This window comes from Micropterus salmoides, unplaced genomic scaffold (assembly GCF_014851395.1).
Source record: "Micropterus salmoides isolate LMB-PRFRI ecotype aquatic unplaced genomic scaffold, ASM1485139v1 Ms_hic_scaffold_19, whole genome shotgun sequence".
Lineage (NCBI taxonomy): Eukaryota > Metazoa > Chordata > Actinopteri > Centrarchiformes > Centrarchidae > Micropterus > Micropterus salmoides.
Genome location: NW_024041039.1, coordinates 10,901,025 through 10,973,113, shown reverse-complemented (window position 1 = coordinate 10,973,113; position 72,089 = coordinate 10,901,025). Strand labels below are relative to the sequence as shown.

At 41.4% G+C, this 72,089-nt stretch overlaps 4 protein-coding genes across 5 annotated transcripts in view; all 4 read left to right on the top strand.

Moving 5' to 3' along the window:
* plppr3a (phospholipid phosphatase related 3a) overlaps positions 1-6,126 on the top strand; it is a 17,376-nt gene extending 11,250 nt beyond the window's left edge. The window contains 3 exon segments of the mRNA XM_038728003.1: positions 810-1,646; positions 2,469-3,183; positions 3,186-6,126. Of these exon segments, the coding sequence (XP_038583931.1) occupies positions 810-1,646; positions 2,469-3,183; positions 3,186-3,553 (1,920 nt within the window). The 3' untranslated portion in view covers positions 3,554-6,126.
* A 13,560-nt stretch (positions 6,127-19,686) lies between these two features.
* Positions 19,687-46,256, top strand: palm1b (paralemmin 1b). The gene is made up of 6 exons (XM_038729411.1): positions 19,687-20,287; positions 34,682-34,724; positions 35,718-35,798; positions 41,099-41,214; positions 42,741-42,811; positions 43,059-46,256. The coding sequence occupies exons 2-6, from the start codon at positions 34,683-34,685 to the stop codon at positions 43,436-43,438; spliced, it is 690 nt and encodes a 229-aa protein (XP_038585339.1). The 5' UTR covers positions 19,687-20,287; position 34,682; the 3' UTR covers positions 43,439-46,256.
* A 2,544-nt stretch (positions 46,257-48,800) lies between these two features.
* ptbp1a (polypyrimidine tract binding protein 1a) lies at positions 48,801-63,210 on the top strand. 2 transcript variants are annotated; one of them, XM_038729410.1, is made up of 16 exons: positions 48,801-48,829; positions 49,631-49,684; positions 49,949-49,976; positions 53,614-53,674; positions 53,845-54,017; positions 54,455-54,601; positions 54,944-55,114; positions 55,294-55,404; positions 55,675-55,852; positions 56,046-56,123; positions 56,307-56,464; positions 57,862-57,895; positions 58,937-59,029; positions 59,471-59,687; positions 59,996-60,073; positions 60,306-60,438. In XM_038729410.1, the coding sequence occupies exons 1-16, from the start codon at positions 48,822-48,824 to the stop codon at positions 60,436-60,438; spliced, it is 1,722 nt and encodes a 573-aa protein (XP_038585338.1). In that variant the 5' UTR covers positions 48,801-48,821. The 2 variants fall into 2 exon arrangements, with proteins under 2 accessions (XP_038585338.1, XP_038585337.1); XM_038729409.1 differs by having other exon boundaries at positions 48,822-48,829; positions 49,946-49,976; positions 60,306-63,210.
* A 3,671-nt stretch (positions 63,211-66,881) lies between these two features.
* Positions 66,882-72,089, top strand: part of efna2a (ephrin-A2a) — a 76,678-nt gene continuing 71,470 nt past the window's right edge. Inside the window, exon 1 of the mRNA XM_038729908.1 lies at positions 66,882-67,993. Within this exon, the coding sequence (XP_038585836.1) occupies positions 67,851-67,993 (143 nt within the window). The 5' untranslated portion in view covers positions 66,882-67,850. The remainder of the gene's footprint in view (positions 67,994-72,089) is intronic.

Below are 72,089 nucleotides of genomic sequence, written 5' to 3'. Positions count from 1 at the left end.
AGACCAATAGGAGTTAATTTATTTAGCTGGTGTCAAGATAATTACTCCTTTTATGATAATGTAACGTGTGATAATGTAGTGAAATTGTCTCTCTTATTTCAGGATTTAGTATGTGAAATGAGTGCCAGCATATGTTTGTATGTATTTAGGGATTTGTTTTGACCCCGGGGAGCAGTTAACCGTCAGCATGCTGCATGGTGGGAATGACTAAATACACATAAATAGATTTTGTTTTTTTATAAAGTGGTTTAGTTGTTTTGCTGTGACTGAGTTGTCCCATTGTATTATTCTAACACTATCACAGTATGTGTTAACAAATGGTTATTTTTTTCATCACCTCTCCTCTCCGTGTGGCTTCCATACTCTTCTCTCCCAGCATTTTTTTTTTTTTTGGCAAGCTCTATATATAGCTTTTTCTATTACAGAGGGAAGGGAGAGAGAATGAATAATCGGATAAGAATTCTCTGGAACAATTTCACACTTCATTTTAAGAAAACTTGTCGTTGCCTTTTTCCACGCTTCTCTCCTCCTCTCAGTCTCTTTCGCTCTCGTCTTTCAGTATTTAAAGGATGAATTCTGAGAGAGGGGGAAGAAAGTGATTCATGCTGACCTCAGACTAAACAGGAGGGAGACGGAGAGATGCCTATTCATGCATATGCTCCCCACTAATAGGGATATTTTTTCCCGCCCAAAGATTAAAGAAAACACATTCCCACACTTAAGTCTTTATTTAACATGCCGGGTACTTCTATCTCCTCATTTATTTCTCCTCCCTACCTCCCTCCCTGTATCCCTCTGTCCTATGTCAGGCTGTGTACGCAGTGGGAAACTTCAAAGCATCAGAAGAAGATGCTCACTCTTTACAAAGACTGACCCCGACTCAGCAGAAGGACGGCCTGAGGGTGCTGAGTCAGCGGAGTCATGACTCTCTTTACAGGAAAACTCCCAGGGTGTCTGAGAGCAGAGAGGAGCTTGGGGTGGGGCTGGGGTCCGGGGCCCGCAGTAAGGTGAGGAGGGAAAAGGCCTCTCTGGCCTCCCTCAAACGTGCGAGTGCTGATGTGGAGCTACTAGCAACCCGGGGTCCCATGGGCAAGGAAACTATGGTAACCTTCAGCAACACCTTGCCCCGAGTCGCAAACGGCAACAGCCCCATCTCCCCCTCAGATGAGCCAGCTACCACGCAGCGTCACATGACCTTCCATGTGCCCTTTGACCCCCAGAGGTCTCGGCAGCTGGTGTCAGAGTGGAAGCAGCGCTCACTGGAGATCCGCAGCCAGAGCTCACGAGACGAGGAGGAGGAGGTAATGGACGGTAGAGATGGAGGAGATGAAGGAGGAGCAGCAGCAGGAGAGGGAGGAGACCAGGAGATGCCGTCCTCTCTTTATCCCACAGTGCAAGCCAACAAGGGCATTGCCACACCGACTGGGGCCAGGATGGTGGTGGCACCGCCACTCGTTCACATCCCTGAGGAGGCCTCTCGGCCGCCACCTGTCTCCCCCAAGAGTGCCAAGACCCGCGCCAAGTGGCTGTCTCTCACTGAGGGAGGAGGGGTGAAAGAGCCGGGAACAGGTCCCATTGCAGTGTCAACTCCGCGTGTGCCCAACACGCAGCCCAACCAGCTGCCCAGCCAGCAAAGAGTCACTCAGGTGAGGCAGCAATTAGAAAGTGAATCATAATAACTACATTATTTTGAGCAGTCATTTTTCATTCTTTAATTTCAAGTAACATGCAGGCAGTTCTGAAAAATATAGTTTTGACAGGAGACATGATTTAATAGCTGACAAACACTGTGTGTGCTATACATCTATGATTTATATTGTTGGTAAAATCAAAACAGAACAAGTGGAGCAGGTAATTTCACTGATTCATTTCCAATATAAAACACTCTCGCAAGGGTTCAAACACTAATTATAGTTAGGGTTTAATCTAATTAAAATGCCTAGAAGGGATATTACTATTACCCTTTACTGTGTTTACTATTGTAAAAGCAAATTTGTTCTGTAGTAGCTTTTCTTGAGATTGAAAGTTCTTTCTTCACTTTGGAAACAGCAAAACAGTCCCATCACAAGTTCCCTTTAGTACCACATGATCTTCCTCAGCAGATGGAGTTGCCCAGTTGTCATGGATGTTGTCCAGATTCAGATTCAGATTCATTCTTTATTGTCCTCGATGGAGGAAATTTTTCATACAGACTGTACCAAGAGCAACGTTCAACACACATAACATGCACATACTGCACATATTGTACACATATTACACAGGAGTGGAAATTTTATAAATGTTCAAATTTCCACTTCTTTGATCTTGAGATTGAAAGTTCATTGTTTACCATGGAAACAGCAGTTGACAAAACAATATCACCAACACGGTCCATTTGGTAGCTGATCTGGAGCAGCTATTTGGCACTCTTCTGAGCACTTAGCATCTTTCCTTTTTACATTCTGACTAGGTTTTCTTCTGTCCTTCAGGTGATCGCCATGTCTAAGCAGCAGGGACATGGACCCATCACTTCATCTACTAAAACATCAGAAGGGGGCTCCTCATCCGGCGGTGGGTCCAACTGTTCTGAGTCACCCTATTACCGGATCCCATCTGATCGAGACAGCTGCACTGGGAGCAACCCAGGCAGCATCGCCGGAAGTGGGAGCATAGTCACAATCGACGCTCATGCCCCTCATCACCCGGTGGTGCGTGTGTCGGCCAATAACGGGAAGCCGTGGGAGTGGAGAAACACCATCAGCGGTAACATGATGGCTACTGACACAGCCGGGGACAAACATCGCGTAGCCCTGCAGCGGCAGGACAATGTTAGTCACTACCGGGATTACCGGACACTCCCAGGGAAAACGGACTCGCTTTGCTCCTCCTCGGCCAGCGGCAGCGCCGAAGGAGGAGCGGAGCTACCTCCCCCACCTCTCCCCACTTCCTCCTCCCCTCTGCCTCCCCCTCCTCAACTGTTGTCATCCCCTCTACCACCACCACCTCCTCACTCGTCTTCTTCTCCTTTGCCTCCCCCTCCTCACCTGTCCTCTCAGATGTCCCCACCACCTCTCCCATCATCCTCTCAAATGCCCCCCCCTCCTCACCCATCTTCTTCCCAAATGCCCCCCCCTCCTCACCCATCTTCTTCCCAAATGCCCCCCCCTCCTCACCCATCTTCTTCCCAAATGCCCCCCCCTCCTCACCATCTTCTTCCCAAATGCCCCCACCACCTCACCCATCCTCCTGTCAAATGCCTCCACCTCCTCACCCATCCTCCTGTCAAATGCCTCCCCCTCCTCACCCATCCTCCTGTCAAATGCCCCCACCTCCACATCCATCTTCTTCCCCTTTGCCACCTCCACCACATCCCTCATCCTCCATGCATCCACCTCCCCACCCGTCCTGCTCCAGCATGCTTCCCCCTCCTCCCCATCCCGACTTACTGATGGACAGCCACAGCCAGGCCCTGTCCCGGTCCTCCACCCTGCCTCGTCGCCCCTCTGTCTCCGCCCGCAGCCATGCTGAGCAGGAGCACTACTACAAGGCCATGCAGAATGAAAGGATGTTATAGTGAAGGAGAAAGACAATAGACATCATTGTCATATCAATGATTATACTTAAAAAAAACTCAGTTAAAAGAGACAGTGAAACAAAGTAGGTTGTGGCAGGTGAATCGCAATTTATGACTTTTGAAAAAAATGACAAAGAGGATTAGAGACTCAGTCAAAATGCTGGAAATGAAGAGACAGCAGGGGTGCAGGACCGTGGGGCGGTCTGGCTGCTCACACACACTCAGCAGGGGATCTGGTTTTTCTCGGCTCACATGTACTGCCCACAGCGCCGGCTCAACAGCCCTGAGTGGAAGAATAACAGTCAAGGGAAGAAAGGGAAGAGGAAAGAGAGCAGGGTGAAGATTAAAAACCCTAGTTTCAGCATGCACATCCTGTGTGTTTCTTTAAGACACATTCAAAGAAGGAATGGAAGAGGCTGCAGCTGAAAGAGAGATATCACAATGAACACTGGGATTTGCTAAATCAAGTTTCCCTGGAGAGATGGGATAAGACTGAGAAAACAAAACAACTACAGGCAATACTAGCTCTCCTTAAACTAGCGCAGCTGTTTGAGGTTGCCAACCATTACACACAGAGAATTTGCCATTGTAACCAGCTGAGAAACTTAAACGCACCCAAAAGCTATGAATAAAAAAAAGGTTTAACCAGAGGTTCAAGAGTATTAGCCACAACCCACAGAGCATGAGAGTCTTTTTACCCCTCTGAATAAACAAACCAAATGGGGAATTTTATTTTTGACGCCAAGCAAATCTGTCAGTATTCACCAGAGAGAGCCAGCTTAGGAAGTGTTGCTTCTGGATGGTGTGTGAGAAGGAGGAGGAGGGGAGGGTATAAGGAGGATCACGCATAGTCGGGTACCCCTATACAGACGTCACTGAATGGATTACTGTTGTAAACATGAGAAGCGATGGAAAGGAAAGAGAATTGTTTCTCAAATGAAGAGGGTGGCTGGGCCGCACAGCACAGCGAGCCAGGCAGCCAGTCTGTCTTAGCTGTGTGCAAAACTTGATGCAGAGCCTGAAGCAGCACTAAGGAGATTAACGTTTGTTTATCAAACCATGCTAGCACTCTCTTCCCTCCGTAGTCCTTTACATTTGGCCCTTCTGGCAAATCACAATGGTGACAGGAATGTTAATGCAAAGCTGCCCAGCCAGCCGTGCAGCCCGCCATCCCCACCAACATGGACATTGGCTGAAGCAGGTGTTGCTTGGATGCGGCTAACCGGCTTGTGTTGCTGGCAATCTCTCTTTATACCTGTTACCATTTGAAAGGTGTTGGTACCACTTTCTAACTATGCACTTCATACATTTATCATAAGTTGTTTCTTGATTAATGATAATTTATTTATGCTTTACAGATCAGAAATAAGACATTCTTTAGAGAAACGTTTGGGTTGTCAGGTTGTAAAACATCTTTAATTAGTGTATGCCTTTTTATCAAGCTGTTTTATTTTTCAGTTAGCCTCCTGGAGGAAGACTACTATTTACAATATTAATTCCAGTCTTACAATTCTGTATTCATCCATCCTTCTTTACCCCTTTATACTTTATCTTTTTTCAGTCTATCACAGGGATACCCTTACTTAAGTATGCCTTATTAGAAAGTGATACCAAGATGTTTTGTCCCTCTGTGATATGAAATAAATTCCTAATTTGTTGAGCAGCCAACACCATGAGCCAGCAAAGGTTTTAAAAAATGTCATGTTCAAATAAACCATGGACAAATTACATCTGCTGATGAAGACCATGTAATGTGGTCAAATGGTCCAGAACAAGCAAAAGTAAATACACTTCCAATTGAGACTGTTTTTTATCAGCTGCCACTTTTAGACGAAACAATTAGTTATTAATCGTAGAAATAATCTCATTATTAATCAATTATGACAATAATCAGTAGTTGCAGCCCTAAGAAATACGCTTTGAATCGACATCTACGAGTTGAGAGGAAGTGCGTGTTCTTCCTGCTCACCCCTGCCTCTTGTGCGTATTTATATTATGTTGTATAAAGTCTTTATCTGGTACCTATCATTTCATACATCCAAGTTTTTTCTAACCATGAGAAGATATTCCGTCAAATGATAAGTGCTTTATTTTAGATTGTACTTTGATCATATTTTAATGAAAGACAGACTCACAAACACACAGATGAAAAAGTGGGGTTTCACCCATGCACCATAACATCTGAAGGCTACATGAACTGATTTTGTAAAGTTGTGCTAGCAAGGGGTGGGTTAAATGGAACAAGTTGTATTTTGTAGTGGAGCTCCTCAGACATGGAGCTGGTAGATAATGTTGCTTGTTGGTTTGTGCTGCATGTGTGTACGAGCGTGTTTTTTAACTTCTGTGCTTCAAGTCTGCACCGTTACTTTTGGCAGACAGACATGCTGCATTTTTCAGTGCTGGTGATTATCGTACTACTTTCCCCTATTTTGACTGTAAGAATACTTGATATTACCTAATATTATTAATACTATTATTATTCCACAGTCCTTTTTTATGGGCTAATGTTTTCTATCTGTGGTGATGTGTAACATTAACAACCTGATTGAATAAAAAAATTGAAGACTTCTTAACTGAGGTTTTATCTTGTGTTACTTGACAGCACAGTTGCATGTATAGTACAGCTCAAAATAGAGAGAGGGTCAATTTCAGAGCAGCTTTTACCACCACTCTAATGAAAAGGATCTTCTCCATTGATTCTTGGGTTATGAGTGCGTTGATGCTCATTCATACTGTATACACACACACACACTGACGTACACACTCACTGAAATACACACAGCCAGACAGATACAGCACATTCACATTTGCAATGCTACATTTGCTCATTTCCTGCGGGCTAGTGTCAGGTTTCCATAATGAATTCTGCTAGAATGCTGGTCAATCCCAGATGACCTGCAGGGATGCAGCAAGCATTGGCTGGGCCTGTGTGTGTGGTCTGTTTCCTTGTAAATAGTAAATAAAAAGGAGCCCCTTAGTTTATTCTGATATACAGTATATTATAGCATGATTCTCATACATGTGTGTGTGTGTGCGCACACATATGTTTATAAAAGTTGCACATGGTCCTGGTGTAGTGTTCATTCAGATATGTGTCAGTTTTGTGCATTTTTCTCTCTGTATGCATGTTTGAGTGTTTTCTAACATTTATTTGTGTGTGAGTGTGTGTCCAGTGCTTTGGAGCATTGAGCTGTGTGATGAAGCCGTACAGGCAGTGGGGGTACAGATGGTGTACTGAGGCCTGAGGACAGTCAGCCAGTCCATGACTCACACTCACCAAGCCAGCAGCTCTCACTCTCTCTCTCTCTCTCTCTCTCTCTCTTTCTTACTCTCTTACTGTCTCCCTCTCCCCTTAGTGGCCCAGAAAGCATAACACAACAAGTGTGCATGTGTGTGTGACTGCGGGAGGCAAATGAAAATGCAGACTGAGCTGTCTGTATGCATGTGTCTATTTTTGTGACTGTGCCTGTGTATGTGAGTGGGAGGGCTGGTTTTACTATGTACTTGTGGGGACCAAACTGCTGGACCCCACAAGTTTAAAGGACTGTTTGAGGGTCAGGACTTGGTTTTAGGGTTCAGGTTAGAATCAGGTTAAAGTTAGAGTTAGGGTAAGGGTTAGAGTTAGGCATGTAGTTGTGATGGTTAAGATTAGAATAAGGGGATAGGGAATGCATTATCTGAATGACAAGTCCCCATGAAGATAGCGCCACCAGGCTGTGTGTGTGTGTGTGTGTGTGTGTGTGTGTGTGTGTGTGTGTGTGTGTGTGTGTGTGTGTGTGTGTGTGTGAGAGAGAGAGTAGCTGTCCAGAGGAAGCTGCTGACACTCTTTTCAGGACTGATTTACCACAGCAGAACAGCACAAAAGCCTTTTGTCTGCAACTCCACTTTTATCTTACTCAGTTTGTCACTATCATTCTACACACCTACTGCCATCTACCCGGCTACTTGTGAACCTTTATGGAGGAAGGGGATTTGGAGATTTGGAGCTTATATCCTGATTTTCCTCCAGCTCTCAGTTTCTTGAATGAGGGATTAGGATTCTAAAGGGTCAAAGGGATCATTTTCCTTTCAGTTCGATCAATATCAAATTATTTTTAGCATTAAAAAGAAATCTTAAATATTGCCTTCTGGTTAGGCTATACCGGGATTGACTATATTGTCAATGGATCCCAGCCCTTAAAGAGGAATTCTTTATCAGGATTAATTCCTGAAATGGTTGATGAACAGCCCCTTTGAAGAGCTTCACCAATTATAAAAAGGAAACGAAAGAGATGGTTTCATATTCCCATGGCGTAATGGTTGTTAAAATGTTCAGCTTTGCATTCCCAGTAAATTACATTTAGTTTCAGATGGACTTATTAAACCTTGTTAGAAATCCTGTCTTTTGTCGACCCACCAGACACAGACCTTGTAGCAAGCTCTTTGGATCCCAAATGATAACCAGCCTTATTGTGCCAGTCAGCTGTCTAGCAGTCTACTGCCACAGCTGGGGGCTAAGACTGACATTTCTAGGAGGCTGGGTTCACTGAGTCAGTAGCTGTGTTTCCAAAGCTTGTTTCTACCTAGGGGTCCAAGACAGGATAGTTTTTTTTAATGTATGTTTTTTTTTTATGTGACCAAACTAAATACAATAAAATCATGACTACCTGCCAAAGTAGCTGGTAATGTAACATAACATCCAGAACCATATAATTTTGCTGGTGGGATCAATTATTTCCCTCCATAGATATAGTCGTGGAGTTGAGGATATATGTTAGCTCGCTTGCTCTTTAACCCGGAGGCTATAGAAGGTGATAAATGTCCTACCAGGCTACCAGTTACACTGTTTCAGCCCAGCTGGGAGCCTGACATTTTTATAGGATTGCCCTCACCTCTCAAGGCAACTGCTGCTTTACAGGAGCTTGATTTTTAACCACACTGATTCTTTAGCTATTCCTGACATGTGGCTTTATTTTCTCACCTGAAGTGAAGGTCTACATAGCAACTATTAACAAATCAAGACAAAGTGTTTACCACCATGCTAGCAGCTCTGTGAGGCTGTACTTTGGCACAATGTTGCTTTGAGATAAATCACAACTTCAGTGTGATAACATGTTCACAATGACAATTTAACGTGCTATTGTTAAGCAGGTATAATACTGTATTTGCCATGTTCACCATCTTTGTTTATTGTGTCAGCATGCTAGCATTAGCTAATTAGTATTAAATACAAAGCACAGCTAAGGCTAATGGAATGTCATTAGTTTTGCCGGTATTTGGTCAGAAGCCAAGTATTGGACAAATTAAAAACTTGACTTGATGATGGACCCATAACGGAACACCAAAGTAATTACAATTCATGAATATTCATGAATATTCATTCACAATATCATGGCGATACAGCTAGTAATTGTTAAGACATTTCACTCAAAACCACAAATGTAAACCCACTGGTGGCGCTAGAGGAAACATCAGAGGATAGTCAATTTTAGCACAAGTCATCCTCTGGAGACAATGGATGTCTGTACAAATTTTCATGGCAATCATTTAATAGCTTTTAAGATGTAAGTGGTGGACTGACCACCAGACTGATATTGCCATAACTAGAGCCACTCCTCTCTCTGGCTGAAAATTCCTGAAACACCTATAGTAGAGGTAAGAAATGAATAAATACCCGACTGACAGTCTATAAATAAGACTGTTTCTAAAAATTCCTCAAAAGTTGACTTTGCAAAGAGGCAAGGCTTTCATGTGCCAGCTTAGAGACACACTCAACTAAGCAGAGAAACTATGGAAGTCTTTCGGTCCCCTTCTCTCTGCTTCCCCAATTATGCTTGATGTGTCTGCTTGGCTGTGTCCTCGTGCTTTCCTCTTAGAATTGAGGCGATAAATATAGAGCGATGGAAACAACATACTTCTGTACCCCCTTGCCCCACATGCATGGGCGCACACAGAAACACATAAATACACTTATTCCCATGAACATCCACAGCAACACATTCACTAAAGCCCAGATCTAGAGATTTGTGCATTAAGACAAACATCCTTCTACAGATAAAACAAAAATTCACATACACAAATATGCCTACTTTTGCCCTAGTGCTATTTGTCTACATGTATAGAGGCATAGGAGGGGGAACAGTTCAGCGTATTTGAGCATGAGTGGGCATGATGTGGTTGTGGCCTTACATGCATGAGTAAGACTTTACAGTACATGGCTTCAATACCCTACAGGCCTATGGGTAGTAACACACTGACACAGTTATCCGACCAGACTAATTGGGTCTGGGACTAAGTGTGTGTGTACATGCGTGCAGGAAAACCTTGGTATATGCAAGTCCAAATGTATGTGACCTTTTCATGCATTTGTGTGGAACTCTAATACTCAATATCTGTTCTCCTTCACTGCCTTCTCACCTCTAAACCTTCTCAAATGTGGATGTAAGAAATAAGTTAGTGCATGTATGTATACGTGCATCTTCTTGTATGTTTTGTGACCCTCCTTGTATATCTAATGGGTGCATATGTTACATGAGCCTCTGAGCTGTCTTACCTCTACTCCCGTACATCTTCTTAAATTCATAAATATCTCTCCTGCCAGGAAAAACTGTCAGAGTTTTCTATGGAAGCTTTTGGCAAAGGATCACGCACTCTTGCATCCGTCTGACCCAGTTTTAGTCCTCACATCATCACAGTTAAGATACTGAGGGATGTTATTTATTATACACGAAAACCCACACATGCCCACAAACTTTTAGCTACCTCTGCAACATTGGACATTACTACACAGTCCAGTCACCTGTCCCAATCAAATGGTACCCTTTATTAAATCTGCAAGTACACACATGCACGTGCAAACCATAGCTAGTAAAAGTGTTTCACCAGTGCAAATAATCCAGAATGAAATAAAAAAAACAGTTCCATCGTTAATCCAGTCTAAATCAGTCCGTCTGGGAGCATCAATTTAATGAGTAAATTAGAGCGCTGCCTCATGTACTCATGCCTGTAATCCGTCCTATTTCATATCAGCTACAAGCAGGGGAGCAGAGACAAAGACTATCTAAATGTAGCTGACTGGGTCTAAGTGTATTTGACTGTTTCTGAATATTTTCTAACCTGGTAGTCATCCTACATCTTGTCATTGTGTCATGTGTCATGATCAAAGACTGAAGATCTGAATAGGAAAATGCATTGGATAATAAACATGGATTGGCTACAGACTACACAGATGCAAAGAGGGAATGAAAGAAGGAAGGAAAGAAGGAACGAATTAACAAACAACATAAGTAGGGAGGACAGGAATGGAGGCAAAGAATAAATAGAGGAATGAAAAAAGGGAAGCAGACAACCGGGAAGCAGGACAGACAGACGACAGAAAGCATGATAGATGGATAGAATACACAGAAGAAACAAATGATGGAATAAATAAATAAACAAAGTGTGATGTGAGGAGCAATAAAAAAATGAAAAGTGGAAATGTTATAAGGGATAATAGAAGTAAATGGGGAGAAAGAAAGGAAGGAATACATAATCAAATGTTTGGCAGAAGGAGGGAAGAAAATAGTGAAGAGAAAATAATTAAAGAAGAATTGTAAATAAAAAAAGTTGCTGAAATGCTGAAAAGGAGACAAAGAAGGAAGCTGGAGGAACAAATAAAGAAATGAACCAACAAACAAATGTATGGCACAAAGAGGGTAGACATTAATGAAGGTGGGAAAGCAAAAAAAGGGAAGCAAAAACAGAGAAACAACTAAATGAAAAGGAGAGAGAAAAGGTCCGTTTCAAGTTTCCAGTGACTTCATGGGTGAAAGTCATAAATAAAAGAGCTGTCACTCCTCTGTGACTCCCGGTTGAGCCTATGAATGGATCACTGGCTACACCATGATACTTGCTGACCTGTATAACAGCCACCGATTAACACATTGTCACATCTGATGCCAATTTCATTCAGCAGCAAAGAGAGGGGGGGGGGGTCATACTGATGGTGTGTGCGAGACAGAAAGGGAGACAGAAAGATAGACAGACAGATATTGAGAAAGAGAGAAGAAGAAAATACTTCCAGTGCCATGAGCCAAAAATGTGTGTGTGTGAGTCTGAGGGGTGGGGGGACAATGTGGGAACTCTGCCTTCCTTATGGGGACAAAATGCAATTTTAGGGTGAGGACTTGGTTTGAGGTTACAGTAAGTAGTAAGGCTAGGTTTAGGCAATTAGTATTTAAGGTTAGGGTTTGGGTAAGTCTCCAGCAAATGAACGTAATTCAATGTAATGTCCCCGAAAGTGATGGAAACACGACTGTGTGTGTGTGCGTGTGTGTGTGTGTGTGTGTGTGTGTGTGTGTGTGTGTGTGAGTGCGTGCGTGCGTGCGGGCAGATGCAGTGATGGTACAGTGACAGTAGGTGTGTAACTAATGATGGCACCTTATAATGAGGCCGATACATTCATTCCATTCACACTCACACATTTTCATTGCATGGCCCTCATTATTCCCCCCCTGTGGATTTACGGCCGCAGACTGATGTGCATTTGTGTGCATATTCAAAAGGACAGCCAGATTAAGAGAACGGTATTAAAAACTGAGTCAAACCAAACGCTCATCTTTCATTATTCACGTCTTGTTTAGTGGCAGTATTGTGCCGCCATGGAGAGTACAAAGCGAAGTAAAAAGTGACACAGGAAGAAAGAGAGACGAGAGAAGAATGACAAAATGAAAATCGAGGAAAAGGCAAATTAGACAGAGACGAGGTAGAAAGGGTTAGAGAGAAACATTATCTTTTGATGTACTCCAGTGAAACAGCTCATTACAAACCAGCACAACAAAAGAAAGTACAAACATTCTCCAACTCCCACACACACTCAGGCACGACACAGCATACAACCGAGGAGCATACAAAACAATCTACAGTAGCCCACAGAGGCCCAACTGACATTTTAAAACATACAGCGAGAGACAAAGACTGAGGCAGGTAGACAGAAAGCAAAAAAAAAATATTAAAGAGAAGTGAAACATTTTGGCATTTTCCTGGCCCAGTGCACTGAGGGTATTCCAGGATGGAGGAAACTCTTTATACTCCTTCTCCCCCATTCCTCAATCTGCCTTTCAGCTCCCTCCCTGAATACTTTAGTCTCTCTCTCCCTCTCTCTCTCTCTCTCTCTCTCTCTTATCCATTCACTTTCTCGACACCCCTCCCCTTGCTGTGGATTTACACCCACCTCCTCCAAATTCAACTCATTTTCATTTTGGGTAATTTTTATTCCGGCTATGTTTATTCATGACAGAGGTTCTGAGAGAGAGATAAGAAGCCAAGTGCTGAGCTGGCCCTGAGGGCTGTGAGGGCTCCAAGTCAGTCTGCACATACCACACAAACACCCATGCACATAAACACAAGCACCCACTGGAGCGCATATTTGCATGCATGTTCACGAGGACAAACACACACATGCTAAGTCTCCCATAAACATCTGGTTTGTCATTACGTACAAACTGAGCTGTTCCATCTGTGAAACGCTACTATTGTTATTAGATTGAGACCATCTCCCTTCGCTATTTCTGTTTGTCAAGAAGAAAAATTTTTTTGTGAGATGTCAGTACCAAAACATGTCTGACCCTCATCTGTCAACAGTGTTTATCATGATGTCATTTTACACACACGCACACACACACGCCACAAGGGAGGCTGTGTTTCTTTTCCAAAACCATCCTCCTACATAGTTGTATTTTTATGTTGCCTTCTGTGTATGCAAGTTTGTGTGCATGGACAGATTTGTTGTTAAAATGGCCAGAGGGAGAGAAATATGAGATACGTGCATAGAGTGAGCGAGAGACCAAGAGAAAATTAGACGTTTTTCTCGTAGAGAGGGTTCAAATCCCAAATCTGCTCAGACACTCTCCTATTTCCACACCTTTTCTCTGAGTCCCCAGACAATACACACCAATCTGAGCCCTTTCTGTGTCTCTCGGCAACTTGTCCACCTTTCCAAATTCTGAGAAGCCAGGGACTGAGTCTGAGCTTGTGTTTGACATAGGGGGTCTCTCTGTTAGATTCCATTGGCTTCTCTCAGAGTGTTCATGAACCGACTCACCACAGTGGTTTTAACCACACCCTCGACCTTGTTTTGGTATATGGTATTGAAATTGAACATTTAATAGTGTTCCCACAGAATCCCTCATTATCTGACCGCTGTTTGATAACTTTTGAGTTTGTATTGCTGAACTACACGCCATTGGGCAAAAATGTCTATACAAGATGTCTGTCTGATTGTGCTGTAGCTAAATTTAAGGATGCGATTCAATCAGCTCTAAATTCATTATCAAGTCACAAAGTAACGGATGCTAATTTCAGTCCCTCCCAAATTGATCATCTTGTTGATAGTGCTGCAGGCTCACTGCAAATGACACTCGACTCTGTAGCCCCTCTAAAAAAGAAATTAATAAAACAAAGACGGTTAGCTCCATGGTATAATACTGAAACTCGCAAATTAAAGAAAATATCGCGGAAACTTGAGAGGAATTGGCGTTCCACCAAACTGGAAAATTCTCATTTAAATTGGCAAGATAGTCTTAAAACTTATAGGAAGGCCCTCCATAATGCCAGAGCAGCGTACTACTCGTCATTAATAGAGGAAAATAGGAACAACCCCAGGTTTCTTTTCAGCACTGTAGCCAGGCTGACAGAGAGTCACAGCTCTATTGAGCCAAGTATTCCCGTAGCTCTCAGTAGTTACGACTTCATGAGCTTCTTTAATGATAAATTCTAACTATTAGAAACAAAATTCAACAAGACCTGCCCTTAACTGGCACCGACTTATCTCTAAACTCAAGAACCTTAGAAACAGCTGTAGAACCAGATATATGTTTAGACTGCTTTGCTTCCCTCAGTCTTTACCAACTAACTTCAATAATTTCTTCATCTAAACCATCAACCTGCCTCTTAGACCCCATCCAGACTAGGCTGCTTAAAGAAGTTTTACCCTTAGTTAGCACTTCTATACTAGATATGATCAATCTATCTTCATCAACAGGCTATGTACTGCAGTACTTTAAAGTAGCAATTATAGTAGTAATTAAACCTCTTCTGAAAAAGCCCAAACTTGATCCAGATGTTTTAGCCAACTATAGACCTATATCTAACCTTCCATTTCTCTCTTAGGTTCTGGAGAAAGCAATTGCTAAACAGCTGTGTGACTTTCTACAGAGCAATAGTTTATTTGAGGATTTTCAGTCAGGATTTAGAGCTCATCATAGCACAGAGACAGCACTGGTGAAAATTACTAACGACCTCCTTATTGCATCAGACAAAGGATTTGTCTCTGTACTGGTTTTATTAGATCTTAGTGCTGCATTTGATACCATTGACCATCAGATCCTATTGCAGAGACTGGAACATTTCATTGGCATTAAAGGAACCGCTCTAAGCTGGTTTAAGTCCTATTTATCAGATCGATTTCAGTTTGTACATGTCAACGATGAGTCCTCCATGCACGCCAAAGTTAGTCATGGAGTTCCTCAAGGATCTGTCCTCGGACCAATCCTCTTCACTTTATATATGCTTTCTTTAGGCAATATTATCAGGAAATATTCCATAAACTTTCATTGTTATGCAGATGATACTCAGTTATATCTATCGATCATGCCAGATGAAACTCATCAGTTAGCTAAACTTCAAATGTGCCTTCAGGATGTTAAAACCTGGATGACCTGTAATTTTCTAATGGTAAACTCAGATAAAACTGAAGTTATTGTTCTAGGGCCCAAGCACCTCCGTGATGCATTATCTAAAGATATAGTTTACCTTGATGGCATTGCCCTGGCCTCCAGCACCACTGTGAGGAATCTTGGAGTTATCTTTGATCAGGACATGTTGTTTAAGTGTCACATTAAGCAAATTTCAAGGACCGCCTTTTTTCACCTATATAATATTGCGAAAATCAGGAATATCCTGTCTAAAAATTATGCAGAGAAACTAGTCCATGCATTTGTTACTTCTAGGCTGGATTACTGCAATTCATTATTATCAGGCTGCTCGAAAAAGTCCGTTAAGACTCTTCAGCTGATCCAGAATGCTGCAGCATGTGTTCTGACAGGAACCAGGAAAAGAGATCATATTTCTCTGTCTTAGCTTCTTTGCATTGGCTTCCAGTAAAATCCAGAATAGAATTTAAAATCATTCTTCTTACCTACAAAGCTCTTAATGGTCAGGCACCATCTTATCTTAAAGAGCTCATAGTACCTTACTACCCCACCAGAGCACTGCGCTCCCAGAATGCAGGGTTACTTGTGGTTCCTAGAGTCTCCAAAAGTAGACTAGGAGCCAGAGCATTCAGCTACCAAGCTCCTCTCCTGTGGAACCAGGTTCCAGGTTGGGTTCAGGAGGCAGACACCATCTCCACATTTAAGAGTAGGCTTAAGACTTGATAAAGCTTATAGTTAGGGCTGGCTCAGGTGAGTCCTGAACCATCTCTTAGTTATGCTGCTATAGGCCTAGACTGCCGGGGGGGTTCCCATGATGCATTGAGGTCCTCTCTCCTCTACTTTCTCTCCCTCTGTATGCAATAAAGGGATGAGGTTGCATACAGAGGGAGAGAAAGTAGAGGAGAGAGGACCTCAGTGCCTCTCCTCTCTCCTCCTATCACTTCCTGTAGGTGTTTCTGGCTCTGGAGCTGTGGAGTCTGGATCTGTGGCTGCGAGTCACCTGCTGCCCCCGTGTTCCTGCTCGACACCCTCTGCAACAATAACTATTGTTACTACTCCTATTGTTATTATAATCATTAACATTACGATTATTATCATTAACACTACTATAAATATCTATACCATTTTTCATTTAGTCATTTAGTCTATAGCAACATCACCTTTACTGTCTGAACCTCTGTGTGTATATTGTGTAGGCTGCCTCCCTCCCCTCTCTCTCCTTCCATCCCTCTCTTCTTCTCTCTGTTCCTCTCCTGCCCTCTTTCTCTCTGTTCCTCTCTTCCCCCCTCTCTCTCTCTCTCTTGCCCTCTCTCTCTCTCTCTCTCTCCTTCACACCCAACCGGTCGAGGCAGATGGCCGCCCACCTTGAGCCATGGTTCTGCTTGAGGTTTCTGCCTCTTAAAAGGAAGTTTTTCCTTGCCTCCTTCGCCTAGTGCTTGCTCTTGGTGGGAATTGTTGGGCTTCTGTAAATAACATCACAGAGTATGGTCTAGACCTGCTCTTTTATGAAAAGCGCTGTGAGATAACTGTTGTTGTGATTTGGCGCTATATAAATAAAACTGAAGGTTGGAACTTCCTAAAAAACCTAGCCATAATCACACTTGCAGGTCCGTACAAGACTGTAGGATATTTTAATCATACCATGAATTTGAAAAATGGCCCTATTGGTCTATTGTTCTGTGCAATGAGGAGGATGTTTGTACACAGCGTAATGCCCATTGTGTTCCAATAGATTAACTCCCACACCCCAGCTTAGGCTCCAGTGAGTTCTAATAACCCAGTATGCATTAATTTGGTGATTTGCAGGTGAAAAGACATCTGAATTCAATTGAGTTTTTTATTTCACTGAAATGCTTTTTAGTTGCAGCTATGTGTAACCTGGATGCCTAAAACAACGTTCACATTCAACTACATTTTGTCCAGTTTTAACCCCGACATCTAGATGTCTTTAGACCTGCAAATCATCAAATTGTTGTTTATTGGGAGGTGACTGTTTTCAATTCAATTAAATTCAATGAGGCTTTATTGACATAAGAAACAGACATTTACAATGTCAAAGCAAGTGTGAAATTACAGTAAAATATCTCGTTTGAAAAATAGATCCTCTGTAAACAATTCTTATTGGCTCTGAAAACCTATTTCCACAATCCGTTTCTTCTATGAGAGACTTGGTCCTGCATGAACATACAATCTTTTGATAGAAAGTGTTGTGTTCTTGTCTGCACTCTTCTCATTGAAGCAGGTGGGGCTCAGTTGTTTAAAAAATGATGTGTGTGTATCAACCCGAACTCAGCAGCATTGACAATCTGACGACACAAATCTGATCAAACTACACTCACGCTGCTCACACTGAAACTGATCAGCTGAGCTTTTGAGTGTTAACACTGAAGAAAGTTGGTGGTGTTACTATTTTTTCAAAATTTAAAATTGCTTTCTTAGCCATAAATATTTAATGTTATAGAAAATCCAGATTTTCACAGGCTTTAAGTAATCATTTGTACCTGAGACAGTGCAGGAGACTCAAATGTACTGGACGACACATGAATACATTTGAAATATAATATATATATCAACTGCATTAAATTATTAATGTTTGATTTTTATGGCAGAAAGTCATGTAATGAAAACAAAAAAATCTCTCCCTTAATGTAGTGTATATAATCTATCAGGGACAGGTGGATGAGTTTGTGTGTCTCTTCTCGTAAGGTGTGAATAAATTTACCAATCTATAAATCTCTGTGAATACGGGTCAGCAGATTAAAACAGCATATGGTGATGAGATTAACAGCCATGACATTGTATACATCTATAAATCCTCTTGGGTGATAAAAAAAAAAAGTGTCATGGCCTAACCATCACCAGTGAATTGGCAGACAGACTTTCAGATAGGAAACCTGGAATGACAAGGAAGCCTGTCTGGACCACGAGCACCACCTGCTGGACGTTGGTTGCAGGTGCAACGTATTTTGATTGATCTGGGGAAGCAGATGTGAAAGAATAATTTGGGTCAGACAATAATAGGCGTCTCCAAAATAGTTTAAATATTTTTATGTTATGTTATTTTTTCACTGCGATTCATTTAGTGGATTTCTGATTGCATAAAACAATCCATGCTTCAGGCTGCAAAGCCATTCAGCCTCAGAGCTTGAGGTTATTTACACACACCTAAAGGATTATTAGGATCACCATACTAATACTGTGTTTGACCCCCTTTCACCTTCAGAACTGCCTTAATTCTACGTGGCATTGATTCAACAAGGTGCTGAAAGCATTCTTTAGAAATGTTGGCCCATATTGATAGGATAGCATCTTGCAGTTGATGGAGATTTGTGGGATGCACATCCAGGGCACGAAGCTCCCGTTCCTCCACATCCCAAAGATGCTCTATTGGGTTGAGATCTGGTGACTGGGGGGGCCATTTTAGTACAGTGAACTCATTGTCATGTTCAAGAAACCAATTTGAAATGATTCATGCTTTGTGACATGGTGCATTATCCTGCCGGACGTAGCCATCAGAGGATGGGTACATGGTGGCCATACAGGGATGGACATGGTCAGAAACAATGCATTTAAACGATGCCCAATCGGCACTAAGGGGCCTAAAGTGTGCCAAGAAAACATCCCCCACACCATTACACCACCACCACCAGCCTGCACAGTAGTAACAAGGCATGATGGATCCATGTTCTCATTCTGTTTACGCCAAATTCTGACTCTACCATCTGAATGTCTCAACAGAAATCGAGACTCATCAGACCAGGCAACATTTCTCCAGTCTTCAACCGTCCAATTTTGGTGAGCTCTTGCAAATTGTAGCCTCTTTTTCCTATTTGTAGTGGAGATGAGTAGTACCCGGTGGGGTCTTCTGCTGTTGTAGCCCATCCGCCTCAAGGTTGTGCATGTTGTGGCTTCACAAATGCTTTGCTGCATACCTCAGTTGTAACGAGTGGTTATTTCAGTCAAAGTTGCTCTTCTATCAGCTTGAATCAGTCGGCCCATTCTCCTCTGACCTCTAGCATCAACAAGGCATTTTCACCCACAGGACTGCCACATACTGGATGTTTTCCCCTTTTCACACCATTCTTTGTAAACCCTAGAAATGGTTGTGCGTGAAAATCCCAGTAACTGAGCAGATTGTGAAATACTCAGACCGGCCCGTCTGGCACCAACAACCATGCCACGCTCAAAATTGCTTAAATCACCTTTCTTTCCCATTCTGACATTCAGTTTGGAGTTCAGGAGATTGTCTTGACCAGGACCACACCCCTAAATGCATTGAAGCAACTGCCATGTGATTGGTTGATTAGATAATTGCATTAATGCGAAATTGAACAGGTGTTCCTAATAATCCTTTAGGTGAGTGTATATTACCGAATGAAAACGCATCTTCAGAAGTCTTGACATTGAGCCTTTCCACCGCTAGATGGAGAAATGGGACAGAAAGAAAATGAAAGAATGGTACTTTCTCATCTGAGAGAAGGACTGGATTTGATCCCAGTCTTCGGCTGCGCGTAGGCCTACACCGCTCTTCTGCAGCCCTAAAGCAGACAGCCTGGTTCCTTGGACGTCATATGATAAGGCTGGAGGAGAGCCAGCAGGGCCCCCGTTTGGAGAGGAGGACCCATATCTCAGTCAATGCGCGCAGCCAGGGCCCCCTTTATCTCGACAAGGCAGGGAGGCGTATCCTTTCCCCCACTCCCCTTCACATACCACTCTGGCTCTCTCACTCTGTTTCACCCATGCACTAACTAGTCTACAACCTGCTTCAGACGACGCCCCATCGCCCATGAGATTTCCACCGAGCCCGCGGTGCATCTTTTTGGCTCGAGAGGAAATCATTGGGGTCTTATTACTGTCGTGCTGTGCGCTCAGGCTGCCCACGGCATCACTTCAGCAATAACAGAAGGGGTGCCAGCCAGAAGAAGAAGGGGAGGAGGAGGAAGAGGAGGAGGAAGAGGAGAGGAAGGGGTGTCAGAATATTGCGAATTGACGCTCAGAAAATAAACAAGGAGACACCCTGTTTGGAAGACGTCTGTGGCGGGAAGCGACAGGGATCTGCAACTGAGTAAGTCGTGATTTACAGTATGCGTGTGCGTGGATGTGTCCGTGTTTTCCTGTGGCTGACCTGCTTTTGGTGATTTGATCAGCGGATGGCTGTGCAGCGGCGCAATATTTAAGCTTCCAGCCCGGCAGCATCATTTGACTCGGGCAGGAGGGGTGGCAGAGCAGGACAGAGGGATGGAGAGAAGAAAAAAAAAAAGAAGAAAATATTGACGTTAAATATCTGTACTAGAGAAATATCTCGCTGTAAACAGGGTCGTTGCATTAATATGAGGTTGCAACTAGTAATCAGAAGAGGCGCAGCATCATTAAAGGGACATAGCCTACACGCAAATTGAACATAACAAGCTCCCCATAAAGTCAGGCGCTGGTTTGGAGGTGAATTACAGAAAAAAATAGCTGCATTATTATGTCATGTCAACATCCTTTATTACATGCCCAGAGGCCTGCTTTACTGTACTTTCAGATACATCCAGGGAGACAGGTGTAACGGTATACGACGTGTTTACGAGAATGCCTTTGATGATCTATCATGTTCTATCGATCTGTTTTTGCGAGGAGAGTGTCTCTTGATGTCTTTTTTTTTTTTTTTCATTTCTTTTTTTTCTTGCCTCGTCGGTGAATTTCCAGTGGCGCCAAGCCGTGCATGGCCGTCACTGCATGGATGAGAGATGCTGACTGGCTACAGGCTGTAGAGGAGAGGATAGTAACAGGATATTCTATGGTGTGTAGTGATGTGAGCAGTCTGCTCCAATATGGCGCGCATGAGCTGAAAAACCTTGGCCATTACATACTCCTGTCTGGAATTTACACCGTGCAGTGGACCAGGCAGTTTGGGGTTTAGGATACCAGAGAATGAGTGTGCACCCCTAACCTCCTGAGGTTTAGCTCAAATTTATTTCAGCTCAGGTTGCTACTGGTGATAGTCCGGCTCCGCTGTCCTGTCAAAATATCACGTAGGCTTGTGTATTCTCCTTCTGTGTCTATTTCTGTCTCTGAATAGAATATCAGTTGGACCAACTCCTTATTTTACTCTGTTTTTGTAATTATGTTTGATCACAGCAGGTAAAGGGACAGCCACACAAAGAGTGTGTTTGTGTTTGGTCTAATGTCCATTGTTTCTCTCCGGGGTTTCTGCCCTGTGAAGCAATGTGATCGTTGTGGACAACATTTTTGTTGACAAAACCACCAAGCTCATGATAGTATAGTATAGCATAGTCTATAAACACAACACACCCACTGCATTTCTGAGAAAATTAATGTGAGTCCTCGAAGTACAGACAGGACTCTCTTTTTTGTATTCATCAAAAATAACAGTGACACCAGTTTGATTTCTGGAAATGCTGGGGAAATAAGTGTAGTGGAAGTCATTGAGCCTTCTTTCATGGCAGCTTCTTCTGAGTCAAAATGATCATTCATTTCAAGTCCTCAGAGAATGTTTGTAGGGGCAAGGACAGTTGCAAGGATTTATGTAATTTGGTGTAGCCTAATGATTAAATAGAAGTATTCAGCACTGGCAACCTTTGGGCTCACTGTTGCCATTTTCTGTACTGTGTCACAGCTGTAGGATCAAGACTTATAAAAACACTTTACGAAGCCCTTTTTTTTTTTCAGGAAATAGCCTATGTCAACAATTAAAAATCACAGCACTCTGGTTTCCTATGGATCAGCTACATTAGTCTTCATTGTCCAATGAAGTAGACATTTGTCCTTGTGAAATACAAAATACGCATTAACACAAAATGCAGATCTCGAAGCACATACATTTAAAGCAACAAATTAATAATAAGAATATGGCAGAAATTACACTACATGCCACTTAAGTATCACTGTGAAAGGCTGAATTTGTAAGAATTAAGAACATCAATGAAGATGATTATTTTGCACTAGTACAAATACAAAAAAAGGGTAATATCAGCAGCACATCTCTGCGGACTGTTTATTGTATGAGTGAGACAGAGTGTTAAGTCTATGGTAGGCCTCAGCCTGGCATCTGGGGGTCTATATCCGGTTGGCTGCTCTGTATTGTGTCAGCGACTCTCAGTAGGGCTGACAGCACTTATCTTGTCCACCCAATCATCATCAGGCATGATGACTCTGGATAGCCACATTTCTGTGTGAGTTTTTGTGTATATTTGCACATATGTGTAGCTTTGTGTGTGCACTTTAGTCTGTCTTTGCATGCATGTGAGAAATAAGAGGGACTGTGTGTGTGCGTGCGCGTGTCTGTGTGTTGATGACGGTCTCCTGGCCTAGCAGGCTGTGCACTGGGATGGATCTGCTTTCACCAATTTAGATAGGGCAAATAGGCTGGTAACCGGAAGGTCTTTCATCTTAATCTTGGACTGTCAATGAAAAATAAGGTGAAATGTGAATAAGTGACACTTTACTACCAATCAACTATACTCAAAGGGCTATTTAGTAAGCTCTGAAGCCCTAATTTCTCCAGCTGAGACCGTCTCTCAGCACAACTGGGACCGTCTCTCAGCACAACTGGGAGAAAACTGGTCATATTGAGCTTTTCCATGTAACAAAAAGAGCATGGTTACTAACTGATCTGATCACAGCTCGTTGCTGATATTAATGCAAAGCTGATTTGTCACAAATCCATCGCTACAACCCAATGCTCACTTACACTACAGTCAAGTCACGCAAACATGTAGCTGACATATTGTGAAAGTGGCTATAATCAATATCTTTATATTAACAATTGTGCATGCATAACTACTTCTATGTGAAAGGGGTCACTCATAGTGATAAACCCTCAGAGAATTAGCACCCAAAACTACCATTCCCCTCAGCTCTGCAGAGCATTTTAGCATCTCTCAGCCTATTGTTTTGATTTTTCTGACCAGCAGCTTTACTGTTTTTGATTGAGTCTCAGCACTCCTACATTGTTTCCAGACATGCAGGCAGCTGTTTTCAGTGGATAAAGCTCTGATAAATCTACTGTACGCTGAGACAGACAAAGTTAACAACTAGCTGGGGAACACAGTGGAGCAATTAGCAGCTTAAAACCAGATATTTCACATTGAGGAGTTAGTCGAGACCAAAACAGCTTGAAAGATTTCAGTCGGTTCCACTGCCCACAAGTCACACAAAAAAAATCAGTTAATGCAGGTTTAATGAAAATGCTAGGAAATTAAAGGTAACTGCATTCTGCATTATTAACATGATTATACTAATACTGACTAATATTTTAATTTTAACATAGCACTACCGCTAGCATTGCTACCCTTTCAGTGGCAAAAACTATTTGGTACAACATCATTACCAGAGGATAGCAGGCCTCTCACGGGGTCATATTCTGCCCAGAGCAAGTAGCCCCAGAGTGATGGATATTACTAATTACCCTCCTTGACCTTGCTGTCATTAAGAAACCATTTATGCAAGGGCTATTAAATCAGTATGCTAGTCAACGAAAATGAATGTCATGCATTACAGAAGCCCTTATAGTTACTGTTTTGTTCTGAAAGATGGTATGGTACAGTAAAAGAGGAAGTGGAAGTGAAAGCTTGCTCAGCAAGCATACAGAATGATGAGGAGTAACATCTGGGCAGATTATAGAGATATGAGATATTTGATAATGTGATGCAATCCACCTTGCCCTTTCCGTCTCCATGTTTTTTTTCTCTTTCTATTAATCTCAGCCTCCTCTTTTCCTCCTGGATAGTCACTTTTTCTGTCCTTTTTTCCTGACTATCTCTCATTACAACCCCCCTCCTTGCTGCTTTGTCATGACAGATAAGGCGAAAGGGGATTTGTTTTTTTCACTCTCTTCCCAGCAGATAGTCTGTCTTCTGATAAACTGTCATTTTTAGCCTCTAAGTCATTTTAATCTCAGCAGGAAATGTGCTCGGCAGAATGTGTTTGTGCATTTGTGTGTGTGTGTCTTATGCACCCCTCCCGAAACACGCGCACACCCACATGCTCATATGACGATCACCAGTTTGTTGCAAAGATGATATCAAAAGCACTATTGATAAGCGGCAGAGAGGGATCATCTGTCTTTTTGCACTGTAGAGAACCTGAACCTAACACCACACACACATTTACACACATGGATGAATATTAGGTTTTGTCCCCTTGTAAATGAAACATTTTTATGTTCCCAGAAGAGATTGGACAGGGCTATACTGGACAAACATACTGAGCATAAACAATTCCTGAGCCTCTTGAGAGTCTTAAGTGGGGAGTGGGATCTTGCCATAAGGGAAGGCACCTATTTGGCCTAATGGTTCCTGTATTAATGCTGAGAGGCTGCTCCAATAATAAAAGTTCATAAGCTTCCTATATCCAGATATACATGGAGTTAGCTGATTGACCAGAGAGCACCAGGATGCAGGAGACAATCCACTATAGAAATTGGCTGCAAACATAAAAGCAACGCTGTCAGCAGGTCAGGATGATGCTAATGTTGGAACATTGTTATTTACTCATCGCAATTCTCTCAACTTGAAATATATTTAAGCCTTAATAATTAGAGACACAAATAGGCATTTGTAACATTTTTGTAATCTACCAACAATCAGGTGATAGATTCCTAATGCACTATCCATAGGACAGGACACTGGGGATTAACCCAAGATTTTTCATTGCACACTCCTTCAAAAGAGACATTGTAAAATCCCAGTTAGAGTAGCTGTTTCGTGGTAAGCAGGGAGACTGACCATTTTTGTAGGCAACCAGTCTAACCCAGTCCAGCATAACAGTCTAAAATCATTTTCAGTTTAATATCATATGACAAGAAAGGCATAAGACGCTGTCATTTGAGAAGCTGGAATATTAGGCGTTTGTGCTTAAAAATTAATTTAATTGGTAAATTTATCATCAAAATAGTTGGCATTTAATTTTCTGTCAATTGACTAATCGATTAATTGACTAATTGTTGCAGCTTTACATCAGAGTACAACCAGAAATGTGTCCATTTATCATGGTCATGGACCTTTGTGTAATCTTTTTTCAGGGCCTTTAGTTTGTTCTCTACTTGCTTTTGAACGCGGCTCTAGCATTAAACTAGCAGTTTTGTGATGTTTCTGTACAACCAAATCTTTAATCACTGGTCATTTGTCAGTTTATCTCCTCTCCTCAAACTTCTGCATCTTGCCCATTCTCCATGTTCTCTTTACTTTCCTCTTTCCCGAAAAACATGCAGCTTATAAATCAGAACAGAAGGTTTACCAGACGACGCTCTTTCTAAAAGACGATATCACCTTAGTGGTTGCCACTCCACCCTGTTGCTGAAATTCTGATTTTCTGAATAGTGACCCAAACTCCATGCCTTCAAACATCCTAACACAGACCTATCTATTACAATTATCTGTGTATGTGTTTTTCTTACAGTCTACGAGATGACTTCTATGCAGTGGCTTTAATCAAAACACAGGGATCAATAAAGTGTCACAAGAGCTGTAACCTCAGCATGCATTCCTTGGATATACAAAATTAACAAGCGACGACCACGACTCAACAGATTTGCAGTGTAAAGGTTTATTGTTGTGGAATTAATGAAGGTCAAGTGTGGTTAAGAAATGCGGGCATGAGGCAAGTCGATGAGGAGGAATCCAGGGAGAAGAGAGGGTGGGGACGTCGCCGTAACCACAAAAACATAAACATTAGAAAGGATGCAGGTTTAAAGTACTTAAGCATTGGCTTCATTTTTCAGTCCCAGAGGTTGGTAAAAACACATGCCTCTCCATTACTGCTTGCACGAAGGCCCACTTTAACACCTGGCCAAAATTGGGAATGGTTGTTTGCTTGTCAGAAAGTTACAAAAATCGGGGGCTCCAGAGTATTACAGTCCAAAGGCTAAACTGGATATTTTTACCACTTTCAAACTGTCCACACACCACTGAAGAAATATACATGCCTTCAATGTGCTTTGCACTGATTTTACACATCCGAATCAAATCAGTAGTCAAAGACAGTACTTCCCAGTTGTATAATCTTGTTGTATATCCCTAATGATATCACCTGGCTTATCGTAGCTTGGCTTGAAGACTAAACTTTTAGGGATAGGGAGTTAGAGTTGAACACAAAGCCTGTGTACAAACTGGAGGAAGGAGTTTGAAACACTTGAGCATTTACCTAGGGCCTTATAGCCGCGTTTCCACCAAAGGAACTATACCCCGGAACTAGGAACCTTTGGAGGAACTCACTGGGTTTCCACCAAAGGGAACAGGGTTTAAATTTAGTTCTAAGGTGTTTATTTTACCGGTACTTTGGGGGTTGGGGCTTGTCTTGCAGTGAATTTCTGAATGGGTGAGTAGAGGCTACTGGCTTTAAATCGAGCATGTCGGGTGTTTTTCTATGACTGCCCCTCTGTTTTCCACCATTGTTTGCAAACCAATAACTCACAATCAACAGTCAGATAGCACACAAGTCTCGCCTATGTCCGCCTGAGATTGTATGTCGGCATTAAATGTATTGCTCGGAAATAGCAGGCAGCGGGCAGTGTGTGTTTACAGCGAACAGCTGATGGAGTTACGCTAAACTGGAGTTGTTGTTTTAAGTTTTTATCAGTCAGGAGGTTTTTACACAGAGCCAAAGTCGTTCCTCTCCAAAACAAGCGGAACAGCTGGTAATAAAGCTTGTTAAAAATCCCATTCCCACAACGCTCGGACGGACACAGACATGAGTGCTGCAACTGATCGGCAGCTCTTGTTGGCTGGACATTTAATTTTTGCGATTTTATTTTTGAGTTGCTTTCTCTGTGCTGTGCTGAAGTTCTTTTAAGAACTTGATGGCTTTATCCAGTTTGTTGTTAAATTTGTAACAAACTTTATTGTGTGTCTCTCCATTTTACTCCCACACAAAAAAGCTGCTTTAATGGTCAAGCATAGCCTATAGTTTTTCATTATATTCCAATCAAATCTGATGTTCATTTATAAATTTTGCTCATGGATAGTGGTTACTAAATTATGATGCCTGTGCATCGCTTTGTATGGCCAACATCAGCTGGTTAATTTGCCTAATCTGCTGGTCATTTCTGTCTTCTCTACATGGATGTTACACAGTCTGCTGTTTTACAAAGCTGTTAATTGTGGGTGACCTTTTTACCCTCTGACCCCTGGAATACTAACATGTGACCTCAGCGGACTTCCTCAAGTTTTTATTGGCACCGTACTGTTTATGCAGAAATTGTGTTGTGCCTCAGATAGATGGATGCATGTGGGAGAAGTCGTGGTGTGCGTGCTGGCCTGGGACAAGTGTGTGTGTGTGTGTGTGTGTGTGTGTGTGTGTGGCTGGGGCAAAAAGCAGGGAGGAGTATCTGTTTTCTTTTGGCCTGAAGGAAGGAAGCCGTGGAAGTGGGGAGTAGAGAGAAGGAGAAAGAAGTACCACTCCAACACACTGAGTGTGAAGGGGATTTAAGATTAGTTTCCTCATCCAGACTCTCTCAGTTTTCAAATGCAGGGCCTGGGTCACTAAGCTCAAGAATCATTCTCAAAGTCACCGTTCTTTCTGAAGAGGAAACATTTTTAGTGTCAGGCAGTTTTATTTTGTGTCTGTGTATTGGTTCTGTGTGTGTCTGTACATGCTTCTTCATTCAACAGTAGCCAGAAATGACTATCTTTCATATCTGGGATTTTTCCAGATTTTAAGAGTAAGTAATAGCGAGTAATTAGTCATTTAATTTGTCCTTAACCTTTTTTTTTTCAAATTTGCTGCCTCTCAGTTTCATCTCATTTCTCCACAGGAGTTACTTTTTTGTGTGTGCTTGGGAGTTTCATTATGGCGACACAATATCAGTTAAAAGGTTCTTGCTGTTGTGAATTAACACCTGAGTGAACACATTTCCCTTTCTCGAGGCAAGAAGGGCTCTGTGGAAATAGGCTATTAGAATGTGCATGACAGCATTGTGTAAGTGGAACCATTAGAGGCTTTTTCAAGGTCATTTGTTTTAACTTGTGACATGGCATAAATAGTGTACAATTAGTAAGATTATCTCTGTATCTTTCATTTTGGTAGTTTGGCTACCTGTACCCTCTTCTTGTTTGGCATGATAACATACCTGTCACTCTGACTGTAAGATAATGCCTCTCTTTTCTCTGGTTGTCTCTAGTTGGCCAACAGTGGAGGTAACTGGCACAGAAAAACAAGTTTTATCAGGCTATTGGCACAGACAATACTTGTTAATAGAATGAATTAATTGTTAGTTTTGGTCTTTCATGGGATTTGTTGACAATAAGAAAAATATGGATATCACAAGACTTAAAAAACTCTGATACTGTAGTTATTTTTACTCATTTTTTCACATTTCTCATTCTTTTCCATCAAGCCAAGGGATATCCCACATGGTTGCAATGTGTTATCAGTTCAGGTATTGTGCATTTCATGTGTTTACTATCTAATGTAGCACAGATGCTATAAAAACAAGCTTTAAAAACAATCTGTGTATCTGAGTATGTGTGAGCGTGGGAGCCAGGATCGGAATCAGTGTTGTATTGTCCAATTCCAGATTGGTGTGGTGTTTGTTTAAGATAATCCTAGATTAGTGGTGATGAGACCTGGTGTAATCTGCAACTACTGCCGACACATAGATGGATGGCCTGTGGATATCCATACAGCATGTGCTTGCTGACCCTTTTTCTCCCAGACTGTGAAGTGCAAATAATTGATACAATATTTCTTAACTTTTCAGACTTTTCAGAAGATATATCAAAGCGTGTTCCTTTAGAAAAGCATGCTTTTAAAAGTTTCAGTGGTGAATACAGTTTTGTTACTACAAAGAAAATCATTTTGTATAATATGATGGTGTAATTAACCCAAACTTGCTGTTGTAGGAAGGTCTACTAATTTGGGTTTGCTGCATCCTGCCAATTCAGTGGAAGGTAAACCATTTCTTCTCTGAGTGTTAAATCCAGGTTGGGTTTCAGATCATCATGATATCCCTAAACCAAGAAGCTCAATGGGATTATTATTAATTTAGCTCCACAGACATTAAGATCATCACTTTCATGGTATTTCAGTGCAGAGAGAGTGTGTAAAGCAACTGCTGGTGCCAGACGACCATGAGCCCAATGCTATTAGAAGAGGATGCTGGTGCTCTACGCAGGCACTTAATGTGTTCCTGGAAATGCTACAGCTGCAGTGCACTCAGCAGGGAATAGGGCTGGTCATTAGTCCATTTCCTTGACTTCTTCTGCCATGCACCTGCCTTGACATATTGACAGTTAGTTTTATTTCCTCTGTCAGTCCTGCCAGACTGATATTGTTGATCTATTATATTTATTTATATTAATCTGTCTACATATGTTTCTATTGGCTTGTCTGTGATCGACTGCCTGCCTCCCTGAGTGTAATATAAATGTGATTACTCTTCTAACTAGGCTACGAAGATGCCTGTCTATGTGTCTGGTTTCCGTTCTCTTTCCTTTGTCCATAATTTATGAGAGAGGCATCAGGACATAGGCCCACAATGTTCCAGCAAGGTGGACATATTTTTTCCAATACATCTTAAAAATGCATTACAGCTGTAGCCTAGAGGTTAGTGAAGTGGGCTTGCATTACAATGCAACAAGCTTGGAAAATCTGAGCACTTAACCCCCAGTTGGTCCAGTGAGGGTTGATTGTTTCCAGTTACATTGTTTTAGGTGTAGGCATGGGTATCAAACCTCCGTGGCACCAAAACAAGCATTTGTCAGATTGGTCATGTAAACATGGACAAGGATAATTCTTTATTAGTCTTGTGACTCCCTAACTCAAGGCTAACTTGCATTTTGTTGAATTTTTAACTGCATCTCACACTCTTCATAAGCGACTAGTTTGCTCAGTTGTGATAGTGTTGACTCAGTTGTTGTCTAGGAACTAAATTAAATTAAACACTAATGAATTTGTAAAGGTTATCTTATTTTGTTATATTCTTAAGATAAGTTATTTAAAAAACTCCAGGGGTCAAAAACCCCAAATGATACCGAACTCTAATTAGATGCTCATAAATGCGTGTTCAACATTATCTACAAGTGTTAATACTTTAAGACATAAAATCTATAGTTTAAACTTGTCATGATCCTGTCTGTGTGTCTTGTTGGGAAGTCTGAGTTTTTTGTTCCATGTCTTTGTTCCTAGTCCTGTGCCTTAATAGTTCATGTCTTAGTATTTGCTTCTAGTTCTTGTCTGCATTATTTTGCGTTAGTCTGCTCTGTACTCTGTGTTCTAGTTCTGTGTTCTCGCTTAGGTTTTGTCTGTTATGATCCCTGTGTTATAGTTGGTCAGTGTTTGTCTGTTTACATGGATTTCTACTATTGTCTGAAGTTAGATTCTTGTCTGCTATTTTGTTACATGTGTTCTGTCTGTGTTGGTTATTTATTTTGCCCCATGTCTGCCGGTCAAGTGTTCCGTCTGTTCCCCCAGTTGCCTGCCCACTCTGCCTGCCTGCCTGTCTCTCTGTTTTCACTGCTATCTCTCTGCCTGCCTCGTTAACCTTTACCCTGTCACCTGTGTTGCTCCCGTCCTGCTTGTTAGTCCCTGTGTATATATATATATATACAGGTGCTGGTCATATAATTAGAATATCATCAAAAAGTTTCTTTATTATTAATTATTTCAGTAATTCCATTCAAATAGTGAAACTTGGATATTATATTAATTCATTACACACAGGCTGATATATTTCAAATGTTTATTTCATTTAATTGTGGTGATTAAAACTGACCACTAATGAAAATCCCAAATTCTGTATCTCTGAAAATTAGAATATTACTTAAGACCAATACAAAAAAAGGATTTTTAGAAATGTTGGCCAACTGAAAAGTATGAACATGAAAAGTATGAGCATGTACAGCACTCAATACTTAGTTGGGGCTCCTTTTGCCTGAATTACTGCAGCAATGCGGCGTGGCATGGAGTCGATCAGTCTGTGGCACTGCTCAGGTGTTATGAGAGCCAAGGTTGTTCTGATAGTGGCTTTTAGCTCTTCTGCATTGTTGGGTCTGGTGTACTGGATCTTCCTCTTCACAATACCCCATAGATTTTCTATAGGGTTAAGGTCAGGCAAGTTTGCTGGCCAATTAAGAACAGGGATAACATGGTCCTTAAACCAGGTACTTGTAGCTTTGGCACTGTGTGCAGGTGCCACGTCCTGTTGGAAAATGAAATCTGCATCTCCATAAGGTTGGTCAGCAGCAGGAAGCATGAAGTGCTCTAAAACTCCCTGGTAGACGGCTGCGTTGACCTTGGACCTCAGAAAACACAGTGGACCAACACCAGCAGATGACATGGCACCCCAAACCATGGCTGACTGTGGAAACTTTACACTGGACTTCAAGCAATGTGGATTCTGTGCCTCTCCTCTCTGCCTCCAGACTCTGGGACCTTGATTTCCAAAGGAAATGCCAAATTTACTTTCATCAGAGAACATAACTTTGGACCACTCAGCAGTAGTCCAGTCCTTTTTGTCTTTAGCCCTTCTGACGCTTCTGACGCTGTGTCTTGTTCAAGAGTGGCTTGACACAAGGAATGGGACAGCTGAAACCCATGTCTTGTATACGTCTGTGCGTGGTGGTTCTTGAAGCACTGACTCCAGCTGCAGTCCACTCTTTGAATCTCCCCCACATTTTTGAATGGGTTTTGTTTCACAATCCTCTCCAGGGTGCAGTTATCCCTATTGCTTGTACAATATTCTACCACATCTTTTCCTTCCCTTCGCCTCTCTATTAATGTGTTTGGACACAGAGCTCTGTGAACACCCTGCCTCTTTAGCAGTGACCTTTTGTGTCTTGCCCTCCTTGTGCAAGGTGTCAATGGTCGTCTTTTGGACAGCTGTCAAGTCAGCAGTCTTCCCCATGATTGTGTAGCCTACAGAACTAGACTGAGAGACCATTTAAAGACCTTTGTAGGTGTTTTGAGTTAATTAGCTGATTAGAGTGTGGCACCAGGTGTCTTCAATATTGAACCTTTTCACAATATTCTAATTTTCTGAGATACTGATTTTGGGGTTTTCATTAGTTGTCAGTTATAATCATCAAAATTAAAAGGAATGAACACTTGAAATATATCAGTCTGTCTGGAATGAATGTATACATTATACAAGTTTCACTTTTTGAATGGAATTACTGAAATAAATCAACTTTTTGATGATATTCTAATTATATGACCAGCACCTGTATGCCCGGTGTTTTTGTTAAGTCTTTGTCTGGTCATTGTAGTGTTCACACTCAGTCTTGTGGTTTGGAAGAGTGTTCTGTTGGAGTCTGGATTACCTGCCTTTTTGGACTTTGTCTGCACCTTTCAGTGTACGCCTATGTTTTCCATAGGTGTTAATAAAATCCCTGAATTCTATCTCCTGTTCCAGTGTCTTGTGTTTGGGCTCACCTCCTCTGCGCTCACCCACCAAATCCTGACAAAACTTGCATATTAAAATTATGTCAACATAACTTGAAAGATTTGTATGTATGTGGTCTGTATTTTAAATGATTAAGTCGCGACACATGTTTTTTTCTGTGTTTAATAAATACACAAATAAACCTTCAGTAACCTGATCATTTTACCCTATTTTTCAAAACTGCTGTATCCAAGAGATTTAATTAACACTTAAAATTAATAATGCTTCTGCTTCGTCCTTGCTGACGCTCACAGTGACCTTACCCAGGTCGGAATGGTCACCCAGTGCTTCCAGGCCTCCTTCATACCACTGATGAACTGATCCAGATGAGGGAGAGGAAGAGGAAATTTAGGGAGTAACCAAGTTATAAAACACTATCAACGCACAACATAAATGTAAACGGTACCTGAATAAAGGTCTTAACAACAAAATGTACTTTTGAATTTGGAGCCTTATTTTATTGATTGATGAATTTGACAGTGCTGGCTTCTCTTATTCAGACTGATTTTACTCAGTGCATTCCCAGATGTTTTTTTTTTATTCTTCCTGTTTGTGCTGGATCAGTGGGAAAGGCGAAAATTGCTAAGAATGTGTCTAGACAGTACAGTGTGTGTGTGTGTGTGTGTGTGTGTGTTTTAACCTGGTAGGGACTTTAACCTGAATGCACACTTACTGATGGGGACTCCAATCGCTATGGGGATGCTTTTTGAGGGTTATGGCTTGGTTTTAGGGTTCAGGTTACCATTAGATAAAGGTTAGGGTTGGAGTAAGTGTTAATGTTAGGCATTTAGTTGAGATCATTAAGGTTAGGGTAGGAGGCTAGGGAATATTATTACAATGAGATGTCCTCACGGTGATAGAGGAACAAATACGTGTGTGTGCGAGTGTTCATGTGTGTACTTGGGGGTTAATCAGATGATTGTGGTTTTACTTCTTCTCCAAAGGGTCTCCATGTGATTGCGATGTGGCTTTATGGGAGAGCAGAGACCATTGTGGTGTTGTGAATAAATGTGGACCAGAAATGTGTGCTTCTGTGATTGGACAGTGGACTTAACAAGCATGACAGATAATGTGTGCATCTTTATGTTTTGAGAGGAGCCAGTGTTGTTGCATTGCATATCTTTGTGGGTAATAAGAAAGTGCTGCAATCAGACCAACCCAAGCAACCCAGCAAGGGCAAGATTGGATGGGTTTTGCTCTATTGAAATGCTAACAATCCAAGCTTTGTGTGTAGATCCAATAGTGTGTGTCTTGTCCACTCATCAGTAGGAGTGACATGATCAGACAATTTAAACACATTTTACTGGCACTGAAGAGCAGTGGGTGGAGAGTGATGTAGCTTGGTTTGGACCAGCGCAGAGAAATGAGACTCGTGTGTTGTTTCAGTTCAGGCTGGAAAAGGCACACTGCTGCTAAGATGCTGTGGCCACTTTTGTGTGCTTCATACACCACCTCCAATCTACAGAAAACGTTTTTTACACATTCACAAATTAGCAACCTCAGACAGAGAGGTCGCATTCTTTTCTATAAATTGAGCGACCAAAGCATTTTGACACCAGATCAGCAAATATATATACACTTCCGGAAGTGCATTCATTTTTGGGTTGCATTGCTTATCACATTCCAGCCACACTGTCAAATTTTAAATTAAATTAAAATACAAAACTTGATGTAATGTGTATATGGTTTTTGAGGAAGCCCCATACTGTGATAGCTCTGTCCCCCTTTGAGTCCCCCGCCTGCAGTCTCTCTAGTCTTGCTTCAGCTTTGCTTCTGTCCATCCTGGAGCTCTTGGTCTGGAACCTATTAGAGCAGGAATCTCCAGCAGCGCTCTGCTAGCACATTAGCATGCCTTCACTGACTCTCTCTGACTGGAAAGCAGGAAAGAGACAGTGATTTAGTGCAAAGAGACATATTTAACCTCAGTCACTGGGAAGTCGTTGAACGGTAAATGACCGGTGAGCGAATGCTACGGTCAAGGAAAAGTTGTTGTTGGTGGTCATGTGTGATTATAACTCTCTCTTCCTGTCTGTCTCTCTCCTTCTCCCTCAATCTGTCTCGGTTTCTTTCCTCCAGGATGGCTGAGGTGTCACAAGAGGAGAGACTCCAGGCCATCGCTGTAAGTTAATATTATACATACATACATACATACATACACTCATCTAGAGTGCACATGAGGGCACAGTGATGGCTGTTGAAACAACAAATCATTGCTGCCTATCAGGATCTGACTGCCTGTCTTAATGACTCAACCTTTTAGATCCCATCTTCTTCACCCATTAGAGGACATTGAAAGCTAATGCAGTAGCTACAGCTCCTTTCTGTCTCTCGTTGTCTCTCTTCCCTTTCCTCTCTCCCTCTTTCATCCTGCCTGTCTATTTTATCCTCTCGCTTTGTCTTTTCGGACACACAATATCCAGGCCAGTATGCATATACACATCTTGATACACATTTTCACAAAACGTTTGTGGCATACAAAGTCACTAAACGCACATTTGAATGTGGTTTGCTCTACAAGCCTATAACTCAAAAATGTCACACAGTGATTCAGAATTAAATCTGAACATAGTGAAACGTCAAAAGTTTAAAACATCTGTCAGAAATGGCCTCACACTAAATGTGGTATGATAATTTGTTTGTTATTGTATTAATAAATACAACTTTTATTATAAACATTAGGATTGCTACGCCAACTTCTATATCAAACTGTTTGATTTCTCATCAACACTTCAAACATTATCCTGAAATTGACTTGACATATGATGTGAATATTATGTGCCTATAAATATATAGTGCAAACAGTGCATGCTCTTTCTCTCCTACTCTTTTTCAGACACAGTAGTAAGCAATTATACTTACAAATAATGTACTCAGTCAACAAAATCTGCCATTAAATCATCACCACTACTTTTAAATACTAGGGCTGGATATTTTTCAAAATGTTTTCATTTCGATATCAATAAAATGCCATTCTATACTAATGACTCACAAATTTGGTACCTGGCCCTATTAAGGACACAGTGTGGTGTCTTCAAACACATTTAGTTTAAAATGGTCTTAGTATTGTTGTGTGTCCTTACAGAGTAATCATAATGTGTATGTGTTATAACAGGAGAAACGGAAGAAGCAGACAGAAATAGAAAACAAGAGGAGGCAGCTGGATGATGACCGACGGCAACTCCAGCATCTCAAGGTACACACTCCACGTGCACATGCATACACATTTTGCACATGCCTTAATAGTACTACTGTAGCCTACTTGTGGGAATACCTTAGGTGTAATTAGGTTATTTGAAAATAAAACCTCAAAATAATGCAAAATATTGTCTGCAAACAGGTGGAGGTACTTGTTTCCTATTGTTTAGAAGTCATTGAGTTAGTTAGATATCGTGCGCTGCTCTAGTGTAGTCATTGCAATTTAAGCAGGCAGTTTGCAATGAACAAAATCCAACAATGGCGTGTTCTCACGGGCAATATTGCGGATTAGAGACAAAAAGTAGCCCCAAAATTGTGCACAGAACTTCAAGCTTCACTTGCTTAATACTTTTATTTTCTTAGCAGTAGACTTTGGTCACATGTTTACAATTTTCCTGTCTGTTCCACCTTAGGTAAGTAGATGTTGACACCAGGTTCCTGAATTGGGTCATTGAATGAACAAACAATGTGGTATTTGCCACATTGTATAGCTTCAGTTTCATTCACAGTTCCTCAAGAGCATTGTAACAGTGCATATGGTAATTAGAGTACCTGTATTCAACATGGCTGTACTTAAATGCACACTGAATCAGTAAAGAACAATGAAAGACAGCTGAAAAGTAGATGCTCTCTAGTAGACCCATATTTAAACCCCATATCATATGTCTCCCCCCCTCTCGCCTGCTTTCTAGTGTATGGCAATTCAGAACAACTATAGGCTTTTGATTCCCAATGTGGTCAGTTCTTTTCTAGTATAAACCAACCCTTAATCTCTTCATCCATGCTCCTCATATGTTGCTAGGAAAATCTGGACATCCATGTTTAGGGACAAATATACTATACCATCACTGTTTGTCTTGTTACTTGGAAAAACAATACCAGGGTCAGTTCAAAGCATCTTAGCTGCAGCCATAGCTCACGTTGACTTTGCTTTGGATTTTATTGTCTTTTTTTTTTTTTTTCATCACCTTGACTCACAAATTCCACCATTTTGCGTGGAAAGACAGACCTCAAGTTGCAGTGGATGAACTGGTATATTTGCACCTAGCACTGTAATTAACATCCTCTGAGAACACTTTACATTGTTTAAAATGTGCTGGAGCCACTACACTGATAAGATAACTGTATTTATGAATCAAATTCTCACCAAATTGTAACCTGAACCCCTACAGGCCTCTCCTTTGCTCTTACAAGAACTTGAAACAAGCTGACTGAAATTGCCAGTCAGTTCTTTGTTTTAGGGAATTAGGCTCTACATGTGAGCAAACAACAAAATTAAACTCTGCAATTTCTTACAAACCCATGAGTGCCACATAGTGAGATACTCCCTAACTGCTGCTGTCACGGAATGTTCAGAATGGCAGCAGATAACACGAGCAGCTCCTCCACATGCTGGTTATATACACACTTCCTAAAAAGACCACACATTCAAATCTGCATGCATGTGGACACATACTCATATCAGAGCTAAGGCTTTTGTCAGAGTATGTGTCAGCACTATCAAAGCTATTTCAGCCCCAGTCAGTCCAGCAGGTCACAGATATGAGCAAAGCTTGTAGTGTGTGTACACCTGCACAGACGTCTGTGTGTGCTTGTGGCAAAAGTGCCTGTGACCAGTGCTATTGCCCTTGCGTGCTATCCGCTTTTTCTATTTTCAGAGCATGTATGTGTGTGTGTGTGTGTGTGTGTGTGTTCATTTTTGTGTGCGTTGCTTTATAAAAGAACACAGAAGCCTCAGACAATGCAGAGGGCTTTGGTAGAGGAAACAGATTTTTGTCCCACTCCCACCAACAGGAAACGGCTCTTACACCCACCGCACCCCGCTTTAGTCTCACACACACACAGACATAGACACGCCGAGGGGAAGTGTAATCACGCTGTTCAGGAGCATTAGAAGGCTATTTGTGCAAACCACAGCAAGTATGGCTTTTCCAGAGGCGGTGTTCATGTGGAAAACCCAATAAATGTCTCCATTTACACACCACATTTTTATAAGGGTGTACCTGCCCCTCCATTAAATCACACTAATACAGGATCACACACACATACAGAGTCACACAGTGCAGACAAAATGATGAGATGATGTAATACAATAATGTTAACATAGAAAGCATTAATAGCAGTTCTGTTTTTAATTTGCAAGCCATGACAGATATGTTTATGCATGCAGCAGCTGGCTGTCCCTTTAATTAAAATGTCTGAATGTCAACTTATGTTATCTAGTTATGTAAAGTTTATTGGACAGCATATTACAATTTATGTCTCAGAATGAAATTAAAAGTACTCACCATTGACATACTTCTACAAAAGAGCTTTAGCAATGCTAATAATTTACACACCCCAGACACAAACAGATGGTGTTGTAGTACTCATACTCGAGACAGGTCTTAGTCTCGAGACCGGTCTTAAGACCACTTTTTGATAGACTTGGTATTGTCTCGGACTCGACCACATTTTTACTCGGTCTTCTCTCGGTCTCGGACATTGAGGACTCTGGATTTTATTTCAAGACCAGACAAGACCTTAACTTTGGGAATATCAATAATTTGCTTTTGCATTGTGTGATTTATTTGTTAACTTCCTAACTTTGATTGGATGTGAAAAGTATTGTTTCAAATGCAACCAATAACTCTAATTCAAAATGCGATGGCAAGCATGGAAAAGGAGTGTTGAATAAAGATGCTTACGTTGATTTCACTTTCAGATCGAGAAGTACCTATGATCTCATTCCACATTTTATTGTGTGTCATGTAATGTGGGGAGCTGGTCTTGGTCTCAACTTGGTCTCAGCCCCTAAAAGTCTTGGTCTTGTCTCGGTCTCGATAAACTCTGGTCTTGGTCTTGTCTCGGTCTCGATAAACTCTGGTCTTGACTTGGTCTCGGTTTGGGCGGTCTTGACTACAACACTACAGACATACAGTCTCAAGTGTCTTTTAAGTAAAAGTTAGACTTTTGGGGGAAATAGGCTTGGTTGCATTCATGCCAAGAGTTAAATGAGAAGATCACTATCATGTCTGGACTGTAAATTTGAAGCTAGCACCAGCAAACTTACATAAAAACAGGGGGATCCAGCTCATTTTATATCACGTTTGTTAATCCATACAAAAACCGCAGTGTAAAAACAGGTTGTGCTTTTACAAGAGTATATAGCAGTAACTTCCCAGAGGTTGGATATTGTTACCTTTGGACAGAGCCAGGCTAACTGTTTCCCCCTGTTTTCAGTGTTTGTGCTAAGCTAAGTTAACCATCTCCTGACTGTAGTTTAATATTTACTATATAAACATGACAGGACAGCTTTTCCCATAATGTCGAACCAATTTAAAGTAGATTTTGATTTTTAAATACTTATTGTGCATAAGTCAACATTTGCAAAATCATAAGAATTACATAGATGGATAAACCTTTATTTAGAGCAACTGAATTACATATATCCAAAGAATAAAAAGTTTGGGTAGACACTCTATAGCAGGATGAATTAGAAATAATGCTCTTTTCCCTACAGCTGCTTAGTATATTTGTGTGTGTGTGTGTGTGTGTGTGTGTGCACGCGCCTGTATCACAATTCCGCCTTTTGTCTGCTACGTTAGCAGCTTTTACTCCAAAGAACAATGGTGAGAGACGTAACTTTGGCTTTATGACTCGTGCAAACTGGTGTGTGTGTGTCGGTGCGTGCGTGCGTGCTTGCATACGCATGAGTGAGTACATTAAGTGATGTCAGCCATTGGGGTAGTAGGGTGTGGCGACAAAGCGAGCAAAATTGAGAGAGTAGGGAGAGAGAGACAAAAAGAGAGAAGGAATCGGGGTTAGATTTAGTGCCCAAGAGACCATGCAGGGCTGGGGTATGAAGAGTGTTGGATTACAACATGTGAGCGTGTGTTCTGTAAAGCTCTGTGCAGCTGGGTGTCTGGAACTGAATCACTCAATGGGGAAAATAAGACAGTAAAACGGGCACTTTAACAGATAAAAACAAACAAAGATTGAAATTGAGGGAAATACAGCCTGATATTTACAACCATATTCTATACAACATGCACAAACCCAAAAGTTCATGAACTTTATGATGGATAGAGATGCATACAAGAGAGAAGAAGGGGCGGGGGTCGAGTCGGAGAAGAAGAAAAAAGACGGGGGAGTTTTTTTGTTGCATCACTGGAGAGGAATTCACATCAAGCACAGGTCCAGATTTTCAGTCCATCTCGTGAAAACAAGAGCTTTTTCTAGCACTTTTCCATATGGCCAAGCAGAGTTGTCTTTTGCTGCATGGTCTAACAGCTGCGAGTAAGACACACTGTTATATTTACCTCAAAGCATGCCAAGTATGTGCTTTGATATTAGCTTATCTACAGGAGGGTATGTGGGTGGGGAGTCAGGATGAGGATACACGGCTGTTTGGAAATTGATAGAGGAAATAAACATAAATTGAAAAAGAGATAAAGAAGTGAAAATCCACCTCCCATGTTGTTTATTTCAAGTCATATGGGCGTAATTGTCCAAGAATTAACTTTATCTACAGTAATTATAATGAGACTAACAGTTCACAATCAGTGAATTTAGTCACAGTCAGTGTTCTCAACTTGTCCATAAAGATATTCTTGTAATCATTGTCAACCTCTTGGAAATGTTTGATGCGCATTAAGATTAGAACTATTTAATTTTTATCTCTCGGTGACTTATCTAGACTTCCAATCCCATGCTCAGTTGAGTATAATAGGAGAATTATATCTTAGTTTAGATTTTTCTGTTCATTGCCAGAAGCCTTGATGCTCTGGCTGGGTGCCATAGTCCACTTGACAACAACAAGTTGGCAGCAGTTGAAGTATGTGACAGACTCACTGAGTGGCAGCAGTCAGCAGAGAAGTGCTGGACACACTCACTGGTGGATTTTTGTTGTAGATTAGCTAAAGGGCTTGTCGTTCTCAGTAAAATTGACACTAATCTCTTCTGAAAGAAATTGCACTGATGTCCAAGTGAGAAGGGGTGATAACATGCAGCATTTTGGGAGATACTAGAAATACTACTAATGGATTAATCAACTGCTCCTGATGAAAGGCATGTGATCAAAGGTCCTATACCTACTTGTGCTTTTTCAATAGAGCTGACATACTGACTCATATACTAAACCCATGCGGGGCTGTCACACAGGGTTGTCAGGGTGAATTATAATGAAATATGTTCTTCTTTTTACCACTGTTACATTAAGAATTTATAGAGAAATGAAATGAATGTCACCTAATGCCTTTTGTCTGTGTCGATTCTCAACAAACAAAACATGTCTATATTTGTTATTTCCCCTTGCAGTCGAAGGCTCTGAGGGAGCGCTGGTTGTTAGATGGAGCCCCAGCGGAGGAAGAGACTCAGAAGCGTCTGCAGGACGACGAGGTGAAGACCAAACTCTTGGAGCAGGTCATCCTCAGGTCAGCAATACTCTGCATGTCCCATCTTTTAAACATACAGTCCAGAATATTATCTCATGAGCAGCTCAAATATGTGTAGTTGTTGTTGTAAAAATAAAGGCTGCATACATTCGCACAGGTGGTGCATTTTTCCAATGCTAAAGTTGCAGGACGAGTGAAGATGCCTCCTCTTATTCCTCAAGCCACAGCTACATTAATCATGGAGTAGAACTCTTTGTCGCACTAGACAACATTAGACAGAGGTGGCTGACCTGTGCAGCTATGTTTTGAATATGTTCTGATGATGGTTTTGATATCGCGTGAGGGTTATGTGTTGCATTACAGGTGATGTAATCAAATTTGAGTGTCCAGACTGAGACAAATCTCAAGAAATACAATTTCAATCGGGCATTGAAACCATAAATAATTGTGATATATATATATTTATGTGGTGTCTGAACTTTATTAAAGAAATGATTAGTCTGTATATGTCTGCGTGCCAAGTCCAAGCATAGGTAGATGGAACATGAACAACAGATCAGTATTTCTTGTACATTTGTCTTTAAGTAGATATGGTTTAAAGAGGTGGTATTATGTTCATTTTAAGGTTCAAAATCTTAATTAGGGGTTGTACCAGAACAGGTTTACATGGTTTAATTTTCAAAAAATACCATATTTTTCTCATACTGCACATTGCTGCAGCTCCTCTTTTCACCCTATGTGTTGTACGCTCCGCTCTTGAGCCACAGAGTGATGAATCTTTCTTGTACAAAATCTTTGTTGGAAGTTGCACATGTGCTGTTCCAAGGTAAGGACTACTAGCCAATCAGAAGCAGAGAAGGGCGGGTCGTAAAAAACAAGGTAGTGTGATCCAAATCAAAGCCGCTTCAGACTGCGACCGTAAAAGATGGTATAAGTTAGTCAGAAGTCCACAACCACACAACATCATTGTTCCACATCTTACCATTAGGACTAAACGTTGAACTGTTACCGGTGTTCTGACGATCTATGCTGCCTTGCCGAAAAATGCTACCATAGCGTAAATCCATAGACTCGACTCTGCTCGGCTGCTTGGCAAGCTTTGACACGTTTTCATTGTGACCTCACAAGTAAAGGAAGTGAAGGGCTGGACTACAAACGAGCTGTTTTCAAGTGGTTCAGAGCAGAGCTTTCTGTGGGAGGTGGGAACTCCCTTTGGGCTGGACTTTGGGCTTTTTCACTTTGCAAACCTGTTGCATGCACAAAAAAGATATAAATCAATAAAGGAGAGGGGGAAAGCCAAAAAGCATAATACCATCTCTTTAAAGGCATTGTGGCTAACATGGTCCGCTAGATAAAATATTTAACATATTATAGTTTTGCTATATACTGTATATTATAGTCTCTGTGGTGTAAAGTAGAGCTCAATTTTAATTTATTTTTGTGTGTGTGTGTGTGTGTGTGTGTGTGTGTGTGTGTGTGTGTGTGTGTGTGTGTGTGTGTGTGTGTGTGTGTGTGTGTGTGTGTGTGTGTGTGTGTGTGTGTGTGTGTGTGTGTTTCTGAGTCAGGCTGGAGCAAGAGATTGAAGAGCTGGAGACAGACGTGCCAGCCAATAAGGGTGTGGCCAAAGAAAATGGAGGTAAGTTCAGTACCCATGGCAACATGTGACCACACAGGAAACCATGGCAACACAGCCTGAACACATCAGAAAGAGAGAGAGAGCACTAATAATGGCCCTTTCATTTGCTCTATTAAATAGTTCCTTTCTGCCGGAGGTCATTAAAACAATATTGCCTTTCTTTCTTTGTCTCTCTGACTTACCCTGACCAACCTCTTTCCCTTTGCACTCTCCATATCTCTCAATGATACTCTGGTGCTCCCTACAGGTGAGAATGGTGTAGTGCAGACCTCTGGCCAGACCCCCAAGAGAGAGGTGACAGGGATTGAGGCCAAGCTGCTGGGTCCCAGTCCTGACCAAGCTAGCGCAGACAATCCCGTCACCCTGGTGTTCATGGGCTACAAGACCGTTGGGGAAGAACAGGAGACCCGCACGGCCTTGGGAATGGAAGGGGTGGATGGCAATGTCAAGGCTGAGTTTGTTGTAATCGAGGATGGAGAGGGGAAAGCGGGAGGAGAGGCTGGCACAGAAGAGCAGGCTCCGCCCAACGGGAGCATGGCGGAGAAAGAAAAGGCCAACGGAGGCGGAGAGGAAGGAGAGAAAGAAAAGGAGAAGAAACAGACCTGCAAATGCTGCACGGTCATGTGAGCTGTTTGTGTGCACGTGTGTGTGTGTGTGTGTGTGTGTGGGTGTATATGTGCGGAGGTGAGTGCACACCTGCAGCTGTGCAGACATGTGTGCCATTGAATGTGTCTGTATTTGCAGGTGTGTAGCTTTGTGTCTATGTGGCAGGGTGTGTGTGTGTGTGTGTGTGTGTGTGTGTGTGTGTCAGGACTGGGAAAAAACAAAAAAAACGAAGTACAGTTACACAGCCAATATACCAATAACGAGAGCCAATACAAGCTCCAGCTACAACAACATGAACCACAAAGACTCATAAGTACACATTTCTCTGTATACTTTCTGATATGTATTTGACTTTTGATTTCTATTGATATTTTTCTATTTTTCTGTCTTGACATTTATATTGTATTCAGTATGTATATCTTTATTATGGGACTGTGTACTGTAAGTTCATTGTTATTATTGTTGGGAAAAAAGAAAATGTATTAGCTCTCTGGATTGTATTGCTACCCACTGGGAGAAATCTGGAAACTTTAAATCATTTAAGTCAAAACAGCAAACTATGAAGGACACAGATACTTAAATATATATATTTCTCTGTGTAGGCCTACCAACTATTTATCGGTCAATTTCATATTGCAATATTGTCTAAGATATTATTTTAAATAGTATTTTAATATATTGATATAAAATTATGTTTTATACAATGTATTTATTGTTTTTGGTTCTCTATATCATCTCCAACCATTAACTGCATGTAAGCTTGTAAGCACTACCAGATTTGCGTTACAATCACAAGTGTCTGTGCTTTCTTAGACTCATATGTGCTCATATCTTTAGTCACACAAGTCTTTCTATCAGTAACAATTAATATAATTGGCAGTGTTAGAGGTGTGCATTAAGTTTAAAAAGAAATATACAGCACGGAGACAGTGACCATATTGCAAACTGCATTAGCTTCTCATAGATACTATATGTGACACATGTACATGCAGATCACAGCTTTTGTATTTTTTAAATTAAATGGATATACTTTCTTTATGATCAGTAGAGTCATGACAAGCCATTGCGCAATGATTAGAAATACTTAAATAATTTTGTTCTATCAACAGTAGAGTCAATGTAAATCTTATGAGGTAGCACTGCATGAAGCCTTGCAACTGTTTGGACTGTCTTGTCACTTGTTAGGTCTTTATTATATGCTATCACGTTCACATGAATGTAAATCCAGGGGTTAAATTGGGATTCGTTTTACCATAATGAGAAAAGGCGGGCTTGCTCAGCTCACTATTTAAAAAAAAGCTTTTTTTCTCTTTATGAACCAAATAAATGATACTGTAAGTTCACTGTGTGTTGGTTGGCTGCTGGTTTCTGTCTTGCTCGCTCCCAGTTTAACCCCTGACTCTTGTCTGTAGACCTGGGCCCAATAGTGCTTCAATAGATTTTCAGAAAAAGTAAAAGATTTGGGGCATTTGAATGGACTTTTCTCACAAATAATAATACTCTCTGGGGAGCTTAAATCTTTTAAGGCTAAGAACACAATCTAAAGAATTTAGTTGTGCCCAGTTACACACGCTTTTTTAGTCATTGCTGTATTAGAAATAGGCCGTATTCTTTAAGAAAACTCAGTGTAATCAATCAATGTAAAAATCATGCATATAGACCTACACTATAGCAATTCAAAGCCCTGAAAGCCTATTTAAATACATTTTGGTCCTAGTGTCCTGATTTGTTTGGCAGACAGTAGAGGCCATGGGTGGTCTGGATCAGTGCAATGCTTCTGCTCCCCCCAGGTTATTCCATGACTCTGATTCACCTACACACCATCACCATTTTCACATTATTAGTTTCATCCTCATCGTCAAACACACACTGCCCTACCTTCTATGCTCGGAGACACGCAGTTCAGAAACTTCTCAAGTTGGTGCTAATCCTGAGTCTTGTCTAAAACTCTCCATCCACCAACTTTTATGTTTTTCAGCTCGTTCCCTTTGTCATTCTCAAATCGCTGGTGAGGGAGATCTACTGCCTCCTGCTTACATTTAATAAGAGTCTTTTGCAACCTTCAGTGCCAGATGCATTCTCTCAAGTCCTGCCTACAATTACCACCAGAGAAGTGATCCCTTCTAACATTCCAAAGGGAGGCGAATAGGTGTGGACAGATGAAATATTGTCTATGCTTTCCATATGTACAGGTCCACTGTAATTGTACTTGCAAATTTGTTTCTTATACTGACTCATGTTTTTTTCTTTCCAATGGCCTCTTTGCAAGGCAATATATTGTACTTGATGTGTGTATTTTTTTAAAAAAAAGATGAATACATCTGTGTATTGTTGGTGCCTTTGTCAGGTTCAGTTGGTTGGACTTGTCTGTCTGCCGCCATTTTTAGACCAGGGTTTTTCTTGCTCTGCTCCTGATCATGACGACCCACTGGAAACACTAACTTCTACTCTTGAGGGGTACTACATAATAGTCATTTATCACAAGATAAATAAATGCAGCTCAGACAAAAGGTAATATGCAGACTACTCTTGGTGTCTTCTCTACAGATACAAGAAAATACACCCAGAGTTTATTTTACTGGGATAAAAACATTATCCAGGAAACTGACCGTCTATGTTCAGTATATACACATGTATATATGTATGCATATCTATAGGCATACATACACCTTTTTACATTGAAATACATGTAAATGTGTTGAGCTAAAGCTTTGCTTAATAGTGGGTCTCTGGGACAGCAGCAGAAAAAGCAACCTTGTGTTAAACCAATGCCTGTTCATCTATTCTGTGGGCGTCTTAATGTTTAATCTTGAATAAAATCACTGTTTGTTTACAGCAAGTCAGATAAGTCTGTATGTAATTAACGAAATGTACATGGGCTGTAGATAGAAGAGTACACATAAGCCATGGTTAATAATGTGTGTGGTTTTGGCATTACAGTCACGGATGGGCTCGGAACCATAGACTGTATGCTCGGGACACCCTTCTGGGGAGAAATACACACACTTACATGCGGATAAACCATCCATTTATTATAGGACTAATACAACTGGCTAGTAAAAATTAAAATGAAAATAATATACAATTTAACTAACCCTCATTTATGGAGAATGAATGATATAGAAGAGTAAGGTCAGAGGTGGGGTTTGAGGAGAGATATTTAAAACAGGATGGACACATGAAACAGAGTTCCACCAGTAGTACTGTATACTGAGGATAAATGGGATTTCAGAATCATTAGAACTACATATGCCAACAGGGTACTCGGTAAAGTGCACTACCTGGAACATTCCACTAGAGAGCAGACGTCTACCATTTTGGATGTTGATCCTATTTTGGTTTTTGTCAAATACACTGAAAGTGTGTGTGTGAAAGAGACCTGGGGCAGGGATAATTAGGGTGACAAAGAGGGAGGGGCATTAAAATAAGGCATTCATTAGATGGAGGTTAGGTATGCACTATTTAGCAGAGCACTACTTATATTGCTTTAATAATAATTAACAATTAAAAAATTATCTTGAGCCCAGTATGAAGGTGGCATTTTCATTTTGTAGACTCAAACTGCGACAGGTTAGACCATTTAACGGAAGTGGAAGAAGTGTTCCACATCAGGGGACACAGAGTGTGTGCTGTTTTTAGGTCACACCCATGACAATGCTTTTCCATGCTCTCTTTCACTCACACACACACACAAGCACAGAAGAAAAACACAACTGTCCTGGATTTGACCAGTGGAATATAAAAAGTCATTGGAAATGAAGGTAGATGATTTTCCTTTTCAAATCCAACCTTATTCACCCCAAAACTACTGTCATGTTTTGCTTCTTTTAGTGATGATACCAGTTCATTTATTTTTAATAGGCTAACACATGTTCAACTGATTACATTATGCACATAGGCCTACCCCCGTTGGGTCCTTACCTGTGTAATTGTGCTGAACCTAACTTTAATGTTTCCTTGTTTCATTGTCACCCCAGAACTCTTGCCTTTTGCAGTTTTAAACAATGTTGTCAAAGAGATGTTTTCATTGTTGTGCTGGCAAACCACAGTATCAGGGCAATTACCACATTAGTTGTGTTGTACCACCAAAACCAGTAGGCCTATTGTTAACCAGGAACTGTGGGACTGTGCTGTAAATCGAAAAGGTTTGTGTTCAGAAAACAGCTAAAAGTGGATTTGTAATTCTACCACTTTATTATTAGTAGGGGATGGTTAACCCAGTATACAAACAACCAATGAAACAAAGTAGCCTACATTTACTCAAGTAGTAGCATAGGTGTCATTTACACTGGGGACGCTGGGGACATGTCCCCACCACTCGCATTGGAGTATCTTGTTGTCTTGTTCTCCTGACTCCAATATTGTGCATTGTCATGTCTCATGGACTTAGTGTTTCATCACCTCCCTAATATGAGCCCTCAAATGTCCCCACCACTTTTCAACACAAAGTGACACCCTTGAGTAGTATGCTACTACAAGTACAATTTTGAGGTAACTTTTAGGCCTAATCACTACATTTATTTGACAGCTACATGTACCAGTTACTTTGCAGATTAAGATTTTACTAAACATAGGAGTGTCTTATAAAGATATGATCCACAGATTAATCCACCCAATAGTAGGCTATAAAGTAACCTTAGTATTGGTTCCAGATTGTCTAACAATAGAAATGCACTTACATAATGCATCTTACAAATAAAATCCTACAACCCTCACATGGGCCATCTTTCGTGAGTGACCTACTTTTTCCTTCAATGCTTCAAGTAGCCCACATTTAGATGAGTCTGTAGGCTACTCTTACTTAAGTAAGATTTTGTGTGTAGGACTTTTCCTTGTGGATTTTTACACAGTGCTGAAGTTACTTTCATTCAAGTGAAAGGAGCTGAGTACTTCTTCCAGTACTGCTCTTTTAAACCTGACACAACACCGGTAATGTGGACACCGGTGGTGGTTTAAATCATTGCACCACCGAAAAACACTGCCTACTGCTGCTGGTAAGTACAGCATATTTATAAGGCATTATGAGAGCCCATATTTTTAACTCAGATTTCCTCCCCTTTTTGGAAAAAAAAAACGACAGGTCTTCTCTTCTTTTATTTTAGCAATATGGTGACTCGCAGTACGCTTTTCATCCCGTACAACTCGATCAAACCTAAACACTTCATAATACAGTCTACTACGGATATAATGTACTGGAAATTTGCCGCGGCCTTCTTTTTTCACAAAATGATAGTCGTCTTGACCAATCGCGACTCAAATAGAAGCTTGTCCCCGCCTGTTTTTGGCTCTTGAAAGTGCTTGGACTAATCAGCGCTCGCCTCCGTGTGTTCAGCCATTTTGTAAGAAAATCAAGCAAGTGTGCCGCCCTACCTTCGCTTCAGACCTGCAGTTTTTTTCTTGTGCAATGGACGGGTAAGTGGAAAAAGAACCATACTTAAGACTTAAATTTATATAGCAAACAAGTCGCCGAGCAATTTCTTCGCATATTTCGAAGCTTATTAACACATTTTGATTCCGAAGATTGTTTCAGTTAACCGTTAGACCGGGAAAGTTTTGAACATTTTTTTTTCATCAAAACATGCAACAGTTAGCAGGAGCGTAAGCTAACTAGCAGCTGCTAGCCATCGCTACCGCTAGCAAACGTTAGTTATGTGAACCGTGTGAACGGACATGTTATCGTTTTATGGCAGTAACGCTAACTAAAGCATACCTAACTTGATGAGAGTTAAGTTACGATTTGAACAAACTTTTTAGAGCAACATACTGGCAATACAACGTCGTGTGCTAACGCAGACATTAATTAACATTAGCTAACTGTACCTTGGGAACTTGGGTTTCACGGGAGCTAGCTAAAGCAACGTGTCTCATTTCCGCATTCATTTGTCTGGAGAGTGCCAGGGCCATGTTGAAGATGTCTGGCCTGAACATTTCACGCTGATTGAATCAGAGACTTCTACAACGGGTTATCCAAACAGGATAGGGGAAACAATAGCGCGTTGTTTCAGTCAGGCGTAACGTTATTCCACTTTTTTCGATCACCTGCATTCGACAGTTGAAAGGACTTCCAATGCAGCGTGAATGTTGCCTTGAAGCCGCCCAGCATTACGCTTAACGTACATTTGTTTATTAGAGATTTGTTTCATCATTACTTGTGCCAAGTGTCCACTCTCGCTCAAGTATTCTGTTAACTTATATTTTGCCAACCCACTACAGCCGCCTAGACGCTGACTTGTACCCTCTGGGATCCGGCTACGTCCCTGAAATTGAGTAAGTATTGTGTAACGTTATATTTTTGCATGGCCGCGTTTGGCTCGAATTATTTAAGTTGCTGTGGTGCGTTCTGAATTTCAAGCTTCGTACATCTTCCCCTCTCAATGAGGAAGTCAGTTTTGCTCTTGTTTGAACAACACTAATGTAATTCAACACGCACAATGTTCTGTTTTATGAACTGTTTAAAGGTATCTTGTGATGGATCTCAGGGAATTTCCTTTGATTTCCTTTATTATAATCTTTTTTTGTCTTTAACAGCAGTGTCCATGACATATCAGTTGGCACAAAGGTAAGCCGTTTTGTAATCCTCTTCTCTTTGTAGTTCTGCTTCTCACTTTTCCTCATTTCACTGACCACACTATATAATACATGCTAAGAGCTAACATTTGTTAACCCTAGTATTTGCAGAGTAAATAGATATCCACTAAATCATTTGTTGGTTTAAACTTCCAGTAGGTTTTGTGGCATAAAAATGTCTGTTTGGCATTTATAGCCTTATTAAATATACATTTGTGCTGTAAGTATGTTTTTTTATTTTTTCATCAATTTTTGCTTTGAGATTAGATAATAAGTATTTATTTTATTTACATTTTTTCAAGTGTAGCAGGCATTTTTGCGTGTCCCACTGCACCTGAATCATTTTTAGGCAAGAAAAGAGAAACTTTTCACAAGTCTGTGCGGAAATGGAAAAGAACTGTGCCGACATTGATGACTTGAATTACATAGTCTGTCTGTTTGCAAGAGCTTCCTCTATAATTACAGAACTGCTATCCGAAGCCATTTCTCATGTGTAATGAGTTTGCAGTTGCAGACTGGCTCTTCTTTTTATGATATGCAACTGAATGGTCAGCGCACTAATGTTGCAGCTACTCTGAAGACTGGACATAATATAGTTAGAATAGATTATCTATGGTGGGGGTTTATTTTTTTCCTGTGCTTGTTTCTGTTGGTTGTGTGGCTGTTGAAACTTCCTGTTGTTTTTGTGTGTGCCATAATAGCCTGTTGGTCTTACTGGAATGTTAAGAAAGGAACTGAATCCTGTCCTGGTGCTTGATAATTTAGACTTATTTCTATCACAAGATTACTCAACCGGCAATGGTGAAACAAATTAGCAAAGTGTTGTCCAGTGTTAATCTATTTGCATGAGTCTGCTCTTAACATTTCTTGTGCTGATGGAGCTGTTGTATGCTTATGTAACTGAAACAGCAGTCCTTCCCTACATGTTTGTTTGTGCATACTTGTTAAGGAGGAACTGCTGGTTGTTAACTTGCATATCCAATAAAAATGCCTTCCTAAGTAGTAATCCTTGGTAACATGGCCTGGGGCAGCTATGTGTAAGTGGAGTAATTGAACTCAACTTAGGGCTATAACAGTCCTCCCACAACAGTCCTCATCCTCCTGACCAAAGGTCTTTACGCTGTTTAAACAAATACTCTTGGTGCAAATGCTGTAATGGGGACACCCCACCCCCCGACTTGTTTGACTAAGGCCTATTTTCCAGCTTGATAACAATGCACAATTTAATGGGTGCTTCTCAATACTCGAGATTTGACTTCAGATGTGATTCTTTCTTTTTTAACTTATCCTGTTTTCTGGTTTTAATGTGCTGTGGTAATGATGATTCTGAGTTATGGAGCTGGAATCTTTAATTATTCCGTCTGGGCAGAGTGTCTGGCATTCCGCGGTCACATTCCTGTCTCCCCCCTCCAGCCCCCTGGTGAGGCACAGCTCCCTGCCCCCTCCACTGGCAAAGCTGATCAGTGAACAAACATGTCTATACCTGTGCTGTTCTCCCTTTGTGCTTTCCCTGAGAGATTACAGGGCCCTTGCCAACACAAGTAAAGAAAATCCTAAGGGTTTTTCCCCCTATAAAATTTTCGTTTTCCTCCTTTGATGCAATGCAAACCAGGTGTGGTGATGGGGGGGGGGGGTAGAGCAAGGGAATTGCCTCTAGTCCATGTTTCTTTAAAAAAAAAAAAAAATTTTAGGTAGGCCATTGTCAGTGAGAGGAAGCTGCTCAGCGGTTTCACTATGTGGGCCAGTAATGTGTCCTCGTCTCCTGAATGTTACTCTTTTATACTGTCAATGTCTGGAGCAAATAAAGGATATGAAGAAGTCGATACACATTTTGTTTGTTTGTGTTGGAAAATGGGTTCGGCACGTTGTTGTAGTCAACCATTGGATTTGTAACTTATCCTTTCTGCTGCTCTGCACTCTCGCTCCAGAAGCTATCGGTATATTATTCACTCAATTGTTGTACAATCCTCTGTTTTGTATGTGACTTGATGTGTCTGCTCTGCACTGTAGGCAGTTTAGCTCTGTGGTTATTATTAGAATGAGGAAGAGGGGGGGGGGGGGGGGGGGGGGAGCGAGTCCTACCATGGAACAGTCCCCAGGAGGAAGTTTAGCAAAACCCTGGAAGCGGGCCTGATCTTTCTGCCTTTCCTGTTTGGAGTTGGTCTGCTGACTGATAATGTGACACGGCCCGCCCACGACCACTGAGTCAAGCTGGAGCCACTTCCTTCATTTCTCATGGCTGACATCTGTCCTTGGCCCATATATCAGGCAAAAATGTTTTGTGTGTTTTTTTTGTTTTGTTTTTCCCCATCAACCAAATCACACCATTCTCACTCATTCATCGTGATCTTTATTGTAAGCCTCTTGCTTTTTTTACTCAATTTTACAATTGGCTGCAAGTTCCTTACTGGCCACTCCCATTTTAAGAACTTTACCCTTTTTCCTCATTTCTATTGCATCCAATGCTTAATGACCTATTCATCATACCATTTTGAGTCTTGCAGTCTGTTAAATGTTTTTGAAAAGGTGTAGGAATGTCCCTTGTTTAAGTTCATGAATTGAGATAGCAGTCCTTGTTTGTGTGGGCTTTGGAGTGAGAGTGACTGAGTCAGCCAAACCATCTGGAAGTCAAAGGGTAGTTTATGCTGCTTACAGTGTTGTGTGGTTTTGTGCTCTCCGAGCAGCTAACTCAGTACCCCACATCATACCTTTACACTAGAGACACCACCAAATGTTTTCTCTGATCAGCTTATTCCTCTTTCATGAGTACACATGAAACTTGACTGAAACCTTCCCCCCACACCTTGCATATTTAAAGATTCACAAGGTGGGGAATGCTAGCAAACCTGCATGACTGGTTGGTTGTTGTTGTTAAAGTGCTCTGGGGCACTTCAACTCCCAGAGTGTCCTTGGGGTTCCATATGTGTGTGTGCTGCCATGTAACAATGCCCCTAGTCTCAGCCCGAACAGGACCTTCATTGTAGCGTGTTGTAGAGCTTAGGCTGCTGAGCCACTTCTTGTGACTGTTATACTTCATCTCCTTCAACCACAAACATACGCACAGCCGTGAAACGGCACTTTATATTTACTAAAGAGAGAGGACAGACAAGGCTGTTTCAGCAAACAGTAAACTAGTGTGGGCTGCGAGTATCCCCATCTTGCCTTCCAATCCAGAGGGCTCCAGCATGTTGTACACAATCCTAATACTGTGTTATGAGAAGATTGCTTGTACTGACAGCTGCTGTTAAACTATAGGCTTTTACAGCTGACTTGTGTGCTTTAAAGCTGAATAGTAGCTGTTCAGCCCTGAGTGTGATTGGCGGTTAAACAAATGAGTACACTGGTTTTGGACTAGGCAATACTTTTACAGAAGAGTATACAATGAGAAAGGGAAACATGACTATGATGTCTAATATCCCTGCTGACAAGCTAGGTGACTTGATTCTTCCTGGTGATGAAGGTGGGGTTCTTCTCAAGCGTGTTTGTACAATCCTCTTTTGGTTATCAGATTACTTCCTGCTTTATCGCACAATGGCTCTGTAACATGAGAGCTGTGCTCTCCACCTGCCATGCTGTGCCCTTATTGGTGAATGCACTGAAGTGAACCATTGTTTTCTCTCCTTCTGCAGAGGGGATCCGACGAACTCTTTTCTTCCTGCATATCCAACGGGCCCTATATCATGAACTCAGGTAGGGGGGTTGCCATGGAAGGGGCAAATTTTATTTTTTATTTTTTTGAAGTGCTTGTCGTCTGTGGTGTTTGTGTTGCCATGACGACCAATCCATTATTCAAGAAGAACCAGAGCCTTCTGCTCTCCCCCTCTGATTGTATTTGTGTGTTTGTTTGTTTTTTCTTGCAGCCAATGGCAACGACAGCAAAAAATTCAAAGGTGACGTCCGCAGTCCTGGTGTTCCGTCACGTGTGGTCCACGTACGCAAGCTGCCCAACGACATAAATGAGGCGGAGGTTATTGGACTGGGACTTCCCTTTGGGAAGGTCACTAATCTGCTGATGCTGAAAGGGAAAAACCAGGTAAGGACTGATATATGCAGGTCTGCTCACTAAACCTGTATGATTTGCAATCCTGAGTGAAATTTCTCTTTAGGGTCAAAGGATCAGGTTTCTAGCCTTCTGCCTAGACCTGAAAATTATGACAATGACCCTTTTGTCACATTTGTCGTGGTTTAGTGGGTAGGACGAGAAAACAACTCCCATTTAGACTTTCTTGAGGAAGACATTGAATCCCTCTTGAATGTCGTCATTGGGTCATGTTATATTACCTGCAGTTGTGTATCAAAACCAATAGATTTAATTTGGTTAAAAATAAACTTATGGGCAGTGAAAATGCCCATTAGAAATATTTCACAACAGTATAGTTCTTAGAAATGCTTAATAAATATTGCCCTAAAGTGAAACCTTTTATTATATGTGATGGGAGGAAAAACTATTTGAGTGGTCTTCCCCTGCAGGCGTTCCTGGAACTGAACAGCGAGGAGTGTGCACAGACAATGGTGAGCTACTACTCCTCTGTCACCCCTGTCATCAGAAACCACCCCATTTATATGCAATACTCAACTCATAAGGAGCTCAAGACGGACAACTCCCCAAACCAAGTGGTAAGGGCTTGCACACTCTCACTTTGTTTACATGTCTCTTTTAGACTTCAGTTACTGTTGTAGTCATTGCCAGCAGCTAACAGTTGATTGAACATGTCAATTTAAGATTTCTTGCTTTCCACCAATCTCAAATGTGTTTGTATAAACGTTGTGGTCCTTTTTTAAAGGCTCTGAACAGTGCAATGTAATGTTTGTGTCTAGCAGATTGTGGAATTTCATTGGTAAAAACAGAAAATGGCATGTTGCCTTGAACAAAGACATCTCACCACATTCATTTATTATTGCATCATTTTTTGCATTACATCCATGCTAAGAAGTTCCTGTGTTATTTTTCTACCTCAGCGTGCCCAGGCAGCTCTGCAGGCAGTCAATGCACTGCATGGAGGTGGTATGGGAGGCATGGCCATTTCTGCAGATGCAGGTAGCATCGTAGGAGCCACGTCCCAAAGCCCTGTACTCAGAGTCATCGTGGAAAACCTCTTCTACCCAGTCACCCTGGATGTACTGCACCAGGTACAGGCAGTTTTGTAGTTTCACTGAGACACTACAGTGAGTGAGTTGTTTAACTGCTGAGAAATGTTCCTCTGTGTCACAAATATTTATTTCACATTCTCTGCAATATACTTTGCTAATCTGATAACAAAATATGCATGTTGGTAATTGTGGGACTGTCGTGTGATCTCCCTTCCCAGATTTTCTCTAAATTCGGCACTGTGCTGAAGATCATCACTTTCACTAAGAACAACCAGTTCCAGGCTCTAATCCAGTATGCCGATGGCATGACAGCTCAGCACGCCAAACTGGTGAGACTGGTACAAATTGTGCTCTTTGTCATTATGTTTCACTCTGATTGTTTACCATTGAATATCAGATCACTTGGTGCTTTGTTACCTTTGCAGTAGGATTGAGATTGGCCATGACAAATTAACCAATTTAAAGGAAACTATCTCAGCTTCAGTCCAGTGTGTACACTGTTGGACCAATTGATCAAACATGAAACTGAAGTTTAAGTCACCAGTGTAACACACAATACATAAGTCATCTTAAGTCTAACGCTCCAATATCTATCTCAGTCTCTGGATGGACAGAACATCTACAATGCCTGCTGTACCCTGAGAATCAGCTTCTCCAAGCTTACCAGCCTCAATGTCAAGTACAACAATGACAAGAGCAGGGATTACACCCGCCCAGACCTCCCCACTGCGGATTCACAGGCCTCCATTGACCACCAGACCATGGCAGCTGCATTTGGTAAGATTGTGACATGATTTAAAGAAGTTTTGTGTTTGGTTCTAATCACATCTGTTCATGTTAACAAGCCTTAAACCAACAAGATTTATTAATTATTTTTAAGCATTTTTTTTCTTGTTTTACCTCGTCATTATTGCAAGGACACGTAATTGATAAGTTTGATCTTATTTTTGTTTGTTGCCTGTTGTCCCAGCTGCTCCAGGCATTATATCAGCCTCTCCCTATGGTGGAGCTCATGCCTTCCCCCCAACCTTTGCCATCCAACAGACAGGTCAGTTCTGTCTCCCACCGCGCTTATTCCAGAGACCAATATTCCTTCTGCAAACATTTGCCTGCTATGTACTCTTATGTAATTGGCCTTTACTTTAACACGCCAACTCTTATATTCTCCATAGCAGATGACTTTTAGTATGACGAGAGAAATAAGTTGAAAGTAATATGTTCTTCCTTTTAGGTCTGTCTATGCCCGGTATGCCCGGTGCCCTGGCGTCCCTGGGTGTGGGACATGGTGGCATGGCGGCTGCAGCTGCAGCAGCTAGTCGGCTTGGTCTGTCAGGACTCGGTCCCTCTGGTGGACACCATGTCTTGTTGGTCAGCAATCTGAACCCTGAGGTCAGTGTACTCCCTAGGCTTAAAGAGTTTTACATCTTGCCTCTGGCTGTGCAGTGCTGAGAAATGTTAAAATGTTGGGGGGGGGTATTTTTTTATTTTTTATATATATATACACTATTGTCCATGGACTTGGATCCATCTGTTCAAAAGCTCCAGGTTTTTTTTTGTTTTTTTTAAATTAGTTTTTTATTATTATTAAAAGGGGGTCATCAAGTCAAAACCTATTCTCTTTCAGGACCTGTCTGTGTTTGACCAAACCTGCTGCATTTCTGACCTGCCACTTTGCTCACTGTGAATTTTAAGTTTATTCAAAACACTAACTTCTTTTTTTTTTTACTTACCATTTCATATCTTCATTTTTGTCCATTAGTTGAAATCATTCTTGAGTTGTTGGAGAGACAATATTACTTTTTCTTTGTATTTAAAAAAAAAAAAAACCCACCATGTCCGTGATTTAGGTTTTTAACATAAATATATATAGTGGTAAAATGTATACGTAGTTGGTCACACAACTTACATTTACTGTAGTAAACTTAATAACTTACATGTTATGTAGTCATTACGATAAAAATGTTCATTTTAAGTTCAGATTTTGTTACAGGAACAGGATTATTAAAATTAATTTTCTGATTTGACTGTTTTTATTACAATGTAATTTTAAATAATCTAAACAAACATAGTATGTAATTTTTAAAAGTACATATTGTCTCTGCCCTTTTCTGTATTTCATTGTTAATCTTTTTTTCTCTTCTTTTTCTCCTAGTGTTCCCATAGTGACAGTGCATTTTAATTTAGCCAGTTCTACTGTCTGAAGCACTACATTTCTTTGTGTATACTGACCTTGTTTTTTACTTCCTTTTTTCTCTCTTCTTTCTCTGTCCCCCTCTCCCTCTTTTGTATTAAAACCCCCCTCACCTCAACTCTTGCCAACTGACTGCACGCCCCACGACCAATTGTTCCTTCTGTCCTCCTCCTCCTCTCTGCCACTACTGTTACTACTCCAACCACTCCTCCTCCTATCCACCAAACCCTCTTTCTCCCACATTCATTTTCTCCAATTTGGACACCACCCACAAATTGAAAACACAACATTGCCCCCCCTTTCCCCAATTTTGCCATCATCTGTCCTTCCATTATCTTGTTTCTTTCCTCCACCTCATCTTCATCATGCTGTTCGAACCCTCTCCTCTTCTCCCATCTTCATTCTCTTCGTCCCTCATGCCTCTCCTTCCTCCATGGTACTGTGGCCTTCCTGTGGACCTCGCTGCCTGTGGCCTGCGGACATGTCCCGACTCCACTCCACTGTCCTCCACTCCGCTCCGTCTCTTTTCCCCTGTCCCCTGTTCCGTATCCCCCTTTGGCCCCCTGCCCCGCTGCTCCCCCTGCTGTCTCTAAAGAGCGTTACGCCACACTGCCTCTTTATTCTTTTCGGTACGTTATCATCCTTTCATCTCTTTTTTTTATTACTACTGTTACCTGGCAAGGTGGGCATGTCTTGTCTCATGTTGTTGGTTTTGTTGGGTTTTTTTTAACCACTGATGTCTCGTCATCAGGCTCCGGGGCTATGAAGGGTGGGGGTGTCTGTTTGTGTTGGGGTTTGTATGACCTGTTTTGGTTGTTGTGGGTTTGTGTGAGGAAAGTAAGGTGAGAACACCACACAAAGCTGCAGCATTTCATTATTTTTTACAGCAGTGGTTTACTTTCCATGGGCAAAAAACACTTGCAATTTTTCATCTTCAAAGAGCACAGCCCCTCAGTGGAAATATTGCCTCAAATAGAAATGTGGGGATCATTTTGTACGGGAATGAGGCAGGAAGCAGATCTAAATTCTAAAGCATCACCCTCAGGAAAAGGATAAAGTTGACATTTTATTTGGTTCCGCACGGTCCAATTCTAAGCCATGAAAATTCATCAAATTTCATTTGTTAGGTTGATTTTTCTTTGGTTGCCTTGAGTCACTCAGCAACAAAGATGAAATGCTGCTGCTTTTTTTAGTAATTGGGAGTTGACATATCCCTTGGATTATGTCACCATATTTTGCAGTCTGTCTCAGTTAATCTAATGTAGGTATGTGCATGATAGTTTATTCCTGCATGTCTCTCTATTAGGCCCTTAGTTAGTCAAGAAATCAACAGTTTCTTCACTGTAGAGCTATCAAACCGATCAGAACCACTCATTTTACTACTCTGATTTTTGCCTTCAAATCACTGGCTCTCCCTTCTCAGGCATAACCATTTTAGCTGTGAGCATTTGTGTAATTGTTATCTAAGAGGAGTTATGTATGATAAGTTATAAGTAACTAATAGCCTGACAATTACTTATTAATCAGACCGTATTCATTTAGTAACAGTATGAATATTAATGCCCCTGATTTTGATAGTTTGTTTTTGTTGCTGTGATTGGCTGTGTGGGTCCTGTTATGTCTGTGTTCTTTGTTGAACTTGTATTGTGACACCTTCCTCTTCTCCGTAGGTGTGTATGGCGACGTGATGAGAGTGAAGATCCTATTCAATAAAAAGGAGAACGCTCTGATCCAGATGTCTGATGGCACACAGGCTCAGCTAGGTAGCTACATTCTCGCACTGCAGAACTCTATTGGCGTTCTTTGATCTATAATTTTCTTTCATGTATTTTCCTCGCATCATTTTACCATACATTGTCTTTAGCCTTTTACCTAGTGGGCCTCAACTGAGCAAACCAGACATAAATGACTGGCTGTTTTCTGATTGTTTCATTTGCACACAGAGGATCCAAGAAAAAAAATTCAGACTCGTTATGTAACTGCATACTTATCAGCGATGGTTAGAATGGAAATTGATTATTAAATTAGCTCTATGTTGTAAACTGGTAATAGAACTTTAACTCTTTGAATGTACAGTTAAAATGTGAAAGGTCATCTGCAACAAAGGAAAAATATGTGAAGTCAGTCCTGTTTAGAGTTGTATGTGAAGCCAGGTTTTGTTTGTGTGGTGTTAAAGTGTTGACTATGTTATTAATGTGTCTCAGCTATGAGCCACCTGAATGGCCAGCGTCTTCATGGCAGGGACATGCGTGTGACATTTTCGAAACACACCACTGTACAGCTGCCCAGAGAAGGCCATGAGGACCAGGGCCTCACAAAGGACTACGGCAACTCACCGCTGCATCGTTTCAAGAAGCCTGGCTCCAAAAATTACTCCAACATCTTCCCACCTTCTGCGACACTCCATCTCTCCAACATACCGTGAGTGCTGCTGCAAGAGCCTCCTTTTGATTCCTACACTCTACCCAACTGCTTTTGTGTTTTTAAGCTATTTAGCTTTGTAGTCTTGTAGACTCATTTATTTTTAAATTTTTAATGTATTTAGTGCTTGGGATTAAGCAGTATTTTTATAAACATGCTACTCTACAAGTGCATTTATTTTCAAATTAAATGATGTTGTCTTGTTTCACCACACCAGTAAACAGAAATGCAAATAGGTAAAGGGAATATAAAACCACATAATTACCAACAGCTTTATGTTGATTCTTTATTTTCCCCTCTGCTTTCAGGCCATCTGTGGTGGAGGATGACCTCAGGAGGCTTTTTGCCAGCTCAGGAGCCACAGTCAAGGCCTTCAAGTTCTTTCAGTAAGTCTCAGTCTACTCAGTCAATTTTCTTGAATTATGTCTTTATTGACTTTTTGGTGTTTGAATTGTTGGCTTTCTTTAGAACAATCAACAACCTCTATTTTAATGCAGAGCCAATTTAAGCAGTTACTGCTATGAAGTTTTTGGTAAGATCTCTTGTAGAGCATGGAGAAAAGTAAGCAAGTGGAAAGCATATGGACATTTTAAAAACAATGTTCTCTTTATTTAACAGGAAGGACCGCAAGATGGCTCTGATCCAGATGGGCTCAGTCGAGGAAGCAATTGAGTCCCTCATCGAGTTTCACAACCACGATCTTGGAGAGAACCACCACCTTCGAGTGTCCTTCTCAAAGTCCACCATCTGAGTGCCTTCTCTTCCTTCCTCCAAGTCTATTGCCATCTGAATGCTACCTTTTTGTCAAGGTTGCCTTCAGTGGAAATGGCCATTACATATTTATGACTGTGATTCATTGTAGAATGTTGCTCCCTTCACCCGCTTTCTTAATTGTTCCTTATCATTAGTAGGTTTGGGTATAGGATTTAATCTACTTGATTCTGGTTCTGATTCCAGGTCCCAATTTTCATCATATCACCCAAAACATTTTGAAAGCACTCACCATTATTTTCTTTTGATTTAGTGTCTTGAACTGTAATTCAACATAAAATACAAGGTATTTTAAATGAAAATGTAGTCAAAGAGGAGTATGTCCATTTGCCAAGCACAGATTGTAATATACTTTGTCATATTTGAGCTAGACCTGCTGACATTAGGTGATTCTGGGGCATTATTACTTTGACTGAGGACCTCTAAAAACCCTGTATTCTTGATCATTGACTGTTTTTGTCCACTGCAGGAAGGTGTTTTCGCTTATTGATTACATTTTCCTGTATCATTACTCTTATGTAAAGCATAACTACACTTGTAAGAAGTAGGTCCTGCCCATAATGATGTAAACCCTATTCACGTGCATTGGCGCAAGTGTAACAGGCCATGTAAACAAATGCGTCCAAATGTGGCTCAGGGACCAAAGTGGAATCAAAGCAGGTTTCTGATCAAATCTGTGGTTTTATCACTGAAACTGGTTCCAGTTCAGAACAGGTTCTTGGTACCCAAACCTAATCATTAATTTGTCTCCTAACATTTAGGTGGGGTCCCAGGAAAGGCAACATTCTGCACTGAAACATGTTATATATAACATATATTGGAGGTAAAGTAGGGGCAGCTGATGAACTGTCACTTTAGACCAAATCTCTAAAAAAAAAAAAAAAAAACACAAGACACCCTCCACCATGGATGTTTGCTTATGTGGATGAATTGTATCCAAAAACAGACACACTTCAGCATTCCTTTTACTATGATAGTCGTGTGGATGTGTGTGTGTGCGCCTTTTTGAAATGCCACTTTGAACCTGTTTGGCCAGTCAGAAACGGTTTGAGACAAGGATTTAGTTTTGGCTCACAGACCACCTAACAATTTATGTTCCAGAATCCCCTTTTTATTATATTTTTGCCTTCTTTTAACAACCCACCTATTTACTTTGGGGGACCCATACCACTATCTAAAGTTAATCAAGGACACATTCTTTAGTCTACAGTGTTGTGCCTTACTTTACCCCAACCGGATTGCCTATAACACAGCGCTAAAGACGTGGCTTTCGGTATGCCTTTTTTTTTCTTTTTCTCTCCATGCCTTCTGGTATGTACCAGCATTGTTTGAAAGGGGGAAAGTGGCTCATTCAATCTTCTGCTTCTTCAAAACAAATGTTTATCTAAGGATTTGCATATATCATATGTATGTAGAAACTATGAATGTAAGTAAGTTAGATGCCTAATATTTTTGCTAGGTGATGTAGCTCTGTTAGGTGTATTGTAGCAGGAAGTAAAGCTGTCAGCCTTCCTGTCTTACAGTTCCCATTCACCTCCATTAAGTCCTTTCTAGGGACAGTGGTTTTTGGGGCCTCATTTAACCATATTATGTTCATCTATATGTGGACACATATATTCATTTATCTTTTCTTTTAATGTTGGCATTTACATGTGTATCACTTCTAAGCTTAACTGATACCTATATGTAGTGGCTGGGTTTGATCATTATCACAGTGCCTTGACTCCTTCAGTTTTTAATCTGAGGCTGAAACACTTTCTGGCCTGGTCAGTTGACTTTGTTTACCTCTTGTTCAGGTGTTTTATCTTACCTGTCTTCAAAGATGCCTTTATCCCATTATATTCAGGTAATCCTACCTGTGAGAGGGCAGCTTGGAGGCATTTGTCAATTGAAAGTAACAACAGTCTTGGACTGTGTCTGAAAACCCAGTATATATCTTTTTCTTAAATTCAGGATAACCAGGTGGGATAGCCCTTGCCGATTACCTGTCTGTGTCCACTTATGCCACAGTCAGGTTCTTTAGTGCACTTTTCCTCATTGATAGTTCCAAGTTGGCACCATCACGCTGAAGTCTTAAACATCGTCACATTCCTGCGTGCCTCAAGCACCAGTTTCCACAGCCTCGACCACTAGTTTTGGACCAGATGCAGATGCGCTCTGTCTCTATTTTTGTAAAAGATTATTATGCATGGTTTAACAAAGCTTCATGTAGCTGCAGACGGTTATGCTGTTAAGGACCAAAGTATCTTCTACCCCCACTGTTTTGTAGAATTGTGATTTCTTAAAGGTTTATTCACATTCCTGCTATTCCACATGTATACAAGGCTTCAGTTCATTTTTTCCCTTTTCTCAGATGCCTTGGACTAAAGTCACATGAAGTTGAAATAACTGAGTTTCAACCTATATTGTATCCCATTTTGTTTGTTTGCCTTTACAAAGAGTCTACTTTCGTAGATTGCTTTAGAATGGATACTTAATTGAAATGTTGACAGTGTAGAAGATTATATGCCTTTTGGTTTCTTGTTAAGCTTTTTTTTTTTTTTTTTTATATGGGAGCGGGGTGGGGTTATTGTATGAAGCGGGGTTGATGGTTGTATATATTCATGTTTTTGTACCACAAAATCATTTGGATTATCCTCTTTACGTTCAAAACATGTATATTTTGATAAAACAATACAGACCTATTATGCTCTTTGGAGCTGTAAAAACAACAACTTTTGTAACACAAAGACATTAAACCTATCTGAACACAGAAGTGTCTCTGTATGTGCCCCCCCCCCCCCCCCCCCCCCCCCCCTTGCCATTCTGTTCTTGTCTCTTGCGTCTTCTGCTGCCTTCAATAAATCTTTAGTTTGTTCCTTCTTTCATCTGGCCTCATTTGGTTTCTGTCTCTTCCCTCCTGTCCTGTGGAACTGCTGCTCTGTAACGGTTAACATCTTGTAACATTTTCCACGTTTCCCATGCTGTTTACTACTGGTGGGGTGTGTGTATATATTTTTATTTTTTAAAATCTTTGACTATTTCCAACTTTGTACTCATCCCATCTGAAACTTGACTGACTGCTCATCTGGGTTCAGCTCAATCCCTTGATGAAACTGCTGCGATGATGATGGCAGGGTGGGGAGTTAATTCGGTATGCAAGGCTGGATACTTGCTATTCTCAATCATTCTGAATAATCCTCCTGTGCTCTGCTTTGACCTTTTCAGTTTAGCAGGGCTGCCTCACTCTGAGGAGATGAGCCAGGTTGCTGTGGAAACCACGTCGCTGTATCTCATAAGATGAATAATTAAGATTAAACACAAGCATGGCTATCGGGTGTATCTGGCATCCATGTTTATCACAAAGTTCCTAGTGGATGTGATGGGCTGGGGGGGCGGGAAACCTCAATGACAAACAAGTTATAAACCTCCTAAACCACTAGGGGGGAGGTCTTGCTCTCTGCTGGTAATCAAATGCTGCTGAGCAGAGGTGACTTTACCTGCCACTCACACAATGTCAATAGTGGCTTAATCTCAAGTGCCTCTTTGGGCTTTCTGGCATTATACCTTCTTTTTTTTTCCTGACTTCCTTACAGAGCGGTAGAGAGGATTAACCTCAGATCTTCCTTTTGAGAGGGACAAATGAGAGAAAAGGAGAATTGAGTCCAGTGGTGTCTGTATTTGTGGCTGAGAGGAGCTGGATTTTGTTGTATAATCCCAGCAGTTTGTGGAGTGCGGTCCTAAATATAGTGGGCTCCAACGTGTGGATTCCACAGTGAATGCACTAGTTTCTCTTCTGTTATTACTTTGCATAAGAAAGCACACTTGAAGGTCAAAGTAAAGACAGATACCTGTCTCATACTTGCTCAACAGCATATTTTAGGATACTTAAAGAAGGTTGCACTTCTGAGAATTTATTTTAATGTTACCCTTAAAATATAAAATGGCAACCTTTGCCAAGATATGTTCAGGTACTTTTTTAAGCACCTTCAGTGTATCCCCACGGGTCAGAAAACTCCATGGCTGCAACTTAACACTTTGATGCTACTTTGATACCTCAGACCCTTGTTTACTTGGAGCATCTTAGTATTTCACTCTGCACCAAGAGTAATTTAGAGCAGGGAGCAGTCTACACAGAATCCTCTTTGGAATATACTGAAATGCAAAGAGATTGCATAATTGGGTGGAAGGGTAAGTCAAAGTAAAATAATCCAAGCATAGATGTTTTTGGGTCATCATATTCCAGAAGTCACTGGCACACAAATATTATAAATAATGTTTTTAATCTGCCTAGACAATGTTTTAAGTGAAACTGGCAAGCACTATATGTACAGCATGGGCAACATTCAGTTTCCAAAATGCTCTGATCCAAAAGGTTTTTTGATACCAAAGAAAGAAGCCAAACTATTTACTATTAGCTCTGTTATAACATCCAGAACATAGAAAATGTCACTCCATATCTACTTTTTAACAGTGTGTTGTAATGGGAATTTCAACCATGCATGTTACTTTACCCCACCTCCTCTCCGAATCCAAACCCTTGGGATGGTCCTGGCTCCATCCATAGCCATGTGCACGGAACTAAACAGAACCATGTGGGGTAGTGATCCTTCTACATCTGGCAACATTTATTTACATTAGTACTGCGGCCTCTAATCAAGCAAATCCTGGCAAACACCAAGGCCACACACAAATGCAAGCCTGGTGGTGACTGGCTGGTCAAGTGGTTCATGAGACTGTCCTGTATGTGACAAGTTCAATTCCCACAAGTCAGTTAGTCACAGAGGGAAAATGCTGGATGTCTGATGTGTGAGACTTGAATGTGAATGGCTGCTTTGTTAGTCTACTGCCTGGAAAGACATACGGTATGTTCATCTGTTTTGTGCTTTAAGATCTGGAGCTGGGAGATAATTTAGTATATCTATAATTTATGTCTCTCTTGAGCTGAGTTAAACTGCAGAGCAATCACAGACTTAACCAGCTATAAATTCCAGGATTTAGCGCCCTTTTAAGGAGGCATGTGTCCATACACTGACTCTCCGACCCACATTCATTTAGATTTAGGATCACTTGGTAGGCCTTCATGTCTGAATACACCCAATACTGTGTAGTCTGCACAGCTTATATGAGATTTAGACTCACTTTGAGAGTGGCACAGCAGAGGAGGAAAAGTCTGAAGCTGAGGTGAAGGATGTCTTTGGTCTATAGTGGCTCCCCTTAAAAGAGCCATCCAGAGACTATCCACCTGTTTACATATGCACGCATCAGACAGATGTTGAATAATTCATCCACAGAGGCGGACAACATGCAGCTGTATTTGGGTTATGGGGGTGCATGGGTTCTCTCCCTGGCTGAATTCATGCAGCCCAAATTATAGGCATTACTTTGCAGGCAGAGCAGTGCAAAGCAAAAGTAGGACACTTTGCATAAAGGATCCAACCGAGAGGCACAATAAGATATGAAAGCTGCAGACATTTTCAATTTAAAATTATGGGCTTGTTAGGATTGGGGATAGTGGGACTAGTCAGTCGGTTTGATTTTGGAAAACTGACTTTTGTAGGAACCTGAGTTTGAAGGGTGTGTACACTGCAAAAAATCCTGTCCTGCTGAGTCTGTTGATTAGGCTACTTAAAACAATTCAGTCTGCTAACATGAACAACTTTTCTTCAATCGATGTATTGGTCCTCACTGGAGCTCATTCTGCTCAAGTTATGGACACGTTGAAAACTAAACATGGAGCACCTTGTGGGAAAAAATGTAGTTACTATATCTCCCTCCATTGGCGCTGAGACTAAATGCCTAAGATGGATGTGTTTTTGCAGGAGTCTGCGCACACACGCGCGCGGGACAAAGGCAGCTGGGGTGGCAGCGCTCTGTCAGACAGAACTATCTGGAGGTTTATGGCTCACAGGTTTTAGACTGTGCTGCCTTCGCTTGCCCTTTAGGCCTAATGGACACTGATGGAAAATGACTCCACTGTTCCAGTGATCCATCAGACGCCCTCTTTTCTCTCTCTTTCTCTGAGGCCATCCATCAGGCCGCAGCTTTCAAACAGATAGTGAACTTTGGCGCTTTACATTCACAGCTGCGATGCAAATAAATCGCCTTCAGTCAAACAGTTGGCTGTAGTTGTGATTAATAACAAGTAAACAATCACAAAGACAGCACAAATTACAATTTCCACGGTTTCTCTGGGAAACTATAATATATCATATTTTCATCTAAGTTCGTAACTGATGTCATACTAAAAGGGTCGGTTGACTTCCTTATAAATAAATAAATGATAAATGTGTTTATTTAACATGAGGGTTTCCTCTTACATCTCAGGTTGTTTATCACTGGGACGCAGTGAGTCAGCCAGCCCTGAGTCCCCAGCGCGGCGCGGCCCGGCGCGGCTACAGACCCCGCCCGCGCAGAAAGAGAAAAAAGCGAGCGCTACACGGAGAGAGAGGGGGGCGGGGGTTACTTAGACCGAATCTGGGTGCCGGTGTGTGTTGTTGCCGCCATAGGTGGAGGTTGCACTGGGAGCATGTTCGGATTAAAGCTGTGATCATCAACGGCTCCCTGCCTGCGCCGGTCAGCGTGACGCACAGAAAGTGAAGGTGCAACGCGACTGGAGTCACATTGGATTAGAGCCAGTGACAGCGGAGGGATCACCAAGTTGAGATACTGTAAGAGCTTGTGGTGTATGAGGAGGATGCTCCCGTCTTGCAATTGTAATTGCGCAATAAGTTTGGACTGATAATAACGGAAAGGAGCGCGCTCGTCTGTCTGGAATGTACGTCTTTGAACTGCAATAAGAGAAAAGGGTCAAGTGGACGAAGTTTTAGGCTGTGGAGAGATTTGCAGCGTGAGAGGAGCTGAACAAAGCGTGCGCCAGGCTGAAAACCCGACACCAATCTGGGTAAACAAATATGACGGTCGATTTTGACTTTGTCTTCCATCTGCTGATGAGCAACGATATCGCCGATAAAATTACAAACCTGGGTTGAATTCTGGAGTTTAATTAATTGTGGTTTTCGAGAGAGAGGGGATCTAATCCAGGTGTAGAATTCATCTCCCCTCCGCGCGTAATGGGAGAAAAGTTTCGGACCTTGCAGAGGAGACGCACTCGCAGTATCCAGCCGACGACGCGCTTATAAATAACATGATTATCCTGCTGTTCCGTCCGTGGCTGACGAAGTTTGAAAGTGCATTTCAGCCATTCAGTATGACTTGAAACAGCCTTGGGGTTTTTGGAACTCGCATCAAGCTAGTTAACGATCCATGAACCGCCGACCCGATTTGTCCAAAGACGCGCAGACGGACATTAATGATCTAGAGAGGATTTCTGCAGAAGCAGCAGCAGCAGCAGCAGCGCAGTGAAAGCCTAATTCCAGTGTGTATGTGAGAGAGATCCCCCCCCCCCACTGGATGTCTATGATGTTGTGCCAGCTCGGGCAGAGGTGTGTGATGGAGGTGATGGTGCTGACCATCCTGTCCTGGGTTTCCGTGTGGGCAGAGGAGAAGATCATATTTGACAGACACGCTGTCTACTGGAACAGCTCCAACCCCAAGTGAGTTTTAGTTGGCTCTGAGTTAGGCCTAAGTGTGTGTGTGCGTGCCTGCGTGTGTGTGTGGGAAACATTGTTATCAGCTTGTCTGACTCAAAACATCTAAAATGAAATACAGGCTTCATTTTTTGTCACATGCTGTCTGACCAACATCACCCCCCCCCCCCCCCCATTTTATCATCCTTGTTTCAGCAGTGTTTTGGCTGAATATGGCAATAATGATGTCTTTTACAATAAGCGTGCACACACACACACACACACACAAGCAAGTGGAAGTGTGTGCAGCCAGCTCCTTTTGTCTTACACAATGAGGGCGTCCTGTCTCCTCTTCTCATCAATGTCTAGAGATTTACTCCTAACTCACTCACTCACTCACTCATATACACACACACACAAAACCTTTACCTTTGTTTCAGCTAATTTCAGCCAGTAAACACAAGCACACAGTATTTCCCTGTCATTTGCAAGCACTTGTTCGAAAACCACATCCATAATAAATAAACAAACACAAAGGAAGGCATAAACACACACACAAGGTTACATGCATGCGCACGCACAAAACACACACATAAACACACATGAGGTTGTCTTTAGCCGGGCCTCTCTCATTGACATGGGGCAGCGCACACTAGGCCCGTCTGTCTAATGGTTTGTGACAACCTGGCTAGCTTCTCTCTCTCTCTCGTTCTCTCTCGTTCTCTCTATGTCTCTCTCACCCCTTCCTTTTCTTCTCTCCCATTTCCCCTCTTCTCTCTCTCTTTCTCTCCCAGGTAGATAAATAAACAGTGAAAGTGCTCCCTCTCGCTCGCTCATGGCTGAATTAGTCCAAACTAACGGCCCCCTCTCTCTCTCTGTCTGCATCAACCAAACACACACACACACACACACACACACACACACACACACACACACACACACACACACACACACACACACACTCTGAGCTAACAGGCCTGTCTCTACTGCATCACTTTTCCACAGAAGCTTCTCAAATATTTAACAGGCAAGGGGGAACATTTTCTCCCTTTCTCACTGTGTCCCTCTCTCTGTCTTTCTTTTTGTCTCTCTGTGCACCTTCTTTCTCACCACAGACACACACAAACACCTACACATTGCAAACGTCACTGGGTAAATTCAAGCTATATGGACGGTTGCTGGGGGCGCTGTTATTCCATCAGAATCGTACGGAGAAGTTGAAGCAGAAAAGGGGCACATCAAAAATGCATTGCTACTAAAGCAATGAATCTAGGCTCTGGAGCCCTGGCGAGGTTGGTTCCCCCTGTTAGACCCTGGCACTGTCATTGCTCATGCTGCGCCTTTTTCTGCACACACACCACTCTGCCCCGCTGCACTTGTGAGGACCTTCTACTGACAACATTCATCCCTCAACTTCAATCTAAAGCTAATTCTCTTTTTAAACTTTGAGGAATACGGCAAGTTTTTTTGAGAAACCAGCCCGCTGGCAAGAAAGCGATGAGGAGGCAGCCGCCCAAATCATCCCTTCTCATGTAACATTTACAGGATAATTCTGGTTTATTGCAACTTGGCTTTTATTTACAAAGTTTCATAATAGTAAGATTGTATTCACCAAGTTACTTGCTGTGATCTGTGAATGCTGTGAAATTGCTAAGAAGTCCAGTGGGTCCAGAACCAGCAGTCAGACGATCATACTGGTAAACAAACTCCAATGTTACTTACTGGAAAGAAGAAATGACGGTGATAGTATTCCCCAAGAAGTAACATCAATACCAGTACCAATCCAACAATATAGCATTACTCCATCACCAGCAAGAGTCAAGTATTCATAAATGTACCAAAGTAAAAGCATAGTACTATGAGCAATATTGACTAACTAAAGTAAAAGTACTCCTGCTGTAGAGGGCTGTGACCTGTGACTCATACATTATTATATATGACATATTAGATTCTTGATGCATCAATGTGTAAGCAGCATTTCACTGTCGTAGCTGGTCAAGGTGGAGCCTGATTGAACTTTTTATAAACAGTTGAGTTTAGTCCAGTGGCTCCCAAATTAATGTTAAGGCCCCTCCAAAGGGTCACTCGATAAATCTGAGTGGTCATGAGATGATTAATGAGGTAGAAGAGATGAAAAAACAAAGATATGCAGCAGAACTCTTGACCTGTTTAGTCCTCAAGTAGTTATTTAAATGAAACCATTTGAGAATTTATAGTAGTGAAATCACTCTTTGGTGGAACTGCTAACAAATTATAGGCAACTGAAACGTGACAAGGGGCCCCAAACTAAACACTAATTTTTGTAAAGGAGATTAAGCTGAAATGTTTGGGAAGAACTGTTAGAAGAAACTGTTTTAGTTTGTATTTTATAAGCTTATCTGATAAGTTTATGTGAAATTTTACTGTAGTGGAGTAAAAATCACAATTATAAAATGTAGCATTAAATGGAAACACTTGATTAAATATACAAAATTCTTTTCCACCACTGCCAAACCATCCATCCATCATAAAGCTACAAAAATAAGAGCCAAGTTCTAATAAAACAGATTTATCCTTTAAAAGCTAAGGTAAATTGATGTACCTGAGATTACATTATGAGGTATAATTATAAATTTTACAAAATGAACATATATGTGTAAGTACAGATATTTATTAACAATTTAAACCAGTCTCAATCACGTGAATCTATCTGAGTCTCAATCACGTGAATCTATCTGAGTTTCCATCACATTTACCTGTTGCCCTCCATACTCCTGATTGGACTATTTGATCACATGTCTGAGAGAAACCAGGAGGTATTGTGATGGAAGTGTGGGGATCAGCAAACGCTGCTGAAAAGATATCCGTCTTCATCTAGCTTGTTCTTCAAGGTAGGAGTAAGACTAACTCCATATATTGAACACAGACCTCACCCTAATGTTATATTGCATGAACTATGATATGCTGAGTGGTGCTAGATGACTAGTATTCTGGAGAATACATTTCATACATAATAGAACATTAAATTTCTCAGTGCACTTTTTTGGGTCTTCCACGACATTTAGGCACTGATGAGAAGCTAAGAGACTATGAAAGAATAATGCATCACATTCAAACAGCAGTTATTGTCTGAGGTCTGAGGCAGTGAAATGACACAAATAGCTGGGAAAATGAACAGCTGTGTGTCTTAATTGATCACACAACATCAAGCACACAGCTTGTATTGAGCTATCAGGATGTGCTGTCTCTTCTTGTGTTCATCAAAAGTTTGCTTCGAACCAAAACAGCTTGAGAAGGGATGTTCTCTGCAAGGTCACAAGTACTGACTTAATGTTTATGTAATTTATAAATTTATAATTACGCACTATTTTGTACTATGAGCACAAACCTTCTGTGCTGCCAAAAGAAGGGAATGTGGAAAACTGCATGAAGTGACAAGTCTTACAGTTAAAACATGGATTACCTCAGTGTATGATGATGTTTTAGATGTCTTGATGTTTTAGTGCCCTTTCAGCACATTGTTTTGGTTTATGGCTCGCAAAAGATCCAGGTTTTTCCCTCTGGGATGTCGGAAGTTTGAAAACAGGAGACTGATTATCAGACTGACATTTGCCAGGTGGCCAGAAACGAAAATGAATGCTAAAGGTTGCAGTGTTTCTCCTGGATGTGTAAATAAGCTAGTGTTTGCCAACAAATTAGCTGTGTCACTTTAAAAAGGTAATATAATAAGCAGCCAAAATTACTTTACAGCAGGCATGTTAGTTAGCACCTCTTCACCAGTAAACTAAAAAACTTCTACATGGCTCTAGGTGTATCAAACCATACAGATAGTTTGTTGTATATGTTTACATTTCCACAGCAACATGTCTTGGGTGTCCCAGTTATTCAGAAAAAAATCTATACATCTTTTCTGAAACATTTGTTGTCCCCAAGTGAACTTAGGTACATTTTCAATCTTTTGAGCACCACCAATGAAATTCTATTCATTCTCATCATATTGGAGTGACAGTAGAGGTTTCAGAAACAGGTATCGCCCCCGGTACTGGGGGCAGCCGTGCTGTGGTCGAAATTACTGACTGAAATTTTTTTTCCGCTGATTTAAGTCCAAAACCGGCCTATGTTGTTGCTTTGAATCTCAGCGGGC

What these genes read in the sequence shown, in the direction of transcription:
- palm1b (XM_038729411.1), top strand. Translation starts at nt 34,683, where the DNA reads ATGGCTGAGGTGTCACAAGAGGAGAGACTCCAGGCCATCGCT. An exon ending in GGCAACTCCAGCATCTCAAG is followed by an intron (nt 35,799 to 41,098) that starts GTACACACTCCA and finishes TTCCCCTTGCAG; the next exon opens with TCGAAGGCTCTGAGGGAGCG. An exon ending in TGTGGCCAAAGAAAATGGAG is followed by an intron (nt 42,812 to 43,058) that starts GTAAGTTCAGTA and finishes TGCTCCCTACAG; the next exon opens with GTGAGAATGGTGTAGTGCAG.
- ptbp1a (XM_038729409.1), top strand. An exon ending in GGCTACGTCCCTGAAATTGA is followed by an intron (nt 49,685 to 49,945) that starts GTAAGTATTGTG and finishes TGTCTTTAACAG; the next exon opens with CAGTGTCCATGACATATCAG. An exon ending in ACATATCAGTTGGCACAAAG is followed by an intron (nt 49,977 to 53,613) that starts GTAAGCCGTTTT and finishes CTCCTTCTGCAG; the next exon opens with AGGGGATCCGACGAACTCTT.